This window comes from Garra rufa, chromosome 22, assembly GCF_049309525.1.
Source record: "Garra rufa chromosome 22, GarRuf1.0, whole genome shotgun sequence".
Taxonomy (NCBI): domain Eukaryota; kingdom Metazoa; phylum Chordata; class Actinopteri; order Cypriniformes; family Cyprinidae; genus Garra; species Garra rufa.
Genome location: NC_133382.1, coordinates 42,425,009 through 42,497,097, shown reverse-complemented (window position 1 = coordinate 42,497,097; position 72,089 = coordinate 42,425,009). Strand labels below are relative to the sequence as shown.

At 36.9% G+C, this 72,089-nt stretch overlaps 5 protein-coding genes across 5 annotated transcripts; 4 read left to right on the top strand and 1 right to left on the bottom strand.

Moving 5' to 3' along the window:
- Positions 1-2,126: 2,126 nt before the first annotated feature.
- On the top strand, positions 2,127-3,652 carry LOC141298139 (homeobox protein Hox-B6b). The gene is made up of 2 exons (XM_073828650.1): positions 2,127-2,566; positions 3,088-3,652. The coding sequence occupies exons 1-2, from the start codon at positions 2,146-2,148 to the stop codon at positions 3,339-3,341; spliced, it is 675 nt and encodes a 224-aa protein (XP_073684751.1). The 5' UTR covers positions 2,127-2,145; the 3' UTR covers positions 3,342-3,652.
- Positions 3,653-4,547: 895 nt separating this feature from the next.
- Positions 4,548-6,654, top strand: LOC141298114 (homeobox protein Hox-B5b). Its single transcript, XM_073828624.1, has 2 exons — positions 4,548-5,278; positions 5,717-6,654. The coding sequence occupies exons 1-2, from the start codon at positions 4,696-4,698 to the stop codon at positions 5,962-5,964; spliced, it is 831 nt and encodes a 276-aa protein (XP_073684725.1). The 5' UTR covers positions 4,548-4,695; the 3' UTR covers positions 5,965-6,654.
- Positions 6,655-15,359: 8,705 nt separating this feature from the next.
- On the top strand, positions 15,360-18,181 carry LOC141298234 (homeobox protein Hox-B1b). Its single transcript, XM_073828743.1, has 2 exons — positions 15,360-17,228; positions 17,345-18,181. Exons 1-2 carry the CDS (start codon positions 16,637-16,639, stop codon positions 17,677-17,679), a joined length of 927 nt encoding a protein of 308 aa, XP_073684844.1. The 5' UTR covers positions 15,360-16,636; the 3' UTR covers positions 17,680-18,181.
- Positions 18,182-28,612: 10,431 nt separating this feature from the next.
- LOC141298231 (src kinase-associated phosphoprotein 1-like) lies at positions 28,613-65,049 on the top strand. The gene is made up of 13 exons (XM_073828740.1): positions 28,613-28,823; positions 29,556-29,661; positions 30,316-30,341; positions 30,541-30,657; positions 45,987-46,067; positions 47,980-48,063; positions 48,159-48,283; positions 48,406-48,469; positions 50,592-50,846; positions 52,475-52,519; positions 52,607-52,713; positions 63,843-63,936; positions 64,198-65,049. Exons 1-12 carry the CDS (start codon positions 28,784-28,786, stop codon positions 63,933-63,935), a joined length of 1,143 nt encoding a protein of 380 aa, XP_073684841.1. The 5' UTR covers positions 28,613-28,783; the 3' UTR covers position 63,936; positions 64,198-65,049.
- Positions 65,050-65,150: 101 nt separating this feature from the next.
- Positions 65,151-70,714, bottom strand: LOC141297884 (proteasome activator complex subunit 3-like). Its single transcript, XM_073828349.1, has 11 exons — positions 70,581-70,714; positions 69,933-69,965; positions 69,773-69,835; positions 69,540-69,644; positions 69,315-69,363; positions 67,618-67,736; positions 67,465-67,533; positions 67,165-67,232; positions 67,039-67,093; positions 66,855-66,941; positions 65,151-65,995 (listed from the first exon to the last, which is right to left on the bottom strand). Exons 1-11 carry the CDS (start codon positions 70,620-70,622, stop codon positions 65,915-65,917), a joined length of 771 nt encoding a protein of 256 aa, XP_073684450.1. The 5' UTR covers positions 70,623-70,714; the 3' UTR covers positions 65,151-65,914.
- Positions 70,715-72,089: the final 1,375 nt, after the last annotated feature.

Below are 72,089 nucleotides of genomic sequence, written 5' to 3'. Positions count from 1 at the left end.
CAATAATGCAGCACTTTGTAGCAGGTTTATTTTTTAGATTATTTGTTTTTTCCGAATTTGGATAACCAAAATAATGTTGGATTTGGATTTACAATAACATGGGAAATCGTTCTGGTGAACCCCTGAAGAAGCACACCTTTTCTCAATTCTTGCTCTGTGATGTCATCTAGTGACGAGATTTGGTAACTGTGAAGAAATTCTGTGTTTGGGTGTTCTCTGCATGTGATCTGACTCAAAGACCTCCACCATCCCTAGATACTGTGTTCAGCCAGAGTGTGTCCACAATGAGCAAGTAATCGACAAATGCAGTCTGTGAATGGTTAATGCCAAATTTTAAATATGCTTTGCTAATCTTGATTATTCAACGATATTTTATTTTGCTTTGCTCTTATTGGCCTTGCACTGAATTTGATTTGTGTGATGTCCTTGTTAATAAGCTTTCTTTCGGGTCAGTCGTTATTATTAATAATACAGTACAATATAAAACAGACAAAAAGAACGAGCTGTTTTGTATTCACTTAAAAAGTGAGAAAACACTAAAATCATACATAGCATTTATTAAATCAGACATTTAGTATTATTGCTTTTATAACGACAAAAGAATCGCTGCAGTGTTAAAAATATGAGGATGACCCAGCCTTCTAAAGGATAGACTCACAACAATAACGTCATCGTGTACTTACGTAGCTCCAGCCTATCGATATTCAATAATACCTCTTAAGATCAATTTTTATTAATTTACAAAACAGAATGGTGATTAATGGTTAGCTTTTTTTCTAAGAGGTTTTCTTTAGTCTTAACTAAAGGCTTAACTGTTATAGGGTAGCCTACTTAATTAAATAATACAATTTAAAGAATGTTTAACTTATTTGTTTTTAATAATTTAGTATTTCATTGACAGTAGACTATATGTGTGTGTGTGTGTGTGTGTGTGTGTGTGTGTGTGTGTGTGTGTGTGTGTGTGTGTGTGTGTGTGTGTGTGTTTAAAATAAAATGTTAATCCGCTCTGTAATTGTAGGCTAACTTTGACGTTGTCTGTTGCAAACAAGAGGGCAAACAAAAATAACATGGGCCGGGCCGAATTCAAATTATTGGTGATTGGTGTATGTTTTATTCTTGGATTAATGTTCACTTTGTATTTATCTTCTACATACCATTCACGCATTGTTTTTATTGATATTGAAAATTTGCTTTTTTTTTAAAAGTCCAGTTTGGTTAGGTATTCTTGTTCAGTAAATAGTCTTTGTATGCTGCGCCTCTGGAGAAAAATTGCAGTGCATTTCGATATACAATGTGAAAGCTATTATGTACGGTAAACTAGATAGATGGATAGATAGATTGTTTAGAATGATTTTCAGGGCCTATTTAAAATGTGGCAAAGTTATGCAGTCGTCTTAAAACGAGTATAATCACTCTTTGTAAATGAGCGTTTTGCGGTTGTTTCCATGTGTAATTTTATTCATTTATTTATTTAACGAGATAATGCGCTGTGCGTCTGGACAGCGGTATCTTATGGTATTATTTAAATACATAAGGAGGGTAAAGGTCAGTACAAGTTCGTTTTGGAGAGTGAAAGTCCGTCTGTGCTTCTCTGAAATTCTCTTGTGCACCTGAATTGAACCAATTAGATGCCTGCATATAGTTTTTGAAGAATTTGAGCAATGGACATTTTGAATGAAGACAAAGTCGAAATGAAAATGACGTACAGTTGCAAACATATTTGACGACGTTTGCATCATATTTCGATTAAGGAAATTAGAAAATGTGGAGAGAAAATTAATTATTAATGGAATGCTCCTATAAAGTAATTATTTATTTATATTATTGCATTTTATCTATATTTATATGTTGGTGTTTTTTTTTTCGGAAAACGGAGAAAAACACTTGCGTCTGAGTGTTTTGATATGCCCTGGGGATTCCATTCTGTGCAACAAGAGGGCCCCCACCTTACACGTTATCCTGTAGTCAGAAGTGCTCAGGATTGGTCAGGCACTGATCAGCTGGTCCGTTTCCCCGCGGTCTCAGATTGGCACCTCGCCACCCCCCTTCGGCTAAAACCAAATCTCAGATAAAGTAATGGCAAAAACCACTTGGACTATAAAACACAACAAATCATAACACTCGGACAATAACACTGGCCACCCCATGAGTTCCTATTTCGTCAACTCAACTTTTCCCGTGTCTCTACCCGGAGGACAGGAGTCTTTCTTGGGTCAGATACCGCTATATTCCTCTGGATATACAGATCCTTTAAGACATTATCCAAGCGCTACGTTCGGAGCTACCAATGTCCAGGACAAGGTTTACACCTCCTCGTATTACCAGCAAGCTGGGGGCGTTTTTGGGAGAAGCGGATCCACCAGTGCTTGTGACTACTCAACACCCAACATTTACCGAACCGCTGAGCGTTCGTGCGCTATCGGAGGTCTGGAAGACTCGCTGGTCCTAACACAGGACCAGTGCAAGACGGACTGCACTGAACAGGGTGCCGAGAGATATTTTAACAGTGAAGACAAACCGTGTACCCCGGTTTACCCGTGGATGCAGAGGATGAACTCGTGTAATGGTAAGACACGCTTGCGATTTCGCTCTTTTGCATGTCACAGAAGTAGGGGCGCAATTTATTTTACTTTCCACTACGACTCTGTCAACACATAAAAGAAGAGACATATATAACGAAGAGACATAGTCTGCAGTCTTAAGAAAAAGTTCTACCCAGGCAAAACAAATTGCCAACAGATGCAGAAAGCTGCATCCTGAATATTGCGCCTTTTAGAAGCGCGATGCGCACATTCTTTTACGTTTTGATTAGATATCAGAGTGAGATACACTTAGCTGAGTGTATCTCATTGACTTTTATCAATGAGTTTTATTATAATTTCTCAAAACATTCCTCTCTCACATGTAGATAAAATGCAGATGTCAAATCGGATGTCACTACAGTAATCACTAACTCTTAGTCACAAACAGTCATCGTAATAATGATAATGGTGACAATTGTAGTAGTGTTCTTTTATTATTTACTTTGGCCTGTTTGTATGTTTACTTGATGTTCATATAGTGTGTCTTTTTTCACTTTTTTGACAGGAATTCCTGGCAGCACTGGCCGCAGGGGTCGTCAAACCTACACTCGGTTTCAGACTCTTGAACTGGAAAAGGAGTTCCACTTTAACAGATATTTGACCAGAAGGCGAAGAATTGAAATATCACACGCTCTGTGTTTGACGGAACGACAGATAAAGATATGGTTCCAGAACCGTAGAATGAAATGGAAAAAGGAGAATAAAGTGCTGAACTCCGCAAAGGTCAGCGAAGAGGAGGATGGTGGAAAGGCGGGATAAATGTTTAAAGCCCTAGAAACATTGTACATAACATGTAGCCTGTAGTTTTAATTAATAAGTACTGGTCTGTCCAACAAGAAAAAAAAAACTACCTAATAAGTTTCATGTTGACATAAAAAGCTTCAAGAGAAGACGTTCTTTTTCCATTAAAACAGGCGTCTGAACAAAGACGGTAAAAGATATGGGAGGTGCTTTTACCACTGTTATATATTTTGCGGTATTTGGCCTATCTAAACTAATAAGACAAATGTTTTCTCGCTGTTTGAACATTCTTATAATTTGAAAGAAAACAAAGTTTAAAACTTTGGGATTTTAAAGGTCTTACATTGAATGTGTATTTCAGTCCGTTGTGTGCTAGAAAAAGAAGAAAATGGGACATTTTGATGCTTAATTTATTGGGTCGTCACTTTTGTGTATGTGTATGTGAATGCACTAAGAATAATACGTTATCATACTTTGTTAGCAATGTCATTTTGTCAATAAAATGATTGTTTAACAATTCATGTGGTTTATTTTTCTTTGTGTACATGGGCATCTTCTCTGGTATAATGAGCCTTATCATCCTTATGCGTTGGTGAAAGGCACTCCTGAAGACATAAAATATTTCATCTCATAGACATCATCTATATATAATATAATTATTGCCTATATTTTAAATTTAAAATCTCTTCACTGCTCCGTGAAGCTATGATGGTGAACGGGCCAGTTTGATAGTATCTATAAGAATCTCTCTAGTTGTAGCTATCTTTTTTTCCCTTGTAGATCTAGATATTGCTCTGGCAAATAAAAATAGTTTGAAAAACCTAGGTTTATAAGATACATAGTCATATCACTGAATGACTGCGTAAAATCGCTGAAGATTGCTTTGAGAGTCTGAATCATTTTACAAACGACGCGAAATATTCACACTTTGCCTTAATTTATCGTAAATGTATTTGTAAATACGACTTAGTTCTATTCAGTAAAAGCATAGTGTTACAAAATGATGCAGTAAGAAAAGGCTTCACGAAATGGGCAGGTGTTTGGTCATTTTACAGTTCTCCCAGTAGGTGACGCCCTCCGCTAACATGGGATGTGGCGCGCGATGGGGAGGCACCATTGAGTTGAACCTAACGATCATCATTTCGTCATCATTTGTAACCATAGAGCATGAATTACCTCTTGAAGTCATCAGAGAGAATTTACGACTGGTCAACAAAGGCACGTGATGCCCTAACGCTCTCCCATATTTGGCCGCATACATGGCAAAAACGAAGTACAGTGCATTGCTATAATTCATTATTACATCATAAATTGTGCGGCGCTGGATTTTAACGACCAAGATCTACAAATCAAGACATTTTAAAACATCCAAATGAGCTCTTATTTTCTAAACTCGTTCTCAGGGCGCTATCCAAATGGGTCTGACTATCAGTTACTAAATTATGGTACTAACGGCGCTATGAACGCTTCTTACAGGGACTCCACCAGCATGCATTCCGGGTCTTTCGGTTACAACTACAATGGAATAGACCTTAGTGTAAACCGTCCCAACAATGGCCATTTCGGGGCAGTTGGAGATAATTCTCGCGCTTTCCAAAATCCGGGTCAGGAGACCCGGTACAGACAGTCGAGCTGCTCGCTCTCGTCTCCAGATCCCCTGTCTTGTGCCACCAGCGAGTCTCTGGAATTGAAGGGTTCCTCTCCTCCATCTGATCAGAGCACACCAACCGGCAACAGCAGACTCACCAACAGCAACAATCTCACCAGCAACAACAGCACACATTTTGCGGACACAGACGAGACCAATGTCTCATCCGAGACCGACGAAGGAGCACAGACCACCACCACCACACGTACGCAGAAACAAGAATCTGTGGCGAGCTCGACTACAACACCTAACGACGGTCAAACTCCACAGATATTCCCATGGATGAGGAAGCTGCACATTAGCCATGGTATACACATCTCTATTATGTCTTATTTAGCCATGATCAAATACAATTGTTTTGATGATAACAGTTTATTAAGTTCAGGTTATGCGTGGATTAAATGCATGTACGTCTTACTCTTCAGATTTTCATATTCGTTTAGTAGCCTGCTAATGTTTGTCTTGCAAAAACAATCATGCTTAGACGGACCATTAGTTTCACCTAAGTATAGGTTAAATTGAGAATAACCACTCTCTGGGAGTTGACTGCATGGAGAATTATTATTATTATATTGTGCAGCAGTAAAACCATAAAATGCAATGGTACAAAACTGCATGTCGCCTTGAATATAGTCTAGAATCAGCCAGCAGTCCAACATCCAAAATGTAACGGACGTTTAAGTCCGTTTCCGTTTGATGGCTTGGTGATGTTTGCTTATTATCTCTTTGCCCTTGCTTATGCCAGATATGACTGGACCTGATGGAAAACGGGCTCGAACAGCTTACACTCGCTACCAGACCCTCGAGCTGGAGAAAGAGTTTCATTTCAATAGATATCTCACCCGCAGGAGGAGAATAGAGATAGCTCACGCTCTCTGCCTCTCAGAGAGGCAAATCAAAATCTGGTTCCAAAATCGCAGGATGAAATGGAAGAAGGACAATAAACTGAAAAGCATGAGTCTCGCTACGGCGGGGAGCGCATTTCAAAATTGATCAAATCACGTCACAATAATTGGAAAATTCGACTACTGTTACAGCGCTGCACCTTTCAGCTTGTTGATCTCACCTGACGACGTGTGATTTCCCCCGTGCAACTCGAAATTGTCAGCTTTTGAATATTGTTATCACATATGCTAAACTAGTTACAATTGCCATAAAATGAGTGTGAATGTCAAGTGTGTCAAGTTTATACATTCGTGGAGGAAAGCATGTTCCATGTGAGCTATTCGTGCAACGTATTCTAGACCTGTTACGAGAATTATGTACAGTACAACTCGCACTACCTAACTATCTTAAGTGATAGTGTAAAAAAGAGAAACTTTTGTTGTATCCTTGAACTTGTATTGAAACGTCAAGTATTATTCACGCAACATGCTATATTCTTGTTATGTGCCGGGCTTTTTTGATTTCTCGCAGACGATACCTGCGAGAAAAATAATATTTTCGCACTTACATTTGTGTACTTAGGCTGCAGCACAATATTACTTTGGGCTCGTAAGATGTCCTCTGAAGAATGTCTTTATACAGTAGTGACCAATATGTTATTTGTAGTGCACAACGTGAGTTATGGACGTTCTGTGTTAAAAGTTGGAGAAAAATGTTTTGTCATTGACATGTTGATGGTATCTCTGCCATTTTTTTGTATTTGTGTCTAAACTGAAAATGAGCTGATCCAAAAGAAAAATAAAGTTTTCTCTCAGTCATACATGAAAGTCTCTGTTTGTCTGTAGGCCTGTTTGTTTAGTCATCCCAACGCTGGACCATGCATTACATCGACAACTAGTTCTCATTTTACCCACCGGTTTAAATAAATATTTCGCTCTTAAATGAAAGCTATAGGGGTAAATGTGTTCTACTGCATACGACTAATAAAACAAAGGATTGTCCATTCAGTTTTTTGCTGCGCTCCGCGAGGACATTTTGGATCTCGGTACAGAAAAATATGGCTTATAATATGGCAATATTCAAACTCAGCTCTTGTGTGAGCATCACAGCAATAACTCAACCCTTCAGTTTACCTCACAATGCTCAGGGTGAATGAACAGAACGATATTTTACAGGTTATTTTAACAATCTGCATTATTTGTACGAAACACAACATACAAATCATCTACCCCGACTATTTTCTTCTGAAGTCCAGTTCATAACACCAACATGTAGCTCTTGGTAGCTCTAAAAAAGTCACGTGAGGTCCATAAAGTTAGTTTTATGGTTTTAGGGGGCTTGACAATGTGCTACATAATTCACGTTCTTGAATGTAACTGACTGTTTAACTGCTTCAGCGGGATTCTAAAGGTTGTGGGCAGCATGCGGAGTCTTCTCAAACTGGACAGTCGTAATATCCCATGCTGACTTGGCTGTCAACAATCGTTTTCATAATATTTCGGCTGGACGTGAAACGATAAGAAGTCTTCTCTGTACTTCTCAAGTAAGTCTCTTCCTTGGGTACAGAATGGTCATTTAATTAATTGTTTTCAAAAAAAGATCACGCATTTTAGCCAATATACAATTTCGTTCAAAGATTTAGAAGTGTGAGAGAATGCAGAGTTGTTAGATATACACATTATACAATGATAGAAATACATTTGTAAACTCCGATGAATTTTGACCCGGTAAAAAAAGAAACAGAAAGGGGAAAAGTCTTTGTGTTGCTGCACAATTTTTAACTAATAAGTGCAAGGTTGAATTTTGTATTTGTGAAGATGTGTATTTTGCGCGGATTATGGAATATATGTCGTACTAATATTTTCATAAATACCTGCAGAAATATTCTTTCAGATTTACAATTATATGCTTAAATCAAAAATAGTAACATTTTACTATTTAAACAATACTACAGGCAGAGAGTTGTTGGTATTTCATGGTAAATGGTGAATCAATTTGTGGTATAAATCAAGAAATCTGAAAAGTTACAGATATTTTTTTGTTCTACCCACTTCGATGTGTTTGCCTATTATTGTTTGTCTGAACTTGTGTAACATTTTGGAGATAAGAGAATTTAGTTTGTTTTGTAAAAAAAAAAGAAAAAAAGAAGATAGAGTGAATGTAAGGATGTAACTACAATTTGCTCGTGATAGAAACGGTTCCTCGATTCATAACTATTAAAGTCCCATTTTACCCCTATAATGTGTTTTGCATATTGATAGGGGTAATCTGGGCGCTGTTCTCATCAATTATTCATTGGGAAGGGATCACTCCGAGGTCAGGAGACGAGAGTGGCACACATGCCTTCCCAGAGAAGCACAGGGTGCATGCCAAACCGACTAGCTGGTAATCGCAGTGCTGGAATACATTTTCGCTCAACAGTCAGTACGGTGTACTTCTCTTAAAGGCATTTTGTACTGAAACGACATCTTTGATAGGGACAGAATTTACTGGAAGAGTTGTACGAGAAAGTAAATTGATTAGTCGACGCAATGCTAAAGGGATTAGAATATTTGAAAAGTTCTGCTATTGTGAATGCCGTTTCGCTTGAATCATAAATAAAAACAATGTCTGTGAGCGGCTAATTTTGTTGCTAGTTAGATTGATGTAATGTTGCTTCATCACCAGCAGGGCCCGCCTCACACCGAGCTCCCGATCTGGTCTTACTCATTCTGCATAGCCGGACATTCAGATGCTCCAGGTTTTTGCTGAACAAATCTAAAAGCCGCGAAAATGGAAAGCTTTTTTAGAGGGACAGTTCAAAAGGTTTATATATTTTTTTTCGTTTCTTAGGTTTGGTGTGTGATTCAGCCAGGTCTAAACAATATTGTTAAAATATCCTATTAAATAAACTAAGTGTGTAATCATAAAATAAGCATGAGACCTATTGAGAAAAAACAAACATCTTTATGTTATGCTATGGTACGCTATTATTAGGCTATTGAAAATGAAAACATAGCCTACCGTGACAGTGCGTGGCATGGTGAAGGAAGAGTTCATGCTAAGGTCACTGTTGTGATTGCTGCCACCATTTTTTTTAGCTTTTGTTGCAATGGCAATCATAAATAAAAACTGAAAGATGAAATCTCAGATGTAAAATTCCTGTATTGTGTATTTTATGTTATTTTTTGTTCTATTAATATATATATATATATATATATATATATATATATATATATATGTGTGTGTGTGTGTGTGTGTGTGTGTGTGTGTGTGTGTGTGTGACCCTGGACCACAAAACCAGTCATAAGTGTAAATTTGTTGAAATTGAGATTCTTACGTCATCTGAAAGCTGAGTAAATAAACTTTCCATTGATATATTGTTTGTTAAAATAGGACATTGTTTGTCTGAGATACAACTATTTGAAAACCTGGAATCTGAGGGTGCAAAAAAATCTAAATATTGAGAAAATCGCCTTTAAAGTTGTCCAAATGAAGTTCTTAGTAATGCATATTACTAATCAAAAATCAAGTTTTTATATATTTATGGTAGAAAATTTACAAAATATCTTTGTGGAACATGATCTTTACTTAATATGCTAATGATTTTTGGCATAAAAGAAAAATCGATAATTTTGACCCATACAATGTATTTTTGGCTATTGCTACAAATATACCCGTGCTACTTAAGACTGGTTTTGTGGTCCAGGGTCATATAACCATACTGTTACTCTTGTCTAGTCATTTAAAAACATACATTTAAAATTATTTTTGAATTGTTTTTATTCGAACTGAATTTAAAAAAAGAGGATTCTGTTGAATATTTAATTAGTGGTCTGTTTTTGAGATCTGTTTGTAGTAGTGCGATCCCACGTTCAGGAAGTACTAATCGAAGTGTGCAGCAGCAGGATGCCTAATGAAGTTGATAAACGATATTTCGCTTAAGGTTATCTTGAATTTTTCATCTTTAATCGATCGTTATGCGCCCAAAAGGTTGTGTGATGTGTCCAGTGAAGCTGTTGGAAGGCTAGTCCTGCAGAGACACACACGAAATGAAAGTCCGAAAGAAAAAAAGCCATATGCTGAAAACGTAAAATTTTACAAATGGATTTACAATGTGAAAGTGTGTTTACTGGAGGCAAAGACAATAGAGACAACGTGAAACAAGACGGGGACCACTGTTTGTGCAAAACAGTGAGGCACGTAGTAAGTTGACCTATCTCTTTACATGGTTTTAGGATTTCATCCAACTACAAGCAATAAATCAGATTTGCGGAATAGCCTTTGCTTTTGTTTTTTGACAGCTGTTATTAATTTAACGAAGATAGATCTTATTGGTAGGGCATAGTTTAATAACACAGAGCTAAAGAAGTTGGATTAGAGATATTGAAGTGTATGGGAAAGTAGGCTAAATAGCAAATAACTGAAATGGGGATGATGCACAATAATATACTGGTGATACTGGGTGAAAATGTGAAAATTAACTGTTTGTTGCTCAAGTAACAGTTGTTGTTTCCCACAAATTTACAGTAAAAAGTAACTTTTTTTATTTTTTGTTTTATTAACAAAGCTTAACAATGATGATACATTTACTGATGATGTCAGTCATCTATATATACCCTGTAGATCCGAATTTGTGTGAATAGATAGTCGCAAATTCGTGTCTTGGGGAATATGTAGTTGACGTAAACCCAACGCCATAGTGGAATTGTGGATGCACTTTTTTTGTCCTCATGCTGAGTGGTATCTATCTATCTATCTATCTATCTATCTATCTATCTATCTATCTATCTATCTATCTATCTATCTATCTATCTATCTATCTATCTAAAAAGAAAAAAAAAATACTTAACACGATGTGATGGTCTCGAAAATTAGACACCTGATGGCGCTACATCATTTGTCATATGGTGACAAATGCTGTCCGGCGACAACATGCAAAATTTACTACAGTTTAAGGATCATTCACGTAAAAGTTTTGGTCACCATTTTGTTTAGTTTGTTTCTTTTTCGCAAGAAAGAACTCTAATTGTATTTTTTCATGTTCTCAGAGGCAGACAGTACTGTTTTTCAGATGTCACGCAGAAAGCTGAACCTCTCATAACGCACAGACTCAGTAACAATTATGAAACAATTATACAAAAAACTCAAGAATAATACCATAAACGACGATATAAAATACTTGAGGATGTGATTTTTATGTCCTATGACAAACTGTTTTGCTGTGTTACTTAATGTTTTATTATGCTGATTTTACTTTCTTTTATTTTTCTAGCAACAAGTGTTTTCCAATGAGGCTATATATGTGACCCTTTGAGGACACGTTTTCCACGTGTTATTCATCAATCGGACAGGCTACAGACGAGAAGGAACATGACAAGAAACAGGTAATTTTTACCTCAGGAAATACTGTAAAATGTCAGCTGAATTTAGCCTACCTTTGTTTTAAGATTATATAATGCATGAATAATGAGGAACTAGTCAGTTTCGTCGTATTCTGTTTGGTTACTATTTTTTCTGAGTATCTGCTTGCTTAAATGCAATAGGATTATTTTCCACTCTTAAGTTGTTACAAGAGGTATAGCGAATTCACGATGAATAGTAAAGAGGTGGATGAAATAAAAAGTGAAAAGATACTGGTTCCGCATCCCTTATTTGCCATATCACGTGATTCATTAAATAATTAATGAAGAGGCTGCAGAGCAGAAAGGCAACGCAGCCAATTCGTCAAGGCTGGCTTTTCGCCGAGCTAACTTGTTTGAGTTTGGGACAAATTTCTGGGGCTTTTCCTTCGCAAGAAGCTATCCTCATTGCTGTGAACAGTCAAGAGGGAGAATGTAGGAGCTACCGAACAGCATAAGCACCACACATTGTGAGTAAGCCTATATTTTAGATCTTAACGCTTGTAGATACATGCTATACTGTAAATACCGGGAACGGTCTTGTCTCACAACTCGAAGAAAACATGTAAAGGCCAATGATGAGATGGATAGTTTTTCCACTTCTATATCATGAATAAAAATAATAAGCTTTTTTCAATATTATTGTATGAAAACATACAATTCTGCCCGTCGTGACAACTAAACTAGATTACAAATGTAAGGAACTAGTAGTGTCCCTCAAACGTATTTGGTCACTGCGAAAAATGTGTTACAGAATAATTTGTTTTATGTGACTATTTATTTTCTAAGAACCTAAACGTTTATTCTTATGTTTATGTAGATTAGGTACGTAAGTTTTTGTGTATGCTCTTATCCTATTTCTTACCCTTTTTAAGGCTGTATAATTGTAAACGACTATGCTCATATAAACTAACTTAGCCAATCTCGATGATTAATGCAGTAAAGTTGTCGTTACATTAAAGTATATTGTTGTAGGCAGTATGTCTCTGAGTTAAGGACTGGTAATATCAATAAAATGTTTAAGGTTGGATTGTTAAGGCCTAGATGGGCTCGTCTGGCGGTGACTATACCCAGTTTAGGCCGTCTATGACGAACCCACTGCTACAGTGACATGAGCAAAGTAATGGAACACTAGAGATCAACTTGAGAGATCAAAGGCCCCTGGACCTTTGGGGAATTGATCGCAGGACAGTCCCAAGACAGCGGCACTCTCTCATCTTCAACATCACTAATTACAATATCATGCACGAATAATTCGAAACAGATGTCCCCTTTACAAGCGTTTACAACTGTTTTATGGTAAAGATGTTAGCTGACATATTAAAGCACCTAAACATTTTTATGGTTCTTGAGAATTTGGTTGCCTTTCAGTCAGTTTTCAGAATCAGGTCAAGAATCAGTTGTCATAATAATCGTCATATACTCTCTCTCTTTCTGTGTCTGTGTCTATGTAAGCTATATCCTATATAATAATAAAACATTCAGCATCATCTATATCAGCATTTACACGAGACATTATCAACCTATTTTAACTGAAAATAGCACACATCTTTTCATTCTTGGTTTGTGGTAAACGCTCCAATCGTTTGGTATGTACACCACGTCAATACTGCTTCAGAGCAACATCCTGATCTTGCTTAATTTTTGTTTGTTTCGCAGTTCAATTTATATCGATTGCTAACTTCATGAGACGTCCTCCTTTGCCTCCATCAGCTTTTACATTCAGGACATCTGTAATCCTCTTCCAGAAGAGGAAGTTTTCCTTTCAGCAGTCTAATATTTTTCGCTTTAAAAAGAATATGCATAGCGTATTTTTGTTTCTTTATGACGTGTTCTTTTCTAAAGTCATGTTATAATTGAACCGGGATCTTCTGCTGGGTTTACCCGTAAATTTGATTCACTCGATCCTTTGGCTTGTATCACGTATAGGTAAGCGTTTATTGCGTTTTTATCGTCATGGAGAGGACAATATTTTGATTTATATTGTACATATAAAGAAGACATAACTTACATTCAATGGCACTTACAGTATGGCTTCGTAGTGGAGCTAAACATATACAAGGATCAGTGGCTGTTGTTAGCAGCAAGGATCTTATTTTTTTTTTTTTTTATATTGTTGATTAGAGTAATTAGCCTGTGCACTTACATAAAATATATTTATTAGTAAATGTCCCTCTGATTTGTGACTTGACTCCAGCTCTCCACGGAATCAAGCTGCTGAAGAATAAGCTCACAGTTTGTGAATGGCGGAGGATCTGTCTGGGTGATTAATTGCCATAGTACTTTGGCTAAGGTTCAAGACGAGTTCACTGGGCTTTGTGCGTTTTTCTGTACCACTGCACACTCCCCATCCCATTGTTTTTCCGAACTAGTCTCTTTCTTCGTTATTTAGTTACGTTTTTATAACGATTAAAAATAAATAAAGTGAACACAGTTTGACATTTCAAATACTCTCCATTTTCGTATTTGAAACGGTTTAGCTTTTATTTTCCATAACCGTGGATGTCATTATAACCGTTTATATTGAACTTAATTTATAGGGATCTTGCTGTACTTACTTTCGGGATTCAGAGCATTATTATTTTTCCCTTATAACGATTTAAACGATTCGAAACGGTTTTTAAAATTAAATAAAGTCTTCCTTTTTCTGTTAGTTTAAAATACGATTTTAATCTAGCATAAGATGTCTCAGAGAAATATCTACTGTAGGTTTAAATAACAACAGAATAAAAATTGCGCATGGTTCTTTTAATTTTGATACATACAAGTTGTTCATAAAACATATTAATTGTGCCGATACCAATATATTTTTTCTGATACGTATGATTATTTTGAGACCCTGAATTGAATTACCTTGGTGTACGGTACCTACTAGTAAAAAAGAGCAATTAAAAGAAAAATAGGAAAATATGTTCTCTAATATTTTGACATTGGATAAGTTTTCTCATGAATCGTTTGATATTTTGATGCAATTATTTGTGCATGCATTTTTTTTTTTTTTTTTTTTTAAATATATTTCCATGGCCAAATGTCAGCTAAAAATGTTTTAAAACACGTTTATATTGCATTTAGCTTATTTTGATTTTGTGATTTGTTCACACTGCATAGACCATTTTTTTGTCAGCAGCACAGTAAGATATTCTGGTTTCTGGCAGTGCGTACTCGGCAAAAGAAACACTATTCATATCTTCTTTTTCCTTTTAGTTGCGATGATGGATTCATGTTCGCTGACTCACACCGTGTTGCTCTGACCCTGCAGGTCATCTTCCAGCGGGCCTCCGGAACCATACTGTCACATGACACGAGAGGCCAGAGTTTTGCTAAACCCCCAGAAAGGACCAACATAACTGATGAAAGCGGTCCAGAAAATGCAGATAACGAACAACATGAAGAACGTCTGTCTCGCAACGTAGCGGAATTATTTGTAACAAAGTCGTTATAGCCTGCATTTGAACGTAATGACAAAATTCGTCATCCCAAAAATAATGGGTCAGCGACCGCAAAAGACCAGCTTGTACAGTGAAATGGAATACACAGCGAGATAAAGAAAGAGGACGTTAAAACAAGGAGACAAATGTTCACCATCCTAAATCAAGACAGTACTAACTCATCAGTGTTTCTTCCTGCAAACTACCAGATATAACTTCAGAAATCAACAAGTTTACACTTACTGCATTACCAAACTAAATTTTCTTGGATGACAAAATTCAAGCAAACTCCACAAAGAGGAGCACGGCATCATTTGGTGGTGAGTAAATAGCCTCCATCTACTGTTCAGAAATGCAAATTATATAATTTACCAGTAACATAACGAAACTATTAGAAGTTAGGCATAAGAAATGTGTAAAATATGTATTCATATTAATTAAAATATTGTTGATACAAATTGCAAATTATATCCAAATGTATAGAGTAATTGGTTTAAATTTCATATGCTCTTTAACAGCGCAGGAGCGACAAGAAACCCCCGCTGGGAATCATTGCCTCAAAAAGAGCACGTACTGCTTTATACAAGTGACCAGCTAGTAGAGCCCGAGAAGTTCCACTTCAGCCCATATTTGTGCAGGCGGAGACGTATGGAAGTGGCCAGTTTTCTCAAACTTGCTGAGGAGAAAATAAAAATCTAGTTTCAGAACCGGAGGATGAGACAAAAAAGACTGTAAGCTGAAAAGAATGTTTCTCTATAGCTGGACAATCTCTGATCAACAACCCACCACCACTGTCTTGAGTGAGGCTTTAAGAGATTTATTTACGCATGGCATCTACAGTGAAAGGTCCTTCCGCGAATATGACTGGAAAAGTAGGCTATGTCTGGGTATGCTTATCCAGTCTATACATTAATGCGTAGCATTCTCTGTCTCTTCTGGACAGTTTCCACAAGCTATTCTTCCATGTTCCCTAGAGCGTAGCCTATAATAAAGTCCCCCCTTAAAGTGATTAAATGCCACGTTCATGTAATATTTCTAGAATGAATGTTTAATGGTAAATAAGCATTATATTAATGCACTTGATTGATTTAAAAAAACGTTACCGTGGTTAATAAATCAGTCAAATTATTGTGTGACAATGAATAGCCCAATGAATCTGACATTTTAGTGCGTGTTATTTTTATTTATTTATCGCTTCTTGCGATGCTAATTTGATATGATCTAATCAGTTTATCTGTGACTCTTATTAATATTTTTTTGTATTTGAATGGAGAATGTAACCTGTATTAAAAATCAACAAAATAAATCTAATTATAGAGAAGAATCCTAACTAGAATCCAAAGATACGTTTCCCAAACTATCCCAAACTATTCTAGCGTCACACAAACCTTATTTTAATGGAAGATTGTATCTAAGCACAGTTTTAAAAAGTAGGGTGGCCCACTCTCGACAGATAAAAACCTCAGTAGGCAATTGGTGTGTAATTTAGGAACTTAGATTTAAAAACAACACAAGAAACTCTCTAGAAAAAACCTGAGTGACCATTTCATGTCAGTGGTGTAAGTTATTGTGTATGATGAATTTTTAGGGCCTGTTTACTTATAGCTCGCTACACAACTCTAGTTGTCCTCGCCGTCACGAATACAATATAAATTCGTTGTTATAACTGCTGTGCTCGCTTTAATTCACATTAGACCTGCATTGCGAGTTTATCAGATTGATGGGTGGATTCGATTGATGTGTTTGTCATGTAAATACGAATCGTTTGATGGACACCTGCAACGCCCAGAGTGCTACTGCAGGTCGCCGACTATTGGTGCAAAGTTAGTCACATGATCTGTCACTTAACTGATATGAGCTCGGATAGAACTTTGTGTGGTTTGACATATTGCTTAGAGGTTGTAGGGGCACTGGGACCACACATCAGCCTATATTGACCCTGCTTAATCAATTTTGCTTGGTCAGTCAACAATGAATTCCTACTTAGATTATACGATTTATAACCGTGGTGCTAACACTTATAGTTCGAAGGTTGGGTGTTTTCCTATGGAACAAGAATACTTGCCAAGTGCTTGTGCAAGTACAAATAGTTACATTCCCGAGGGACGGCCAGTCGGAGGGAACACTTTTACAACGGCACCGCACGAAACTCATGGCACAACTTACGCACAGCTTCACTCGCAGCAATACCACATCAATATGGACATGGGGAAAACTGGACACACCAATTTTTGCAAGCAAACCCGACCTCCTCACTCGGACTATCATGGACATCAACACGTTCTCACTCAAGCAGATGACCACATGCGTCTTCAGTCGCCTGCTTTTTCTGTCGTGAACATGGGAGCCAACATTGGATCATACAGTGAATCGAACGGCAGGCCTGGCTCAGTTTCTGCAAGCCATTATCAGTCTTATCCCTATGGAGAACACGAACCACACGGCTATGGTTCGTTCAGCAAGTACCAGGTCTCCCCTGACAGCGACAGCGACTCCAAGACGAACATCAAACAAGCGCCAACGTTTGACTGGATGAAAGTCAAGAGGAACCCTCCTAAAACAGGTGAGTTGAGGCTAATTACAATAGCTAACGTAAAAGCCAATGCACGTTGGGTATTATTAAAATAATGTCAAATGAGGATTCTAATCTGTCTTTTTTGTTAACTTTGTCTCTTTCAGTTAAAGTCACCGAATATGGAATCCACGGCCAGCAGAATATAATACGCACCAATTTCACCACCAAGCAGCTCACCGAACTTGAGAAGGAGTTCCACTTCAACAAGTACCTGACCAGGGCGCGTAGAGTGGAAGTGGCCGCCACCCTCGAACTGAACGAAACACAGGTTAAAATTTGGTTTCAGAATCGCAGAATGAAACAGAAGAAGCGTGAAAAGGAAGGAACGGCCCCAGTAATTAAACGTGTGAATCTTTGCTCTTCTGGTCAAAGCGGAGACAACTCAAACAGCCCGTCTCCGGGTGCTTCGCCTACCTCAGACTCTTCCACTGCTATTTGATGATTACTTGCCTTTGTGGCAAACGAACTTATGTTTCATCATTATGCTGTGGGAACTTCTTAACTTATTCTGCTGTTTTAGACATACACTCTTAAAACTAAAGGTTCTTTATTGGCATCGTTTCATGGAGAACCTTGAGCATCCATGGAACCTTTCAAATTCAGAAAAGTTCTTTATAGTGGAAAAGGGTTCTTTAGATTAGAACTGTTCATTGTAGTTTCTTTGGGGAACCAAAAATGGTTTTTCTATGGCATCACTGCAAAAACACCCCTTTTGGAGCCTCTATTTTAAAGAGTGTAGCATGAAATATGCACGCATGTGTTTTATATATATAACGCAAAATAATCAGTTTTGCTGCATTAGAGCTACTGAATTCATGGTTAACAGGGTAGTCCAAAGCAAGACGTTTAAATGTTGTTGTTTTTCTGTCATCTTCAGGTTGATATACTTTTTTGCACTACTGATTCATTCCTCTGTCGAAAGAGTAAAACATGTAGAAAAGACTGACATGTTTACCTGGCCTGTGACATTCTGATAAATAAATGCATTTTATTTTTCTGAAACCTGTTTGTGGATTTAATCCAATTTAAATCAATTTATTGATTTTCCTTTAATTAAAAGGCTCTTCATGATGTTGGTATGATTGTGTCCTTTGTCAGAGGATGTTGCAATACAATGGAGCTAATTTAAATCAGTGTTGCTCTAGTCTGTATAGTTTGACAAGAGGAATGTTGCATTACACACCAGGTGGCTTCCTATGACCTTTTCACCTTTTTGTGCCTACAGGCTCTCTAAACATGTAAACACTCCTTGGCGCTCAGTATAACACTCACTGACTAGATTTGAGGTTTCAATCCTACTTGGCACAGAATCAGCAGGTATTGGACTTTTAGCCAAGTAAGACCCTTGCTTTAAAACAAATTCTGTATTCTATACACTGCCAGTCAAAAAAATTTTGAACAGTTATGATATTTCATATTTTTTAAAGAAGTCTCTTCTGCTCACCAAGCCTGCATTTATTTGATTCAAAGTACAGCAAAAACTGTAGAATTTTGAAATATATTCACTATTTAAAATGTTATTTTTGTAATGTGATTTCAAAGCTGAATTTTTAGCATTATTACTCCAGTCTTCAGTGTCACATGATCCTTCAGGAATCATTCTAATATTCTGATTTGTGGTTCAAAAAACCTTTCATTATTATTATTATGTTGAAAACAGCTGCATAGATTTTTTTTTTCAGATTTCTATGATGAATAGAAAGTTCAAGAGAACAGCATTTATATAAAAGTAGAAATCTTTTGTAACATTATAAATGTCTTTATCATCACTTTTGATACAAAGCTTCTTTGATAAATAAAAGTTTTAATTTCTATCATTTCTTTCCTCCAAAAATATTTTTGTTTCAGATAAATTCTGATCATCTATTGAACATAGAATCTGGAAAAAATGTACTCAACTGTTTTAAATACTGATGATGATAATAATAATAATAGTAAGTTTTTCCTGAACAGAAAATCAGCATATTAGAATAATTTCTAAAGGATCATGTGACACTGAAGACTGTAGTTATGGTGCTAAAAATTTAGCTTTGATCACAGATATGTTCAAAAAACAGTTATTTTAAATAGTAAAAATATTTTACAATATAACTGCTTTTGCTGTATTTTGGATCAAATACTGACTCCAATGCAGGCTTGGTGAGCAGAAGAGAATTCTTGAAAGAACATAAAAAAATCTTACTGTTCAAAAACTTTTGACTGGTAGTGTAAATGTCCTAGAAAATAAAACAAATGGCCTATGTTTGCATAAATGGTTTACTGTAAAGCTGTGGTTTTTTTTTTCATTTAATGTTTTTGGGGACATCTGATTCAGATTGCAAGCAAAGACCTGAGCAATTACAGAGAGAGAGAGAGAGAGAAACTGTTTAACCTTAGATACTATCTCCATTTGCCTCAATTCTTCTAGAAAGTTTGCAAGGACTTGACAACCCTGTTTCATTTCCCTGATCATCTGATGGACTGCTCCAATATTTACTCAGGGTGTTGGGTTTGCGCAGTATTTGCCCCAGCAGCCACGCACTGTCAGCACCCTCTCCACTGACCAGGTTCACTCAGAGTTCAGGCCTAAATTAATTCACAAAAGCCACGGGCCTGTCCAGCAGGGGATGAGAAGGGTGTCTTCCCAAAGGTCAAGCAGAGTGTTATCTCTCTCTAAAATGAATTATCTACTATAAACTGAAAATTGAGTCGATTCTCTAATATAAATAGACAATAAAATTCAATTTAAGTTAATTAATAAAATGATGCTATAAGGCAACTTCTATTGAGATTTAGATATTAGTTCAAATGAGAAGTGAATTCACATAAACGGAAAGGTAAAATCATGACAAAATGGCCAAACTGCGTAAGTTTACTAATTTTACTATTACACTTTATGTAAGCTATATTCCATCCCAAGACAATAAGGACATGATGCCTTTTAAAAAAACTGCTTTATTAAATTCCATTTATGAAATGAATGGCACAAGCATCATTGTTGAAAATACCATGCAAATGTATTAGTTGGTCAGCCAGAAAGGGGAAAAAGCTACAGTGTAATGTGTTTACTTCAAGTTATTAAGGATGTAGTGTTTGTTGCTTGCCCTTTTGGGTTGTGTGGCTCTGGGCTCCTACTGGGTCTCCCATCTGTGGGCATCAGTGGAGGAGCTACAGTGCTGCAGAGACAGATGTTCAGTCAGCCTGGAGGAGGAGGCTGTTTTTCACCAGGTTGTCAGCATGCAGAAAAGGCTCACACTGCAGAATGTGGGGCAAGAGCAGCAGATACCGGAGAATTAGGAGAGGATAAAAATAGCACCCGCAAACAATAATATGGAGGAAAGAAATAGGCTGTGTGGAAAGACAGGGAGAGAGAAAAGAGATGCGTATCTATGAAAGAAGCAGGCAGCAATAGTCAGAAAGTCAGTAATTTTGTGAATAGCGGAAAGGCCGTTTTTAAGATTATATCAGGTAATATTGGCACATATAATAAAAAAGATACCATAGTATTGCAAATCACTTTGCTGGTCAGATTTGCTTGATAGATTTGATAATTTTGGGGGAAAAATATACACTATACCAGTCAAACGTTTTTGAACAGTAAGATGTTTAATGTTTTTAGTCTCTTTTGCTCACCAAGCCTGCATTTCTTTGATTCAAGGCACAGCAAAAACAGTAAACATTTTTAAATATTTTACTTATTAAAATAACTGTTTTCTATTTGACTATATTTTAAAATGTAACTTATTCCTGTGATTTCAAAGCTGATTTTTTAGCATCATTACTCCAGTCACATGATCCTTCAGAAATCATTCTAATATTCTTTTTATTTGCTACTCAGAAACCATTTATTATTATTATTATGTTGAAAACAGTTGGGTGTATTTTTATATATCAAGTTTTTTTGATAAACAGAAAGTTCAGAAGAACATCATTTATCTGAAATAGAAATCTTTTGTAACATTATAAATGTCTTTATCATCACTTTTTATAAATTTAAGCTAAATAAAGCTAAATAAAAGTATTCATTCCCAAAAAGAAAAAAATATACTGACTCCAAGCTTTTGAATGGTACAGTGTATAATGTTACAAACACTTTTTATTTCAGATAAATGCTGATCTTTGGATATTTATAGTTATCGAAGAATGCTGATTTTATTTTTTACTCAACTGTTATAAATAGTGATAATAATAATAATAAAAAAAATGTTTCTTGAACAGCAGATCGGCATATTAATATGATTTCTGAAGGATCATGTGACCCTGAAGACTGGAGTAATGATGCTGAAAATGTAGCTTTGAAATCACAGGAATAAATTACATTTTAAAATATATTCAAATAGATAAAAGCTCTTTTTAATAATAAAAATATTTCATTTTTCAAAAATTGAATATTTAAAAAATATTTCTTTAAAAAAATATAAAAAATCTTAATGTTCAAAAACGTTTGATTGGTAATGTATATATATATATATCTCCTACAAGGACAATATATTCATATACTACCGTTCAAAAGTTTAAGGTCTGTAAGATTTTTGAAAGATTTTTAAAGACATTAGTTTCACTCAGCAAGGATGCACAAGAATGATGAAAAGTAACAGTAAAGACACTTATAATATTACAAATGATGTCTATTGCAAATAAATGTAGTTGTTTTTTATATACTTTCCATTTATCAAAGAATCCTGAAAAAAAAACTTGCACAACTGCTTTCAACATTGATAATAATAAAAATGTTTGAGCACAAAACCAGCCATATTAAAATGATTTCTGAAAGATCACGTGACAATATGCTGATAATATACAATAATAAAGTAAAAACAAAAAAAAGTTTTTTAAAAAGTTACCTCCAGTACTGATTAAAATGCAATGGGTAAAAAGAGAAATTTCATGTTGAAAATTCAACTCCCAAAAATCATACTGACAGGTACACCGCCTTTGCTGTCAGGTCACTTTTAAGGTGATGTTTAGGGCAGATCTGAGGCTTGCAGTGTATATACTCTCCCTGCTGGGTGTGCTTGTCAGAGGGTCTTTTACAAATCAAATGCCTGGCTTGACTTCCTGAGTCTTGTTCAAGTCCCTCTGAAGCATGTCACTCCGCTGGGGTGCGTGACCTCAAAGAGATAAAAAGAATACTGTATACACTATTCATAGGCTTGAAACAGGGGTCAGGGGGTCATTTTATATGTCTTCTTGTCTTTCACAGACATACAGTCAACAGCTAGGACAGTGGCCACATGCAGATAGCCTCCTCCTCTCTGTGAAAACAGGAAGAACAGGAAGCCTTCCTCTTGCACTGGAGCAGACCCGTATGACCATCCCCCTCTCGCTCAATCGTATCCATGTCCTCGCGAGGCGATTTAATCAGTCCACCGCCTTATTAGCTGAGTAACTGAGAGGGACAAGCTTCAAAGCCCCTGCATCACACGGGCTGGGATGTTGCCAGTAAGCAACCAACAGATATTGGCTTAGGCAGCGTAAAAACAAACAAGTGCAAGATTTTTTTATTATAGTATAACACATGATTAGATTATGAGAGACAGAAGTGAAGCTATTGATTTGGAAAACTGCCAGTTACTCTCAGTGTTTTTGTCATAATTGAATTGACAAATTTCCTGCATGTGGTTTTGTTTGTAGGGATCTTAAAGCTTGGCAAAGTGTAACTGGTGCTCCGTCACTCATATGATTTAGAGAGGCAGGTAGTGCGCGCCAGAGGGAGACAAATGAAAGCTGACAGTTCATTTTATCAGTGACAGATCGTTGATCTCATGGACTGCCTCCCTGGTCTCTTTTAGAAGGCGGTGAAGGTTGAATATTAGTGGATACTGATACAACCAACCGCCCCCTTCTGAATCCCAAAGGCTTTATATTCCAACCAGCAGAATATGAGTTACAGCACGACACACTTGAAGCTTCAAAAACCAAAGTATCAGATTTCAGTAATTAAATTACCATGATATTATTATTTTGATTCATATTTACATTGTATCATAGCAAGTTACATAAAACAGATACATAAAAACATGCTAAAACAATTGTTTGTGGCTTCATGATGAATTTAAAATTCGGTAATCATTTATTAATTCTGTTCAACAGAAAAAAGTAAAATGTTTTAACTGTTTTTGAACATACAATGAAAGTCAATGGGGTCCAAAACGACTACCAGTCAAAAGTTTTTGAACAGTGAGATTTTTAAAGTCTCTTCTGCTCACCAAGCCTGCATTTATTTGATCCAAAGTACAGCAAAAACATATTTTTCTATTTGAATATATTTTTAAATGTAATTTATTCCTGTGATTTTAAGCATCCTTACTCCAGTCACATGATCCTTCAGAAATCATTCTAATATTCTGATTTGCTGCTCAAAAAACATTGATTATTATTATTATTATTATGTTGAAAACAGCTGAGTAGATATTTTTCAGGTTTTTTTAATTAATAGAAAGTTCAGAAGAACGGAATTTATCTGAAATAGAAACGTTTGTAACATTACAAGTGCCTTTATCATCACATTTTAACAATTTAAAGCATCCTTGCTAAATAAAATTAATTTCTACAATTTCTCCCCCCCAACTCCAAGCTTTTGAATGGTATAGTGCATAATGTTACAAAAGCTTTTTATTTCAGATAAATGCTGATCTTTGGATCTTTCTTTTCATCAAAGAATCCTGAAAAATGTACTAAACTATTTTAAATATTGATAACAATAATTATAAATGTTTCTTAAACAGCAAATCAGTATATTAGAATGATTTCTGATAGATTATGTGACACTGAGGACTGGAGTAATGATGCTAAAAATTTAGCTTTAATCACAGGAATAAATTATATTTTATTCAAACAGTATTCAAAAAGAAAGCAGTTTATTTTAAACAGTAAAAAATATTTCACAATATTACAGATTTTGCTGTATTTTGGATCAAATAAATGCAGACTTGATGAACAGAAGAAAATTATATATAAAAAAAAAAACATTAAAAATCTTACTGTTCAAAAACTTTTGACTGGTAGTGTATCTTCTTTTGAATGCCACAGGAAAAAATAAATGCATACTGTTTCGGAACAAGGATGACTTTTTTGGATGAAAATTCTGTTTACTCACCCTAAACTTGTTCTAAACCCGTATGAGTTTCTTTCTTCTGCTGAACACAAATAAATATATTTTGAAAAATGTGCGTAATCAAACTGTTTTTGGTCCTCATTGACTTCTATAGTATTTTTTCCCTAAGTCAGCCGGGATCAAGAAGGGGGTACTTTTATGTTCAACTTAAGAAAAAAAACTCCAAGAAAGCCTGGAACAACTTGAAGGTGAGTAAATGATGACAGACTTTTCATTTGTGGGTGAACTATCCCTTTAAGCATATGCACAAGAATAGATGCTTCTCTGATAAGTTATCTGAAAACCTATAATTTTATAATATGTGACCCTGGACCTAAAAAAGAAGCCATAAGGGTCATTTTTTATTGAGATTTATACATTATCTATAAAGCTGAATAAATAAGATTCCCATTGATGTATGGTTTGTTAGGATAGGACTTTATTTGGCGGAGATACAACTATTTGAAAATCTGGAATCTGAGGGTGCAAAAAAAAAGAAAGAAAAAAAAGTAAATATTAAGAAAGTGGCATTTAAAGTTGTCCAAATAAAGTTCCTAGCAATGCATATTACTAATCAAAAATTTACTTCTGAAATATTTACGGTAGGAAATTTACAAAATATCTTCATGGAACAAGATCTTTACCTAATATCCTAATGATTTTTGGCATTAAAGAGAAATGATCATTTTAACCCATACAATGTATTGTTGGCTATTGCTACAAATATACCCATGCTACTTGTGACTGATTTTGTGGTCCAGGGTCACATTAGCTCAGAGGTCCCCAGAACTATCCATTTCAGCAGCTTCGAATGGTACTAAAAAGGTAGCTATTTGCGTATAAGAAAATTAAAAACTGAATTTACTCAAGAGCTGTAAGTGAAAACTGTTCCTCTAAGTTCACAGTGATTGATATGTGGGTGTTGACATACACTGATACCTTCGAAATCCTTTAGACAAACTATCATACTTTCCCCCATCTACTCTGGAAATATTTACCACACAGGTCCTTAAACACCCACACAAACATCTACTAAAGTGCTGCCTGTAAGTGCCTGAAGTGTCTTGTGCATGTGTGGGGAGGTTAATTAGCAGCAAGGAGCAGAACTGAGTTCAAAGGGTCAAACCGGCGACAGAGATGAGCCGAAGGCTTTGCACGGGCCGAAATGTTTTCATACCATTTAACAGGAAACGTATTATGAGCCGATTGATAGTAATTGAATCTCATAATGGGAAAGACGACAAACTCTGAAACTGTTCCAGTGCCTTCATATTGACCCCTGTGTCTCTCGAGGGGTGTGTGACCATGTTGGAGTGTGATTTCTGTCAGGTCGGGGCCGTTGAGAAGGGGGGGACTCTCAGATGACAGAGTTCTGCCCCTCCCCCAAGTGAAACGCAAATGAAAAGGAATGCAGAGATAAAAAAGCCTGTGTTCCCAGATAAGGGGACAGAAGAAAAGAGTAGGCGAATGCTAAAAGAGCTCTCTTGGGGAGATGAGAGGCGCTGATGGCAGTGTTGGTGGTAGGAGATCATAGCAGGTTCCTCTCATCAGCCCAGGCCTGTGTTTGATACTGGGTCTTTGTCGCTCTTTCAGCTGTGCATTGTTGGGAGGTGTAATCCCGGGCGGATTACAAAGGCAAGATCCTTTCATATGGCTGTGCCCAGCAGGCAGGAGGCAGTGCTCATGCTGGAGTGGAGGGCCACGCTCATTCCTCTATCTAACTTCACAACGGGGCCATAGCTGCAGGGACAGTGACGCAGGGGTCATTCGGTCATGTCCTCTCCTTGGAATTCCTCTCCCCCTTTTCCATTCAGATGTTTTTCTTTCATGATCTCCTTCCACCCTGTACCTGTGCACAACGCCTTACACCTAACTAACTGGTAAAAATCACAAAATACTCAATATGAGCTCTAATGTTTTTAGAGCCATGTTGAATCAAATCTTCATTGTAAAGACTTGAGTGAGCTCTTTTGAACTGGCCAGAAAGCGACCATCAAGCAATACTCTGGAAACAACCCATAACACCCTTTCATCGTGCCAACGACTTTTGCATAGGCAATCATCATTAAAAAAAAATCTAGTAGGCTATTACATTTGTCTTAAAGGCAAGGCTTATGTTAGTGTATGTATAATGTATAAAGGTCCTTAGGGTAAAAGTTTCATTTGACTTGATTTTCTTTTCTCCAAATACATTAAATAGAAAGAAAATACACCATAGCACTTTCCTAAACTTGTTTGTCGCAATGCACTGCAAAATGAACCATAAAGTCATCACGTGCAATGATGATTCTGATGAAATTAAATCTAACATATAATCATTTTTTGATTGCACAATTGTTTAGCTAATGAGAATCCCTCAAATGATCATATATATTTTAAGACAAAAATAAAAACAACTCTATTATTTTTAAATTTGTGCTAAAAGTGTTAAAGAGGGCTAGGTCTACTTAAAAAGTTACATTGTTTTTTTTTACGTTTTTAAAATTATTGTTTTCTCCTTTTTTTTTCTTACAAGTATTACGTTGGTATATGTACACACACACACACACACACACACACACACACACACACACACACACACACACACATGTTGGTTTGGGAAAGGTAGGAAACGTTCAGCATTTCGTTGGTTTTTAAAAATCTTAATTTGGTATGATTTATAAGCTTTTTTTTCTCATGCGGAACTATGAATTCCCTAACTATGTATTACAGTCAAACCAAAAGGTATTCAGACAACAGATATACATTTATTTTTTGCTGGTGGGTGCAGGACAATAGTTCATTTACATAAGTGAGGATAGCAAAATAAATTAAACTGTGACATATTATATGCTACCCAAAAATCCATACAGTAGACTACCAGTAATATTGAGAAGAATTTGGGACCAAAACTATTCAGACACTTTGACCTGACCATCTCCTGCTTAATTGTTTTTTTCTTTAATTGCTAATGCGACCTTTTTACACCACAGACTGAACAAAATTAAGCATTGCTTGGTATTTGGTCAACAAATTATTGATAGTTGTGTTAATATTGTCATAATAACAGTTGTCTGAATTTTTGGTTGATTGCAATCCATACCTTTCTATGATGAATTTGTTCTGACAGTTTAATTCTGAGTTCTTGTCATATTTTATCACCATTTTCTAAATATATATATATATATATATATAGTTGGCCTATACATTACCCTAAACATTATTAAATTGTTCTTGCTCTGATTAAATTCAACTATTAATGTAATATCTTTAATGTAAAGACCGAGATTGTGCTGCTCCAATGTGATGCAGTCCTTCGTCTTTCACATGCATTATGCTCTCTCAGCATCAAACTGCTGATTCAGAATTTTGCAAACAATTGTGAAAGGTAGGCAAAAGCTTTTGTGATATGATGCAAATGAATCAGAGAGACTGCACTGCATGAACAAGAGTCATTCGACTGAGGAAGTGTAGGGCAGACCTGGGTGTGTATGCAAGACAATATACAGTTTAAAATGAACTGTTTAACTAATGTTTAACTAATAAAAAAATGAGCTAAATCTGATTATCACAATAAAATCATGAAACATTTAAAATGTAAATATCTTTGTCAGTGTCACGGTGCACCTCGGTAGCGAGGTAGATTAACAACAGCACTCTTTGATACTAGTTCTGTCATACAGTTTAGGGTGAGTAGTTGATTTCTAAAGTAGGCTACTTTGTTGCTCCAAATATCAAACGGTACCCGTAGCCCTGGGGCGGATGTGTTACGATTGGCTCGCCCGTTTTAAAAAGAATGAAGTCGTAAACGTTAGCATAAAATGCTAATATTTCAGTAGACGCACTTGACTCGACCAACACAACGATCATTTAAGCAAACTAACTTCCGTAGGCCTACCTTCTGTAAACATTTAGTATCTTTCAAGGTGGAGAAAACATGGCCACTACTTGCACATCAGACCCCGATGGTGTAGTCATGATCGATGGTTGTGATGTGAGAAAGTAGTTAGGGCAAACAATGAGATTAAAAAGAGCTGCAGCGGTTTTGATCTCAGCCCGTGCTGTTAAATCGTTGTAAACGAAAACACTTAAAGCGATGACAGCAAATTGAAAACGGTGTACTCAATTGTGTTTTAACTGGGTGGATAGTGTAAAAATTAAAGTATGGCAAAGTAGCAATATTTAGAAATTAATTTGACCTTAATTTCAGACTCAAATCAGTGTGTCACAAAGTAGTTCGCCTACACCTCTTTACCCTCGTTTCATTTTCACAACAATGTGCTTGCACTTCCTCTTCTTCTTCGCTTCGCGAAACGGTTCGTGTGTGTGGATATCTCTTTCAATTCCTTTTTATTTCACAGGTGAATTCGTATTGTGGGATGACAAGTGACCAACAAGTTCATTCAGAATTTCTTTGACCTTCAATTGTTAACATCAGCATATTTTATTAGCCTTTATTTCTGTTGGAGTCTTACTCAGAGAGTAAGAGATGGGGACGGTTGTTGATGACATCAGACAACTATTAAGAGGTATTCTCCATTGTTTCATTTTGTTGTGAATTTTTTTCAATATGCTTAAAATATATATTAGGCTATGTACCTATTTATATTAGTATAGTTTGTCATTATAGTTTTTGTTATTAGGGTAACCTGTGACATTTGAATTAAAAAAATGTGTCAACTTATTATAAAATAGCTTGTTTTGATTATTTTTAATGGGAATTCAAAAAACATTTTTCTTCAGAAGAATTGCAAGTGTCTGCAGCTAATGCACTTTCACAAGTTAGAGTTAGTTTGCCATTTCTTTGTAAACAAACTGTGGTTTATGCTCTTAAACCTTGACTACAGTCTATTTTATTGTTTCATTAGTTTTATTTTCTCTTTTTATTTATTAAGCTTTGCTTTGTTTGCTCTAGAGTAAAACATTTTGTACAAAATGGCACTGCATGAATGATGCCATCAGGAGATGTTATCTCTGTTCTGACACACAGACAGGATGACTATTGTCATCTGCACTTTCTGACGCCTGTGACATTTGCATGAACAGAACAATTCTTCGCATATTTCATAACATGCTCTATTGAGTAGCAATAACACATGAGTTAACGGTCAGATTTTTCCTCTTTCCACATGCTTTTAAATTTTTTGTGTGCTAGTTCTTGAGCAAAAATATTTACATTGACTTTTTATTTGTCATTATTGCTTGCTCGTGTTTGTATATTACAAACAGACTAAATGTTGTTTCATCTTTTTTTTTTTCAGACTGTGAGCTGTTTGTTTTTGAAATACTCCAGGATGAGAATCTTAGTATTCCTGCTCGAGAGGCCAGGGAAATTCTCCTGCGAAATTTTAATTTCATCCAAAAGAGGTGAGGGATGTCACAGTATGTTTTATTCATGTGCAACTATCAGAGCTGACACATACTTGCTCCTTCCATTTTGTACTGTACAAAAAGTAATTTTTTTGAAGCAAATTATTCACAGCTTGAGTATCCGTGCTCCCAGTTGAGCTACAAATGAAACACAACAGTTAACCAGACAGGAAGCAAATTGCACAGTTCTTCTATTGTTGTCTTTTAAGAGGCAAGGAGTACAATTACAGCGCTTTACAGCGTTGGAGTGGTTTTGTGGTTTGCTGTGCTGAAACAAGGTGTTTGCAAGGAGACCAAGCGTACTTTTTTTTTCTTCAGCACTGGGTTACATGAATACTTAGCTGTCATTGCATCATTTGCAAACGCTGCAATGCTCTGCTTTACAGATGCATGTGTTTACACAGATACTCATCCTGCTATCAATCCAACGCCTCTTCGATTCTTTTAGAATCTGTAGTACGCCTTTCATTGCAGATCAGAAATGTTTATGTAGACTAAGAAAAATAGTGGAACAGTGCAAACCACTTCATGACCTAAGTTATTATACAGTAATCCTTTTTATTAAAATTGTGAAGCCCATTTGTTTAGGAGGTTATTTTACTCTTTACAAGATGTTGTTCTCTAAAAGCATTTTTAAATCCTCTTTTGCAGACACCCACAAGAATTCCCCCACAGATGTAAGTGAACAGCTGTTTCATGATTCTAATTAATTGCTCACCGAGATTTCCGTTCAGATTCTGACTTTCCCCGAACAATGGTTCTTTAGAAAACAAGCCGGTTTCCTCCCACAGCATTTTCATTTTACGTATATAGGTTGAATTAACTCCACAAAGTTTCTACTTTGATAAAGTTCTTGATTTTTGTTTTTTATCCTAGTTGAATCCAATCTTGAGGATAGTTCAGATGACAACCGCAGCTCCAGTCTGGGACGCTCTGCCCCCTCAGATGATATGTCAGTGGCCTCTGACTACCAGGAGGAAGGTGCTACTGAACGTGAGTTTGTGCAGATGAGCATGTTTACTCATATGTCTAATGCATGTAAGATGTGATAAGTTGAGACAGGAAACTTGTCTAAAGCATCTTTAGCACATTTCATGTTGTGGGGGTTTCACTGGTAGTGATGAAATACCCCAGTGGAGGTGTTTGGTAACAGATCACCCTCTAGTGGATTCCCAGAACTCTGCTGCTGGCATTGAGAAGTGTGTGGAGGGGGAATGAGAGGGTGGTCTTTACCCTCCATACAAAAGAGACGAAGCGCTCCCTCTAGTGGCAGGCGAGCTGGACGCTGAGGTTCTTGGGGGTTAAGCCGTGGCATGTTTGCCTGTGTTTAACAATGGTGTCCAAATGTTAGCTTTCTTGTCCTTCTGACACCAAGTATATTTACACTTGTATAGCCTTGAAAAACGTGAACAGGAACAAAAGTTTAAAGAGAGGGAAAAACAGGATGTGCCACAGATTGAAAATGTCCCAAAATCTGTGTTTTGTGTCTGCTGATTGTTTTTTTTACTAAAATGGGCAGTTTGCTGTTGCTTCGGGCCATGATCTGTGACTGATCATCCTGGCTTCGCTATAACCAGCTGGTCTTGAAACTCAACCCTGTACCTGAGGGGCGTTTTATCCATTTTCTCTTCTTTATCACTCATCATACAACTGACAATTTTCTCAGAGGGATCAAAAGCCTGCAGCTTTGCAGAAAAAGCTAAAAGAAAATAATTAAGGGACATTCAAGTCAATAGCATTGATCTCTAGTGACCGGCAAAGAGAAATCAGATCTCGTTTTCTCTCATTTTTTATTTATTTGCTAGATTTTTTTTATTTTGTTTTTTTTTTCTGATTGAACAGAAAAAAAAGTGTCAGGCTTCGCCATTGCTATTTGTAAAAGCCATAAATTATTGTTTTCATCTTGAATGCGCCTTCTTGTTCACTGACACGAAACTTCTCACCACCCTGGTAAAAATGAATACTCCATCGTGCCATTTATTTTATATGTTGTTTGTAATTTAGCAACAAAAGGGGTCAAACCTGGATGTGCTCCTTTGATTCGCTTCTTTGCCGGAAAAGGCATATAAGTCAAAGAGAAGTAACTCGAAGAAGATTCGCATCATGTCGCTCTTTCAATAAAGATAATGACCAGCAAGGGCAAGTGCAGTTCAGGGTTCATGTTTAGTTCACCAGTTGGGAATCTCACATCAAACCCTACGAGAGGACATTTGGAATTTGAGCGGGAGAGCATTTCGGAGCATATGAAATTAGAGAGATTAAGATTGAAATGTGCACCTTTTTCAGCAATTGAGATTTGGTTTGTTTTCTCATTTGCCTTTTATTCAATAAAGGCACTCTATGCTAAGAGCCCTTCTTCTTTTTATTTTTTTTTTACTTAGCTCGAGTGAATGAAAAACAAAATGCATATGTGATATGAATGAGTTGGTGTCCTTGCATGCTGATATTTTCAAATTTACCCCATTGTAGCAGAGGGTAAATATAGTTCAGGCATTCAATTCTTGCACCGTTACTCGCTCGGTGATGTCACATGCCCGCCTGTGTGAGGAAGGGAAATTGACTGTGTCTGCTTGTGCTCTAACCTGACTGGAGGACGAGGCAGCAGTTGACTCGTCGATGGGAGGAGTCAGTGTTATTTCATTTAGCCAGCGCTGCCTCCCTGTCTCCAGAGGGAGGTTTGACACTAGATTTGTTATAGCTGACAGGAACAGATGGGCGCTCTATTGTCAGGGCCCCTGTCTGTATGGTAATGTGAACTGAGTTTCACCCGCAGACCGCACGGTTGACCCCACCGTGCCTGCAGCCTCGTCTGGATGACAGCAGCCCTGCAGCCGAGGATGAGAGAAGCCCAGGGCAGGAGGAGCCTCACAGCGGGGTGGATATTTTGCCAGGTCAAGTTTAGGAAATGCAAAAGTTGGAGAAAGAAGAAACATTCGTATCACTCTGAATGCCCTGAGTGGTAGATAAGCTAGCGGTGATGGCTAAAATGATAAAAACATCACACACAAGACCCCAATCCACCAGTCATTTTAGTAATAATAACAAATAGAGCAGAAAAGGTGTATGGTTTGTCAGCCTGACAGGAGTTTGTGTGTTTAAGAGGCTAATATCAATGCATGTCCTATCAAAGGCTGCACATGCTCTGGGCTCTTTGTGTGCACTGACTTGATTTATGTCCAGAAACAAAAGCCCCTCTCGTTCCTGTTATCTTACCCCACCACAGCTCTACAGGCAAAGCCGGAGAAGCCAATCAGAAAGGCCAAGGATTCAGAGTTAAGTTGTTTCTTTATCGCAAATTAGATCATCAAGATGTAAATTTGATTTTTTTTTCCTCAAGATCTTACAGCTTCTAAATTAATGGTTGTGTTGGTTAGGAAATTGATTGTTGTAATGAATCTCTGGAGAGTCCAAAAAGAGCTCGCATCAATGAAAAAGACATTTTAGCTCGGCAATTAAGCGACCCGTTGCCAACTAAAGTGACCAGCCTAACAAGCAAATCTCATTTTCGTCATCATCACGGTTACTGTCAAGGATTTTAGTCAAGCTCTGAAGTCTGGCAGCCCCATTTTGTCATATTTGTGACCCAGGACCACTAAACAAGTCTTAAGTAGTACAGGTATATTTGTAGCAATAGCCATTGATTAATAAATGATTAATTTTTCTTCTATGCCAAAAATCATCAGGATATTAAGCTATAATATAATATGTTCCATGAAGATATTTTGTAAATTTCCTACCATAAATATATCAAAACTTAATTTTTGATTAGATTTTTAGATTTTTTTCCTCTCTCAGATTCCAGATTTTATCTCAGCCAAAGCTTGTTTTTTCAGCTTGTTTTAAAAATGTACTCTTATGGCTGGTTTTGTGGTCCAGGGTCACATTTATCCTAATGCAGTGGCATGTGGCCACACCGAGGTGAAGTCCTGTGATTGTAAACACCTTACATGACCTCAGCGTTTAAGTCGCCGTCAGCTGGTACTCATCCACGTAGCCTCTTAACTCCATACACTTTGAGTGTTTCTTCCTCCCTACAGTAAACTTTTGACCCCTGGGTCTTGTTCTGGTCATTTGGTGACCTGTCTGAACTCTGTCTAGGGCAACTGAGTCTACATTATTGACCTCAGCTGCCATAGCAACACACAGTTCAAATAAAGTTTCACTGGCTGAACCATCCATTCCATCCATTCTAGTAATCATCCATTAATTTCCTCCAATCGCAATTAATATTCTGCTACGGTTAGAAAGAGTAAAGTATGAGGCATTGGCAGGCTTCATAGGGCACGTTAAATGACTTCGGCAAAGATGACACCATCTTTCCTCTGCGCTGTCGTTTTCCCACCCTCTGTTTCCCTTCGCATTAATTAATTGAAATAGACACATATTAGAGCCGAGCATCCTCAGTGCATCGCTGCTTCTGCCATGCGGGTTCAAAAGTTCACCTCCCTCTCAGAAGGCTACGATGCTGCAAAAAATGCTGATATTTGCTCTCGCTCGCTCGGTCTCTCGCTCGTTTGTAATTTCACTGTTTCACCCAAACGCGCTCTCACTTTTCCTCCTGCCCAGTATGCTGATCATTCGGAGGAGATTTTCAATTGTTAATGTCATATCATTGTCAGTCGCCCTATTCATTGTGCAATGATGAGTCAACAGAGCGTACATCACTATATTCATCATGCGTTTTCTTTCATTGGTTAGGAAAATATTGCTTCTGTGTTCGATATAATACGTCTCGGTCTAGTAAAAGTTACTGTGGGTGAGGAGAGGAAGTCTTTCATGATTTGCAAAGGATGAAATAAGCAGAATAGGAAGTCACAACCTTGAGTGTCTAATCTTCTTTGCAGCTTGTCAGTATCGCAGACAAATGGCAAAACGATTCAATGCTGTGGGTTCAGCTAGAGGTTAGCCTTCCCAGGTACCTCCAGCTCTCTTTCTCTCTCTCTCTCTCTCTCCTCTCCCCCTTACCCATCTTGCAAATGAGAATTTGATTTTTCTCTCCACTGGATTCCATTTCTGGAGATTGATGAAGTTTCGATGCAAGGCCCAGGTGGCCTGATGCTTTCATTGGGAAACAAATGAAAGCGTGTGTAGGTGTGTTCGCCTGTACACCCACAGGGAGGGAGTGCTGTTTAAATGTCTTCTTCTGTGTGTCTTTTTTGGTTTTAGCTAAATGCAGATTTGCCCTTAGTTAACGGTCTGTTGCTTTCTTAATATTTACAAATGTGACCTTGGACCACAAAACCAGTCGTAAGTCGCATCATGGGTACATTTGTAGCAATAGCCAACAATACATTGTATGGGTCAAAATTATTATTTTAAATCATTAGGATATTAAGTAAAGATCATATTCCATGAGTGTATTTTGTAAATTTACTACCGTAAATGTATCAAAACTTAACTTTTGATTAGTAATATGCATTACTAAGAGCTTTGTTTGGACAACTTTACAAGCAATTTTCTTAGTATATTGATTTTTTTGCAATCTCGGATTGCAGATTTTTAAATAGTTGTTATATCCTAACAAACCATACATCAATGGAAAGCTCAATTATTCAGCTTTCAGATGATATATAAATCTAGATTTAAAAAAAAATTACCCTTATGACTGGTTTTGTGTTCCAGGGTCACAAATGCTTTTGTTTCACAAGGGCATTTGTGGAGTGTTTTCACATAGAAATGAACATTCGCTGGTTAAGAACTTCTTTTTTTGTCTTTGTATTTGCTGACATAATCCATTTGACGTTTCTGACTCTTTGAGGTCTGTTCTAAAGCAGCATTTGGAATGTTTTCACATCTTTAAACTGACCAGACAAACCATTTTTCCATGAAACATCTTTCTACCCTATGATTTGTCAGCCTGTGTAGGTATCATTTATCTGTCCAAAATGGAAAATATTATGCTAATTGCCTAATTTACCATATGTTTCAAATTGAGTGTTGAAACATGTAATAATCATAAAAGAGTTTTTCTTCCACATGGCTCTGAATTTGAGTAAGGAGCTTCACGAGTGAGAGACTATATTTAAGTTCAGGAGATTTCTGGCCTGGAAATGCACATTACTGCAGTGTGTGTGATAAAACACAACCATCGGTAACCACCGAACCAAATCATTTTCATGATGACTGGCAGGGCCTTGATATGATACGACCGAAAAATCCTCTTGATGTTATCACAACTTCAGGATTTTCCGTGAAGTGATTTTTTGTTACAACAATGCCTGGCTGCAATCCATAAGCAATCTTGAGCCAATAAAAACACTTCAAGTTAACTTATCCTGCTCTCCTAAATTTTAAAGAGTAGCATAAGGTGGAAAATTGTCTCCAGATTTGTGTTGTGTATATAATAAATTATTTAAAATAAAGCACAAGTTTTATTTTTATAAAGAGGACATTGCTCATATATGGCTGGATTAAGATTACAGATGTGTAACTGTTGGCTCTTGTAGTTTTACCATTTAGCAGTTGAAGCCTTTGAACTCACTATTTATTTACTGACGGACACGAGCGGTTCTGCACTGTAGACCTATACAGAAATCCACAAAGACAACATTTGTACCCAAATTACTATAAAGATGTTTAGTAAGTATTTCAAATGTGAATTGTTCGCTTTGCTTCTTGAATATAGTTCTGACATATGTATACGGGCCTATACCGAATGAAAATGCTTATTTAACTCGAAACTAATTTCTCAAAAATGAGAGAATCCGAAAATCGCGTAACAATATAACCTTCGAAAAAGCTAAAGTATTAAAAATATGATTATATTTGGAAACGAACGATGTTTCACAAAATGATAGTTAGTTAGGTTATATTAAGGAATGTTGTAAATAACGGCACTGATGGAATTTTCTAGCATTAAAAATAATTATTCGGAGGACCTAAATTCTCAATTGTATAAACAATGTGTATAATAATAATACATATATAGCCTATAATTTATATTTATAGCCTAATATGGGCCTTTAAGCTATATGTATTTATACATATATTATTTAGGCTAATTCAATTTACAAATAGCCTACTAAAATAAAATAATATTTTGTGATGTCTTATCCCGGTTCACGAGTTATAATCTTTAAGTTAACAGAATAAATTAATAAATGTAAAAAAAGTTTTAAATGTGATCGGTGTCTATAGTTATAGGCTTACGAGAAAGGGATTTGTTAAAACCTGACAAATCGAGATATATCCTATAAGCCTAAACACACACTAAATATAACATTTGTGAGAAACATGGAGAAATGTTATTAGCTACTGTTATTTTTATTAGGATGTCATTTAAAATCTATTCGTTAGACTATGTTCTGTTAGATGTTAAGATTCTGCTTTGACGTTTTATGTATGTTTTATAGCTATATATTGAATTATTTCATATCAGTCAGTGTTGTCGAAGTTCAGTTTCCTTCAGAGAGCACTCTGAAGAAACCATTCACTTTCACTTATCACGCGCCCCCTGGTGGACTAAAACTACTGCAATTCTCTTGATATTTACACGTTTTATAGACTATAAACTAAACGACACTTTAAGCTATCACTTAGCACTATCGAATTTCGTGTTATTCTGAAATGCGAAATCTGATGATTTTCTCTCACTCATTCTCTGTTAAATAAAACAGACCCACAATAGCAGTTTTCTGGAGTTTATCAGACGGCCATAAATACCTGTGTGGCACACATGTATGTGAGCGTTAACAAACACGTCAAACTTTACGACCGTACTGCATTCCTCATGTGATCGATGCTCGATATCATGAATCTTGATTTGCCGTCCGCAGACAGTCGACACGTGTCCTCTGGCATATTTCATCGTTCTTGTATCAAAACTGCTCAAAGAAAACCTTAAAAACAAACATATAAGACAGCGGAAGTTTCTAGTAGTATTATTTAACATTTTTAATGTTTGTTTATATATTATTTACAGTCGAAGTGAACATGTGAAATCATATAGGCTAATTTAAATCAATTAAATCGATATCAGCTGCAATACGGAGACTAGCATTATAATATATTTTGTTTTAAAATTAGTGTCAAGTACGAGAAAACGTGGATATAAATTTTTTAGCATTTAAAATTGGAAACGAATGCAGGAGAAATGCCTAAAAAAACAGCCTAAATGTAGCCTTCTGTCCCATTCTGTGAAATCTTTGGGTCCAGTTGAAATAGACTGTTAAAAACCCGTCTGGTTAGCCATGATATTTTTATATATATTTTTAATATAGGCCTATTTTTTAAAAACATATAAATTAAAAGCTGTGTGATGCTATATTTTAAATAAAACAAAATTAACTGCTTATTAAATGATAACAGTTATTTAACATCCATTAACATGATCCAATCCAGTTATAAGACAGGAAAAATGATACATCCTTACCTCCTTTTTTTTGGTCCTGTAAATCCCTTATATTTGTACAGACTTACAACTTGCACTGTCACCTCTGGAGGGTGGTGGGCATATAATTTAGCACTGAAGTTATTTTCTAATTGGTTAAACTGCTTTTACAATTCTTTCCGAAATCCAACACTCCCCATCTCAAGCCTTTTTTTTCTTCCCTTATAGGAATGTCTCAATTTCTCCCCACATTCAAAACATTCGCTTGTGACAGAGTGTCTTGTAAATGGATCCAAAATTATATTGAACAGTGAATAGAAACAGCAGCAGCAGCAATGCAATATTTAAAAAAGAATTAAATAAATAACAAATGCTTGCCTGAATTATGCACTCAAAGGCATTTAATGCCACAATGTAAGTAGTTTTCATCTTAATTTTTGTTAAATACAAAGGTGTTAGATAAAGATCTGTATATCTAGTCAGTTTTAGTTTCTTGTGTAAAATAAATGAACAATTTTCATTTTTGTAGCATTTATTAAAACAACACAAAATAGGGACCTGCCTATAATTCTTGTTGAAATAAACACACACTCATTTTTATGGTATATTCATTTTTAGTTAGTTAATTTTTCTTTGTGAATTGGATATAACCGTCGGCACCGAATTCCAGGCTTTCTCATGCCTCAGCTCCACAATTTTAAGTATATTTCCACATCTCGCCGAGCTCATTTTTCTTTGCGTCCATGTGTGATGATGCCACAGCTTTGGAGTCATATCTCCTCTGGCTGTCGCACCCCAGTCCACCTCTCTGCCATCTCAGGATTATAGTATTTGCAGTTAAACTTTTGAATGGATGTCATAATATATGGGGGTAAAATTTATAGAGCTCTGGTCTCTGGAGCTCTGGCGGAGGACCCCCTTTGCTTTCCCTGCTCATTGCCAGACTATAAATTTTCCTCTTGTACGGTGCGGCTCGTCAGTAAAGGAACAATGTTGTGGCACTAAAGCATGCTAAATGGTTTCCCACATCATGTGTGAAGCCCACAATTGCGCATTTAAACAGAGGCCGGCTAAAGGTCCGTCCTGGAATCTTGTAAATAATAAGTAATACTGCAAAACTGTTCAGGGGCTGCATGATTTCAGGTCTCATGTTGTGAATAACAGATCCTTTTCATTCAAATCGAATCAGTTCTTGTTAAGGACAATTTAGAGAGGTGATGTTCAATTGAGCCATTCACCTAGGGATCTCTCTCGTTCAGTCTTTCGCTCCCCCCTCCCTAATGCCTCTCCTTCTTTTTTCTCACCCTCCTAATGTTTGCTATGCGCAGGCATCGCACAGAGGCCACTGCCTTTGCCGTTAATGAGGAAAAATGTGTCAATTTGCTGTTCTCTGTGTGCAGTTTGCGTATTGGTGTGCAGTACAGGGGGGTTAAGGATGCTCGGAGTGCTCCTTTTTTCTAATCAAGTGCTGTACAGGAGAGCGCAGTAATTCCGGTCTCTCCATCTCTCCCTGATCAGCATTCCTCCCCTGCCTCTCCCCTCAGCCCCCCAGGGACCTTCGTGCCTTCTGTTTCACCTCATCTCTGAGGTTCACACGGAGGTCAGCCACAGGCCTGTGCGTCCCGTGCACACGGCGCGTAACTGGGAGTCATGGATAGGGCATCGATCTGATGCAGATTTCTTGTGCTGTTTGTGTACTGTATATGTATTGTATGTGTACTTGTCTTTTTGGCTTATTGCTTGATATTGGATTTTTTTTTTTAATTGATCAATATTGCGTGTGTATATGTTTAATATACATGCTAGTAATTTAATAAAACTCTTAAATGTCATCGAAATTAATATTCATTTTCATACTGTACATTCAGTACAATTCAGTTGTAGCATTAAAAATAAAAAATAATTCTATTTATTTTGACAAATGTGAACCTGGACAACAAGACCAGTCATAAGGGTCAAATTTTGAAATTGAGATTTATACATCATCTGAAAGCCGAATAAATAATACAGTATTTTGCCGAGATACAACTGTTTATAAATATGGAATCTGAGTGTGCAAAAAAAAATCTAAATATTGAGAAAATTACCTTTAAAGTTGTCCAAATTAAGTTCTTAGCAATGCATATTACTAATCAAAAATTAAGTTTTGATATATTTAAGGTAGGAAATTTACTAAATATCTTCATGGAACATGATCGTTACTTAATATCCTAATGATATTTGGCATAAACAAAAAAACAATAATTTTGACCAATACATTGTATTTTTGGCTATTGCTACAAATATACCTGTGCTACTTAAAATTGGTCCAGGGTCACAAATTAGTATACAACGGATATAACGGATATCAGCTGTAACATGAAAATTCAGTGTATTCCTATTTGTAAAATTTGGTGCATTACAACGGAATGCCTCAGTATGCAAATGTAATGCAAATCTAGACATGCAATCTTCCCAAGATATTTAATAATTTGATCAGTTATATGCATTTTGATAATTAGAAATGACAAACAGAGAAGAGAAAAAAAACATGCATATTATTTAAAATATACAGTCAAACCAAAAATTATTCAGATACCAGACATAATTTTTTATATATTTTTTTACTAGTGGTTGCAGGACTCTGTAGTTCATGTAATGTAAGTGAGCATAGCAAAATAAAGTAAACTGACATACTATACCAAAAAAATCTTCTGACTAAGAGTAAAATTATTCAGACACCTTGACCTGACCATGTTTTGCTTATTTGCTAATGCGACCTTTTTACACCACAGACTGAAAAAAAATTAAGCATTGCTTAGTAATTGGTCAACAAAGTATTGATTGACTTTTTGGTTGGTTGTAATCCGTGACATACCTTTTTATCTGACATTATCAAGATGAATTTGTTCTGACACAGTTTAACTCATACTTTATCACCCTTTTTGTGAACTATAGTGAATAAACTGTGATAATGTGAGAAATGTAGAAGATGTCTGAATAAATTTTGGTTTAACTGTATAATTTTAATTATCCGACCTTTGTCAGGTATTTAGCAAAGAATGACAACAAACCTAAACGTGTACATAAATCTACATTTTGCCTCATTTGTGTCTTGTGACAGGCCTTTGCATCTGTCACTGCTGACTGTGCCCTGTCATTGACTCATAGCCACTCAACTGTGATGCTATTTAATGGTGTTTTACATTAACTTCCTCGGATCATTACAGCATCAATCAGATTTTTATAGCTGGATCACCTGCTGTGCTCATAACATCACCTGTGAGCACAGTATTAATGCGTGTTGGTGCGGATGTTAAATGCGCACAGAGCCCAGCTTTATTATACGATATGAATACCTGATATGAGCTTATGACGAACGGTAATTAATTAAATAGTATATGAGGTTGTTTGTTCGCCGCTCATTTGAGACCTGCTGCTCTCGCTGTCAAATTTTTCCATGTCATTGTTACAAAAGGGTTCTCTGCTGAATGAGTCCGTGAGGAGTAAACACAGCAGCCCATTGGTGGTGGCAGGCGGTGTGCTGTGGAGTGATAGGAGTAGTGTGACCTGGAGCTGTGCCTACCTCCATGTTGCAGAAGGAGGGGGAGGGAGGCTGGGCCGGCCATCTCTCGGTTCTCCCATATCCCGCCGAGCTCCTCTCGTGGCATCAGTCGCTGCTCTCCTGCTGCCGTGGCACTGATGAACGTCCCTCTGCGTGGCACGCTCAATGCCTCACTCCACCAATCTCGCCCTGCCACATCGCAGAGGCCGTGCCATGCATCACCACAAAGCGTCTAGGAGAGCGCCTGGAGGAAAGTCATTAGCTTTGTGTCGCTCTCTTTCTCCTCTCTCCACATCTCATTGTTTTTGTGTGCCTCTGCTGACGAAATCAAGCTTGGAATTGGACGTCTGCTTGGCGAAAACTAAATGTATAAGCACTCTGATGTATGCTTTTTTTTTTTTTGACGCTCCATTTTTGTCTTTGAATACTTTGTGATAACAAACAACATGAGGAAATAAAATAAAATAAATGAAGTCAGAAAAGGCTAAACAGCACAAAGCCTCTGAGAACGATGGTGATGTAACACCCTGAAATATTCATAAACATCCACAGCACGTTTAAATGGAAATGATTGGACTTATGCTAATTAAGGAGGGAGAATGCAAGGGGTGAGAGTTAAGAAATCTCACTGCTCTGAATAATTAAAAATGCAATTTATAGGCGAAATGAAAATCCGGTGCCACGTGCATTTTTTATGTCACTTTAATAGTTCTACAGAGGTAAATGATTTTGTTTATGATGGTTTCAAATGTGCATGTTTAGAAAAAAACATGTAGAATTTAAGAAAACTGACAATGTAAGAAACAGGCAGAAATGTAACTCCCTGCCTTTTTGGCAGCTTTTTCTCCTCTGTGGCTTTAAATATATCAAGCTCTGATTGGTTTGAAGGAAATGACTGAAGTTAAATGTTGCGTCTGTTCGGCCAATCAGAATCTTGGGTTTCCTTGGAGACAGTTCAGAATAGAAAAACATGCCATTTTTTCTGTAGGTGAAATGTTTGGTTACACTGCTACCCTGTGGAAGAATCACGAATACAGTGACTGGCCAGAAACGCCCACTGTTTGGTTTCCTCAGAAAGGCAGGTCGTAGGTTGTGAAGAATGACTGAACACAAATTCGCCATTCATTTTGCCATTGCTTAAGTCTCTGACCGCACCATGGGGTCAGACAGCAAGGCCTGAGGAAGAAGGTTGTCAGTAGGTGTCTGAAGATTAGAGAGACTGTTAATTGTACGCCGTTCTCACATTTCTTCTGTTTATTCTGAACTATTACCGGGGCTTGACCTTTTAGATAAATGAACAGAGGGGGATGTGGATGGATGAGGGGAGTAAAAGGTGTCGGGACGAAAGCGCACAAAGAGAAAAATGAACAGAGAAGTGGCTGGACCGGGGCCTCGGTTTTTTCAGATGATACATCAACTTACCCTTGACAAACACTGTGTAGTTCAGTCGTATTTATGACGACGTAGATGTGACCGTCTATACAGAAAAGGCTCACGTGTGTTCGTGAATGTGAGCGAGGGTCAAAGGTCTCCTTTGCGAGATGGTCATCTGTCTGATAAACTGGACACGTAACATGGCGGGCTACAGAGCTTGATGGTGATGTCACGCAGACTGGGTGCGTTTGATGAGCTGAGTCTTATTTATAGAGGCATTAGATTCTCCAAGCTGTTGCGCTTATCGTTGTTCTTCTGACATTTTTTTTCCAATGACAAGATGGCTGCACAGTTGACTGCATAACACTGTCTGTTTTATGCATCGAATGGCAGCCTTAGCTCAAAGAGGAGAGATGCCACAGGAATCGACATCAGCGTGCAGGGAAGGAAGCATCTGCTCGTGTCTAAATGAGTTTTAAATAAGTCTGGTAGCGTGCCCGGAGGCCCACCTGTCGCCTACGCTCTCTTTTAGCTCTTGAGGTTTGAAGTTGATGAAAGCTGGATCGCGAGGGTGAGGATTTGTGTCTCGTTTCCCCGTTTGCAGCAAATTATTCGCCTGCGCTGCCACTCTCGCATGCCCTAGAAAACATGCTAAAAATAGGTGCGTGGGTGCAGATTAAAGTGCAGCAAGCCCTGCGCCACATTTTGATATATTCTTATTACAGTTGTCATCATATTAGCAGTGCCATCAGGGTTTTTATCGGTGTGCTCCCTCTTCCCCACACCATAGAGGTTATACCACCTTATGATGACAGGAAAAAAGGGGGTCAGAAGGATTTTATTTTTAAAGAAATTATTTTTTTTTTTAATTCTCAAATCTGGATATTAGTATTTCTAAAGGATCATGTGACACTGAAGACTGGAGTAATGGCTGCTGAAAATTCATCTTTGCCATCACAGGAATAAATTACATTCTCAAATATATTAAAATAGAAAACAGTTATTTATAACTGTAATAATATTTAATACAATTACTGCTTGTATTGTATGTTTCAAATAAAATCAGCCACATAAGAGAGCATATCTTAATAAACTTCTGACAAAAATGTAAAAAAATCTTTTTTGAACGTCAGTGTGTTTTTATATAGGCCTTTCTACAGAACTGGTCCAAGGTCAAAGTTGGAAATGTCTTGGAAAAAAAAAATTCTTTTGTTTTTATTTGTATGTATGCAGTTGTATAATATCCGAGGTACACATTTCTAGTAATTGTGCATTTAATTCTCATATTGTAATTTCAGGAAGTTTTGGAATATTTGCCTCTCACCAAATTTGTCACTACCGAAACACAGTAATAATAATTTACTTAGAAGGGTTATATTGATTAATTAATTAACTAATTAATATTTTGCATACATCGACATTGTAAATAAATATATGTTTTTAGAGATAAATCCATAATTAAATTTTTAACAATATGTGACCCTTGACCACAAAACCAGTCTTAAGTCGCTGGGGTATATTTGTAGCAATAGCCAAAAATACATTGCATGGGTCAAAATGATTGATTTTACTTTTATGTCAAAAATCTTTAGGAAATTAAGTAAAGATCATGTTACATTAAGATTTTTTGTAAAATTCCTACTGTAAACCTATCAAAATGTAATTTTTGATTAGTAATATGCATTGTTAAGAACTTGATTTGGACTTTAAAGGTGATTTTCTCAGTATTTTGATTTTTTGCACCCTTAGATTCCAGATTTTCAAATAGATGTATCTCGGCCAAATATTGTCCTATCCTAACAAACTATACATCAATGGAAAGCTTATTTATTGATGTATATATCTCAGTTTTGTAAAATTTAACCTTATGACTGGTTTTGTGGTCCAGGGTCACATATGTCTAGTGTGATTTGTGAGGTTTGTTGTATTTTTGGATCCAATTTTTCTTTGTAAAAGGCAAAAAGTTGATCATACTGATCTCAAAGTTGAGGATTCATTAGTTTGAAAATACATTGAACCAATCACTATCATAACATCTTAGTTGATAATTCAGTAAACTTCACTAAACATCACGTTTCGTAGTAACAGCACATTTTCGGTAGTGACAGTAATGCTTTGGTAGCGACCACATCACATTACAGAATTTTAACTTGCATACTAAAACACTACTTAACCATACTGAAATACAAAAAATTGCATACCTGTATTAAAACTTTGTTTATTTCCCCCAAATGTAAGGATTAGGCTATGTTTTCCCTTTTGTTACTACCGAAAGACACACATGACAATTCTATGAGAAACTACCCAAAAAACAAAGATGTCACTATCGAAATGCCACCAAATGTTTTGTTACTTTTGAACCTAGCTCAAAGATGCTAATCAGCACATGGTTAGCTAGCACTGTTCTAAACAGTTGTACACATTTAAAAACTAAATGTGAGGGAATAACTTCTAAAAAAAAGTGTGCTTAATTGCAGGAAAAAGGTGTTCGGTAGTGACATTGCTTGAAGTTCCACAAAGATTTTTTTGAATTTTGAACACATTTACTCTAAAAATGATGAGACCTATCTATTCACCATGTAGCTATAAGAGAGAAGGACACAGGAGTATTTTGTGATCATAACTTATGGGTTTAGTTAAAATCAGTCTCAGCCAATGGACTAAAACATACACTGTTTCGGTAGTGACAAGAAAAATGGAGGACACATTTTTTACATAAAGTTTCATAATTTACAAAGAAAATATAACATTTTTTTTTTAAACTTCACTTTTTAAAGGAATCAAAAAAATACTTTAAAAAATATTTCAATATCATTTTCATGAGTTGAAATTTATTGGTTAGGGTTTGGGACAGCCACCTCCCAATTAAAAGTACCCACTAAATGATGATTTTATAAATATTAAGCTTACTAATATTTTAAATATTATTGTGGGTTTCAATATATATTAATGATTATTTTAATTGTATAAGCATAAGTGTTCCATTCCATGTTTGAGTAAATATGTTACTTACTCATTTTATGTGTCACATTAGCACACTATTTCACATTATTTCCCTTGATTTCTGATTGACAGTTTTTGAAGAGATCCCTCTGGTGGCTGCTCAGGACCTGAGTAACATCCTAAAGCAAGGCTACCTGGAGAAGAAGAGACGTGGTAGGAGTCTTTAAAATTATAGCGTTATAAGTCACTTAAAGGGATGGTTCACCCCAAAAAATAAAAAGTCTGTGATTAATTAATCACCCTCATGTCGTTCCAAACTCGTAAGACCTTTGTTCATCTTCGGAACACAAATTAAATTTTTTTTGGATGAAATCTGAGAGCTTTCTGACCCTGCACAGACTGCAATGCAAATTCCACATTCAAGGCTCAGAAAGGTAGTAAGTCGGGCTTGGAATCGATTCCAAAAAGAATCGATTCCTCGATTCCAAGGCAAAAGTTAAGGTTCTGTTTATTTTGTTTCAGTGTATCGTTTGCTAATTTTGCGCAAAGTATACTGTTAAAGTATATTATTCAGCTGAATTGTGGACACACTTCATGTCTTGTTTTAAATGCATGTCCACTGCTGAGCTATGGGTTATGACTAATTTCATTGCAAAGCAGACAAAATTACAATTCAAAATCAGTCAGAGCTACAGAAAAATCCTAATTTTTACAAATGAAGCTTCATATTATGAGAAGGCTACTTTCTACAACCTTTATATACTGCAGTCATTGCGAAATTAGCGTCCTTCTATCTAAAAAACATGAATCAAAAAAGAATCGAAAACAACAGTGAGGATTCGTTTCTTGGAATCGGAATTGATTCCAAAAATTTCGGAATCGAACAGCCCTAGTAGTAAGGACGCTGTTAAAGGAACACTCCACTTTTTTTTGGAAATAGGCTTATTCTCCAACTCCCCCCGAGTTAATAAGTTGATTTTTACCATTTTGAAATCCATTCAGCCGTTCTCCTGTTCTGGCGATATCACTTTTAGCATAGCTTAGCATAGATCATTGAATCCTATTAGACCAATAGCATTGCGTTCAAAAATGACCAACGAGTTTCCATATTTGTTGTATTTAAAACTTGACTCTTCTGTAGTTATATCGTGTACTAAGACCGGTGGAAATGCAAAGCTGCTAGTTTCTAGGCTGATAAGATTAGGAACTACACTCCCATTCCGGCGTAATAGTCAAGGAAGTTTGCTGCCGTAATATGGCCGAAGCAGGCGGAGTATTATCAGAAATGAGTTCCCAGCTAGTTTAGCATTTGCACATGTGCTGCGTGGTATTACTGCTCCTGCTTCGGCCATATTACGGCCGCAAACTTCCTTGACTATTACGCCGGAATGGGAGTGTAGTTCCTAATCTTATCAGCCTAGAAAATTGAAGCTTTGCATTTCCACCGGTCTTAGTACACGATATAACTACAGAAGAGTCAAGTTTTAAATAGGAGAAATATCGAAACTCGTTGGTCATTTTTGAACGTGATGCTATTGGTCTAATAGGATTCAATGATCTATGCCAAGATATGCTAAAAGTGATATCGCCAGAACAGGAGAACGGCTGAATGGATTTCAAAACGGTAAAACTCAACTTATTAACTCGGGGGAGTTGGAAAATGAGCCTATTTCCAAAAAAAGTGGAGTGTTCCTTTAAAAAAAATAGTCCATCAGTGGTTAAACTGTAAAGTTATGAAGCTACGAGAATTAAAAATTAACAACTTTATTCAACAATTTTGTTGTGGTATGTGAATGTGTGTCAAAGACTGAGATTTTTGTTTTCTTTGCGCCCAAAAATATATTTTCAAAGCTTCATAAAATAAAGGTTGAACTACTGATGTCACATGGACTATTTTAATGATGTCCTTACTACCTTTTTGGGCATTGAACATGTCAGTTGTGTTGCTGTCTATGCAGGGTCAGAAAGCTGTTGGATTTGATCAAAAATATCCTAATTCGAGTTCTGAAGATGAACAAAGGTCTTACGGTTTGGACAAAGTGAGAGAGAATTATTAATGACAGAATTTTTAGGTAACCTATACCTTTAAAATCAACAAGCATTTCTAATCATTTTCTTTTTTCAGATCACAGTTTCTTCAGCATGGAATGGCAAAAACGATGGTGTGTTCTGAACAATACCATATTTTATTACTTCGGGAGTGAGAAAGGTATGTCCTCTCCTGTTTAATGAGATATACAAATCATTTCATGAACATTAAAAACAAAAATAGAGAAAAACTTGGATCTTGTCATTTAAATTCAGACAAGCAGCAGAAGGGCTCGTTTAATATCAACGGCTACAGTGCAGAGCTGGTGCCCAGCTTACGCAAGGACTCCAAGAAGAATTCATGCTTCGAGATGAGTGCTCCTGGAAGACGTTCTTACCAGGTTCAACACACACAAACGCACTCACATTGCTCATTTCTGTAGCTGCGTTCAGTCATCTTGCTGTCATTACAATGAAGAATGAGAATAGCCTCCAAATCAACAATGATAGTTTCTCTCTGCAGTTCACCGCCAGCAGTCCCCGTGAGGCCAGGGAATGGGTGGACCAGATCAATTTTGTTCTTAAGGGTTTGTGAGATATGAAATAAATTTTTATTACAATACATAACATATATTATGCTGAATGCATCTGACTTGATACAAGCACCATGGTGATCATCTTGAGGTGAAAAGGGCAGTTTTATAAAAAAACAAAGCATACCGATAACTTTCCTCCTGGTTCAGCCAATAAGACGAGCTCTAGACCTCCTCATGCAGCACGTCACTGAGCTTCTCAGTCCAACGTGCCTTAGGCTGCCTCCTCTTCCCCGTAGCACAGCGCTCTTTACAGGAAATTGATTGGGATTTGCCCGGTCATCCTTTAGGGGCATCGATCTGGTCCTGCTTGGCATCCAGGCAGTGAGGATACGATAGCCTGTGTTACAGAGTTCAGTCACCTGCAATCAGGCCCTCACTTCATCTGAGACAGATCTGAGGCACCCTCGCCACTCTAAAATGGGCTCAATGCGGCCCTCTGATTTGCGGGAAGTAATGGACACTCCTGAGATAGTTTTCTCCCTCCCCACCCCCTTCACACATGTACATACAGCCAAATGGCACAAACATCATTTAATATTAGCACTCTAATAAATGTCTTAACACTTTTTTTTTTTTTTTAGATTTCTACATAGTGTTAGATTTCTGATTTAAAAAATTCTCCAAAGCTGCACTGAGGTTTAAAAAGTCATTCAAAGTTGGATTGAACCTGTAAAGAGACAAATTTTTTAATGATTTTCGGATTTTAAAAAGTTTAATTATTTAAAGTATTCTCAAGTTTTGCTGGATCACATGATCATCAGTGCAAACTTGTACAGTTAATGCGCCTGGAGTCCCACTGCTATTAAAGCAAAATTGTGACAAACCAAGAAGAACAGACTATGAAAATATGAAAGTCATGTTATTAGTTCAGCTTCTCACTCAAATTGAATTATGCTTGTAATGTAATTCGTAATAAAAAACATTGAATTAGAAAACTGTAAAATAGTCACTAGTGGTCTCATACTTTTGGGACCCCACTAAGTGTAGATCGGTTATTTGTCTGCTGTAGTTTTCATTATTTGGATGTTAATTTTGCTTTTAAGGCTTCTGTCCAATATCTGGAGACAATTCATTAAATTCAGCATTGCCATCATAGGAATAAATTACATTTTAAAATATACACTACCGGTCAAAAATTTTTTGAACAGTAAGATTTAAAAGTTTTTTAAAGAATTCTCTTCTGCTCACTAAGCCTAAATTTATTTGATCCAAAATACAGCAAAAGCAGTCATATTGTGAAATATTTTTTTCTATTTAAAATAATGCTTTTTATTTTAATATATTTTAAAATGTAATTTATTCCTGTGATTAAAGCTACATTTTCAGCATCATTACTCCAGCATTCAGTGTCCCATGATCCTTTAGAAATCATTCTAATAAGAATGTTTCAAGAAACATTTTTATTATTATTATCAATATTAAAAACAGCTTGATGAATAGAAAGATCCAAGGATCAAGATTTATCTGAAATAGAAAGCTTTTGTAACATTATACACTATAACATTCAAAAGCTTGGAGTCAGTAATTATAGTAATTAATACTTTTATTTAGCTAGGATGCTTTAAATTGATCAAAAGTGATGATAAAGACATTTATAATGTTACAAAAAGATTTATATTTCAAATAAATGCTGTTCTTCTGAACTTTCATCAAAGAAACCTGAACAAATTCTACTCAGCTGTTTTCAACATAATAAAAAAAAAAAGAAAATGTTTTTTTGAGCAGCAAATCAGAATATTAGAAGGATTTCTGAATGATCATATCGCTGAGGTAATGATGTTAAAAATTTAGCTTTGAAATCAAAGGAATAAATTGCATTTTAAAATATATTCAAATAGAAAACATTTATATAGTAGAAATATTTCAACATTTTACTGTTTTTGCTGTACTTTGGATCAAATAAATGCGGGCTTGATTAGCGGAATCAAAAAACATTAAAAATCTTACTGTTCAAAAACTTTTGACTAGTAGTGGATTTAAACAGAAAACAGTTATTTTAAATTGTAATAATACTTCACAGTATTACAGTATTTACTGTATTTTTGATTGATCAGGATGAGCTTTATTGCCAAGTATTTAGGTGTTAATATTTGTTTCATGGCTTTTCCTAAAGATCTGAGCTCTAACTTCATCCCCTTTGACGACGATGAGGAAGAGGTGGAAGAGGAGGAAGAGACATATGATGACATTGAACGAGCTACCACACCACCACCACCACGTCCCGGGCCAGCATCTGCACCGGTTACAACCCCGAGTCTGGGACAAACCCCCCAAAGCAGCGGTGAAGAATGGAAGGACCAAACAGGAACTCAAGTAGATGAAGAAGAGGACGAAGAAGATGAAGAGGACATTTATGAAGTGCTTCCAGGTACAGAAAAACAATGTATCTCATTGATTGCAAAAACAGGGTTTAATATTGGATTATCCTCAGAGCTATGAATTTAGTCACCCTAATGAACAACATAAGGGTGAGTAATTAATAAAAAGTTTTCATTTTTGGGTGAACTATTCCTTTAAAACTCTGGCATCAGTTTTTGAGGGGATTTTGGAACTAAGGTTGTAACCATCAACTCTACTGTGTTGAACACCATCAATATGAGCATATACATCAAGATCTGGTCACCCAAAGTGATAGCTGGACCCTCGGAGGGCCTAATGAGATCTCTGAGGAGAAATACATCACTCTGGAGTGCTGTCATTTTCACCTTACTTTGCCATGTGTGCTGGGCAGCTGAGCTGGCCACAGATGGCGGATCGAGTGACCACCTCTCTCACTTTTCCGCCCTTCATTCATCTCTCTCTCATCTTCTTACGGCTCTCAGATTTTCAGTTTGGAAAAGTGCTGAGCAGGACTTTTATGACATTGTCTAAAAAGTGCTGAATGTAGTGTGCTCATATATAAACTAATCTCATTAGAAAAACCATGTATATATAATCATGTATAATACCATTCAAACATTTGGGGTCAGTATGATTTTTTTTTAAAGAAATTAATGGTTTTATTCATCAAGAATGCATTAAATTGATCAAAAGTTACAGTAAAGACATTTATATTGTCACACAAGATTTACGTTTTTACGAAATACTGTGGTTTTAAACTTTCAGTTTGTTAAATAATTTTTGTTGATAATAATAAGAAATATTTATTGAGCAGCATGTGACACTATCACAGGAATAAATTATATTTCAAAATATTTTAAAATAGAAAGCAGTTATTATAAATTCTACAAATATTTCACAATATTACTATTTTTCCTGTATTTTTGATCAAGTCAATGCTTGGTGAGCATAAGAGACTTCTTTTAAACATTTTGGCCACAAACTTTTGAGTTGTAGTATATGTATCTATGGGCCTATTCCCCATTAACGCTTCAGCTCTATAATAAAAAAAAAAGGAAATTTTTTGGAAACTGGAAATTTCAGAATTTTCATTTTACATTTTGACAGTACTAATTTTGATCTCTCTTTTTTTCTAATTAAGCCTCATGCAACAGATTCCAATGCATGTTTCAGATGTATATTTCGCACTTGCGCATATAGTAAAGGGCTACTTTAGCTTTACAGGTTTTTTTCCCCATGCTGTTCCTGGAAGCGCAGGGCAAGCTTGTGCTGTGGGAAGTATAGGGTTGCTGGACGGTGGTTTTATCGGCAGGCTGACAGCGTGAGGATGGATGTGGGAGACGGAAAGCTGGGCTATCACTGTCACCTCATAGACCTAGAGGTGCCACACCCAGAATCAATGCCTGTCTGCCTGAAACACACTAGCCATCTAACCCGGCCTGGCACCTCCCCTATAAATCAAACCGGAGCTGGCTGTTCTGCCAGCACCGCAGATATCGTTTAATATACTTACAAAAGAGTTCAGAGGTACACAAAGTTGATCCAGAAGTTGAATTTGCAAGGAAGATGTAGTGCAGTAGACTGGTGCCAAAAGATGAATGTATATTTAAAGCTTGTTCTGTATTTCTATAACCTTTAACCCTCTGTGTTTTTCAGATGACGAAAATACTGACAATGCTGAAGAGTGGAGTGAAAAGTCTGGTAAGTAGATTCTGTGCATTGATATAGGGATGCTATAAATTGACTACAAATCTTTTATTTGTTTTAATCTCTGTACTTTAAATGAAGGAGGTTCGGATTATGCAAACTATTACCAAGGCTTGTGGGACTGTGAAGCTGATGGACCCGATGAGTTGGCCTTCCAGAGAGGAGATCTCATCTACATCCTCAGCAAGGTCTGTTTGTTGCTTCAATCTCTCACATAAACAGAAACACACACACATAAGCACAAGGTCAGACATTTAGTTCAGCACTGTTGGCTGTCCTTGGCTGATTTGTTAGTTGAAGCATTCTGCATGTATTTTGATTTTCTTTTTTTCTTATCTCGCTCTATCCATCTCCACTCTAATGATGAATAATACGCAGCTGGCTATAAGATGAGTCATATCGGTCAATACTCGCTGACTTTCTCTTAGCAGCTATTCATTTACTGTATTCTAAATGACAAAGCTGGGATGGTCTTCACTCAGTCAGTACATTCTTATTGCAGTGTTTTACAAAGAAGGCCTTAGGTAAAATATGATGAATCAGGATTTGTGGCTTCTATTTCTTCTGATGAATATTCTATATCAATCACACAATTTAAGACACGAATAGCATATCAGCAACACATCAGCTTTCTAACAGATATCCAAGAGTTTTGTAGGCAACAAATTAAAACCGGTTCACAACTTGTCATATTGACATTCCAGAAAACTCTGTATATCCAGTATATCTGTGGTCTGTAGACCACTGCAATAATGTGTTCTCTCAGGCACATTCTCAATAATAGGCTGTTGATTCATTGCTGTAGTTGTGTCTTGGAAAATAGAGTGATCAGCCAAGCAAATCACTGTATTTGGTGCATTCGCTTTAATCTATACATTTTCGTGTCCCACAAATGGAATGTTAGCAGGAACACATAGTGTAGCTGTTTCTTAAAGATACACCACTGAACGAATCAATGTATTTGAATTTTGCCTTTAACTGTGCTTAGTGTTATCTTAAAGTGATAGTTCAACCAAAAATGAACATTTTATGTTTATCTGCTTATCCCCAAGGCATGTAGGTGACTTTGTTTCTTCAGTAGAACACAAACAAAGATTTTTAACTCAAAACATTGCAGTCTGTCAGTCATATAATGGCAGTTAATGGGACCCACGGCTTTGAGAGTCAAAATAACATACACAGACAAAGCCAAATTAAACCCTGTGGCTCGTGATGATACATTGAGGTCTTAACACTTGAGACAATTGGTCTGTGCAAGAAATTTAACAGAATTTATATTATTTTTTACCTCTGATCCAACGCAGTGTCCAACTGTCCTGTCCTGTCACGTATATGTCACTCATTGTTTATGCAGAGAGATTGTGGGTACGACGGCTACTCAAAATGGTAATTACTTGTGCTTATCTTGATTGTTGCAACCGATTAAAAACTAAAAGATTATGTTTGCTTGCGCAAACTCATGCGGGAGTGTTGACTTTAAACCGACTCCCAACTTTTGAGCCTGATTGTCGAAGTTATGGTTTGTTTTCTACTGAAGAAACAAAGTCACCTACATCTTGGATGCCCTAGGGTTTAGCAGATAAACATCAATTTTAAATTTTTGGATGAACTATCCCTTTAAAGGAAGTACCGGGTATTAAGACTTGTATGGCTTAATATAGCATAAATGTCTCACTGAAATATGTAGTAGAAAACCCATAAAAGATTTATGTTATATAAAAAATCCACATTGTTTTGTAAATATTTTGGACTATGGGGGCATCATTATTTTGATGATGTGAAATAGTTGCACTCTATGAGCTACTGCCGCTACCTGTTGCTATTTTTACCGCAATACAACTCGGAATAAGCAACTCAGAAAATAATATACTGTTATGATGCCATATTGTATCATAATTACAACCAGAGAAGCGATGTAAGTCTTTACTGCTTTCTTAGTGATAAGAAGAGGAGAAAAGAATGGGAAGATGCCTGTGGACCCGGGTCATTGTTCTCTCCACTTTAGCCCTGATGCCTTTGAGACTTTTAGTAGACCACAGCTACTGTAAGAGCTTACAAATGGCAGAGACAAGAAACACTAGATGCCATCCTGGCAGGGATGTCCGAGGGTGTTTAGACTCCTTGTGTGGAAAAAAAAATCGATGGTACAGCATTTGGTTTAGGCCTACGCTTATATCCATCACCACCTGTAAACTCTTTCAGTAGCTGTGGTCATTGTATCAGTATTTTATTTTCCAAGTTGAGCTGCAGTACAAATAGCAACAGGTAGCGCCATTAGCTCACAGAGTGCAGCCATTTCACATAATCGAAATAATGGTGCACCCCACAGTCCAAAATATGTATATAACAATGTGTATTTTTTTAAATAACGTACATTTGTCATGGGTTTTCTACTACATATTTCAGTAACAGACACCAAATATTAAGCGATACAAGTCTTCCCGAATAATAATAATAATAATAATAATTTATCCAAAATGAAAACTGTCATCATTGTTATATATATATTTTTTTAAATCTGTTTTTTTTTTGGCCATGAAATAAAAGTAAGTGATGTTTTGGCCCTACTGACTTTCATTACATGGACAAACACAGTTCTTTTCAAATATTTTGGGTTCTGCAAAAAAAAAAAGTGAATAAAGGAATTTTTTGTTCTTAAGTAAACTATTAATTTAAAGGCAATTATTCATTGATAATTCATGTTATTCATTGATTCACCATTTACTCACCCTCATGTTGTTGTTGTTTTGCATGAAAAGAAAGTATTTTGAAGTATGTTGGTAACCAAACAGTTGCTGGTAGACATTTTTTTCCATACTATGGAAGTCAGTAGCTACCAGCAACTTTTTGGTTACCAATATTCTTTAAAATACCTTCTTTTGTACTTGACAGAAGAAGTAAACTCTGGAACTTGAAGTGAGTAAATTATGACAGAATTAAATTTTTGGGTGAACTATCCCTTTAAAAAAATATGTCTACCATCATTTTTGGCACTCTTGCTATTAATTTAACACTAATGAAGTGTACAGATATGACAGCTAATGAACCCTAAAATAAGAATTAAATAACAGGACAGCTTAAACAAGTTTGATTTGGTTGTTCAAAAAACAGTATATATTACATCCGCTGTGGTTGGTTATCAAAACACAGAAAGGATGTGCATGGGTCATTTAATTTTATCTCATGCCGTATTTCTAATTTGTGTAAACAATGAGTCTAACCATCTCAGATAGCTGGAGCATGTCTCTGATTTTGTCATCATGCTGTTATTATATTCAGACAAGTAGATTTATCAGCTCTTACTTTTAATCCCTTTGTGACTGACATGTAATTGAAATAGCTTTTATTGATGGCAGTATTTTCGAAATGGCTGCACTTGTATCGCTCAAATCTCATAGACCTCTTCGGATGCCTCCTCAAAATCATTTCAGACAATGTGGGGCTGCTGCTCTTGTTTTACGGGAGCTTCCCTGGAACGTTGACCTTACTGAATGAAATATAGACCGCTGGCTAGAACTCAAGCCTAACTCTAGTGTTCCCACTCATAAAGCAGTGGTCATAAAACCTGAGTGCATAAATTCTGCTGCACAGAGGCGTGGAGGGGAGGCCAAGTATATTTGTGTCAACACCGAGCGTAATTACAAGGTGATAAAGACGTGGAAAGTGCTAAATCAATTCCGCTAACCAACAGGTTTTTGAGGCAGCGCTATGATTGACCGCTGTGAAGTCACAAATCAAAGAGGTCGACAGCGCTGTCACAGCATTGGTGTAAGCAGAGCGTACAGATTAAAAAAAGCTCTCTCATCAGTCTTTATTGATCCACCACTTACAGTGAATAAACAGCTATTCGGCTCATCTACACAAATCACTACACGTATCTATAATATGTGGGAGCATTTTGGACTGTGATAGCACATGCACAAAATACTTGCTTCATTAGTGGTTGTTATTTCAAGTATCGAGTATCTTCTTGATGCTCTGGAGGAACAATATATTTTAAATAAAATTTAAATAGCTCGTTTTTCACTAAATAAAAATGCTGTCATGATTTTCTCATCATCATGTCACACTCTATATATTTTTTTCCTGGTGATTCATTCAGAGTTCATTTTATGTGCAACCATAATAGTTGCACCACGGCTCGCTGTTTCCTTCAGCTCAGCCTCCCTTGCCGGCATTGTTTCCCTGCTTATGCCGCATGGCTCCTTAGTTCAGAGCACTTGAACATGAAATAGTGGCGAAGGCTAACATCCATCTGCCAGCTTTGTACAGCCTACTCAATCCTCAGGGCTGAAGAATCACGGCAGCAAGACAGCAGGATATTTGGAGATGTTTTCTTTCCCCCGCTCTAATCACATTGAATGTACGCTACCTAACATATGTACTTTTTATTTTGTAACTCGTTTTTTTTGCATAATAGTTTGTTTGCGGTGTTCAGTTTTTTCCTACATGTGTAGGCCTAGGGCCCCATGAAGAGTTTTTTTTTCTAAACCGTTCTTTTTTTTTTTCTTCGACCATGCCATCCTTTCGCATTCCAAACTCTTAATTTATGCCCCTGGATTCAAAGTACATGACTCCCAAAGGTCAGACCCAACACATGCCAGAATTCCCACTGGAATCCCCTTAAAATCCTGGAATGAGAAGCGAAGAGATTTATTGCACTGAAGATGGAGGCAAACTTCTCCAGGACCCTTTTAACATGCAAGCCCACTGATATCCCTTTCTTTCAGCTAGTCTTGGCCTTTCTACAGCATGTGCTTTACACTCTCACCATTAGGGGCTGTAAACCAGGAGTCGTAGATGCCAGTCTAGACAAGGTCCAACCTACTTTTAACATCCATATGCTCCATCAGTATGCCTGTGGACACTACTGCCACCTTCTGGCTGAAGGTGTTAAGGTTTTTCAAGCTAGGTGGCACATCTTTTGGTTTTTAAAAGAAATACTTGATGGTCTGTTTTAAAAACCTAGCTCATTTCGCATTAACAATACAAACCCCCCCACAATTTTTTATTTATATTGGCATACATTTTTTTCTGCTATTAAACCATTCAAAGAGCTTTTAGACTGCCATTTAATCTGATAAACATGTACGTTTATGTGTAATTTTCTCATGTTCCACTGGAGGTTTTTACAGGTAGACATAAATGTGAATTTGCATCTGAATGTGCCGTTCTCACAGACAAAACTGGGTGATTGTGACTGTTATCTCCTCCCTTGTGGGACACATCCTCGTAAACTTCAGACAGATGACTGCTCCAGTTGGCCTCCCGCCCAGGGGGTCAGTCTCCTACAAAATGGCTAAAGAAAAGGGAAAGGTGCCATAAAAGAAAAGGAAAATCCAGTGGAAATAGTCACTCCTTTTTTAAGTCATTCTCACACACTCATCTAAGGACCTGTCTTCTTTGTGGCAACAGAGGCACAGAGGCGCTGTATAGACATATTGAGCTTTCTATTTACCAGCAGAAGCATCAGGGGGTGAGTCTGGGGTTCTGGGGTCATGCAGAAGGCAACGGTCATCTCGCGGTCAACTACAGTAGGTCATTATTCAGCCTAAGCCAATAGTCCAGAACTGCACGGCGGCCGCCCCCCTCACACTCTGCATAATTATTATAAATGGGAGGCCACATAAACAGCCATCATTACAGGCTCTCAGCAGCATACACAATCCACTTTAAATGCCTATTAAGTTTAAGTGCCATCAGTAATCCCCAAGTGTACTTTTACAACGACAGATTATTTGGTCATCCACATTTTTACTCGATGTCGCACCTTCGAACGCCCAGGATTTGGGATTAAATAAGGCCTGTGGCGTTTCCGCCTTGGTTTATTTGACTACGCCAAACAAATATTAATATTACGAGTTCTTAATGGTGAGCTGCGATGAGAATGACATGCAAATGAAATGCGCTGATTGAGATAAATTGAACGGCGGCTGTCTTTGCTCGAGCGGCAGATCAATACCTGTTCGCCACCTGCCGTGTCTGCTGCTTAGGACTAGCAAACAACGTGACGTATGGGTGTTTGTCTTTTAAGATGGCTGGATGAGTGAGTCCCTGTGCAGCACTGAGCGTGTGGAGCCAATGCTTTACGATGCGAGTTAAGGAAAGAGAAGCAGGAGAGGAAAAGCGAAGGAGGGGGTTGTAGCACCCGAGTGCCGGGTTCAGCGGCGGGGCAATGAGAGACTTCCTGCGCTCCATCACTCCCAAGGCCTACCTCAGTCAGCTGGTGGCCAGGGGCAGAGGCCTCATGCCTCATTCTTATTACCATGTCTGCTGCCTCCACAGTGTGTGTGCGTTTCTACCCGCAACCGGAAAAAATGAATGCGCACGGGCACCGAGGGAGAGTTTGCAAATAAGGGAAATGATTAAAACGCGATTGAGGAAGGAGGCGTGCATGCAAAGCGCGTCGTCTTGGAGGGAATTTATAGGGGGCAGAGGAAGAAAAGGTTGATCGGAATTCTGGCGTTATTACAGACGAGAGTCACTTTTGAACCTGTCATGATATTGTTCAAGTTAGGCCACTCCTTTTTAAGGCATCATTAGCTGTCAATCTGTCCCCTGGTCGCTGGAGAGCAATGGGCCCATCTGAATACCATTGCCAGCCGCCCCCCTGAGTGAGAAATAAATGATATCAGTGGCACACTGCAGGTGTTGTCATGGCAACGCACACTCTCGATAGCTCCCTGTGCCAACTCCGCCTTCCTCGGAAGAAGGTCATGCGGAGGTCAGCGCCATCGTAGTGACGCGCTTCACTTTTCGCAGCAGCTGCCCACCAGACCTAGACCAAACTGAGACGCACCTGACCCTGTCCTGTTACAGAGAAGCTTCCCGAAAAGCCACCCATTATCCCTGTCCTGTGCAGTTCTTTCGGGTAAATCTCTATAACAACCCTTTCTACGGTCAGACGCAGATTGGATGTCTCCCAAATGCCTCTAGCTGACAGATGCATTGCCGAAAGGCAGATTGCTAATACTGGGAGGCGGGAAAAATGAGGCAGGAATGAAAAGGACACGAGTCATCGAAATGGGACGGACTGCACTGGAATGTATTGACTCTCTTTCTTGTACTGCATGTGTACTCTGTTTGAACCCACAGTTACACCATGTTGGGGAGGGTGGGGGTGAGGAAGGCGGGGCGGAGGAGGCGTGTTGGATGGGAGGAGGTGTAGCGTGCACAAAACGGCTTGATCAACCATTGACGCACCTGTGATTTCCAAGAGTATTATACAGCAGTTTGTTCCAGTCCTCGACACTGATTGCCGTTCTGAGATTGCTGATATACAGTTCAATCGTACTGGTACTTTTCACTGTTTTAACACTGTGTTCCAGAAACACTGTCATTCTGTGTGTTAGAAAGAGAGATTTTCAGTGACTCTTTTTCAGTGCAGGTTACTTCGTTACACCAGTAGGTGGTGACACAGAACTGTGCGTTCCTGAATAAATCAGTGTTTTTGAACAAATCCGTTGATTGAGTGATTCAATGACTCACTCAGTGAAGTGATATACGTATGTCATTGAATCATTTACTCAATTAATTTGTTTGGAAATGAGGGCTGCATCCGTAATCGCATACTTCCCTGTTATATAGGTGAAAAACTTTATGTGACAAAAGAAGCACGTCTTAATTCACAGTACTCATAAAAGAGTAGGCTGAATGACTGGCTACTTCTGGTGAGATTCTGAAGTGTGTGTTAGATGGATACGCTACTATTCTGTGGCCATAAGGCCATGGGACAGGAGTTGTGTGTGGCAGTGAAGTCATTCTTTCTTTACTTCATTACACCAGTAGGTGGCGATGCACAACTGTATGTTAATGAATAAATCTGTTTTTGAACAAAACGGTTGATTGAATGATTCAGTGACTCACTCAATGAAGTGACATGAATCAATAAATTGTCCACATGCGTATGTCATTGAATCATTTACTCAATTTGTTCAGAAACGAGGGCTGCATCTGAAATGGCATACATCCCTACTATATTGTAAGCAAAAAACTGTATGTGACAAAAGAAGTATGTCCGAATTTACAGTACTCATAAAACAGTACACTGGATGACCTGCTGCTTTCAGTGAGATTCTCAAGTGGGCATACGATGGATACTTTACTATCCCATGAGGCAATTAAAGAGAAGTGGTGAATGGCAGTGAAGTGTCTCTTTTTTGTTGTTGTCTGTTTTTACTTCATTACACCAGTAGGTGGGGACATACAGCTTTATGTTCCTGAATAAATCTTTTTGAACAAATCGGTTGATTGAGTGATTCAATGACTCACTCAGTGAAGTGACATGAATCAATAAATCATCCATAAGCGTATGTCATTGAATTATTTACTCAATTTGTTCAAAAAAGAGGGCTACACCCAAAAACGCATACATCCCTACTATATAGAGACAAAAAAAGAAGTATGTCTGAATTCATAGTACTCATTAAAGAATAGGCCAGATGACCCTCTACTTCCAGCAAGATTCTAAAGTTTGCTCAGATGGATACTTTACTATCCCATGAGGTCATGGGAAAGGAGTTGTGAATGGCAGTGAAGTAACTCTTTGTTACTATATTACTCCAGTAGGTGGTGACGTACAACTGTCTGTTCCTAAATAAATCAGTGTTTTTGAACAAATTGGTTGATTGAGTAATTCAATGACTCACTCAATAAAGTGAAATAAATCAATAAATGGTCCATATGTGCATGTCATTAAGTCATGTACTCATTTAATTTGTTTTGTAAGAAGAGCTGCATTCAAAATGGCATACTTTCCTACTATATAGTTGGCGAAAACTCTGTGACAAAAGAAGTATGTCCAAATTCACAGTACTCGTAAAAGAGTACACTAGATGACCTGCTACTTCCAGCGAGAATGTAGTACGTCCAGATTACATTCATACTACACACATTCGTACCATATAGAACACATTTTTAGCAGCCATGACGTAATTACTTATTCAAAAAAAGTACTCATGACTACTCATGAGAGTATGCGATTTCGGATGCAGCCACTGATTCATTCTGAAACAAAACAATTGAATTTCTTTATGATTGATTCACTGAATCATTTCCTCAACTGATTTGTTTAAAACACAGATTCGGGTGCATTATGGGAATTAAGGTGCATTATGGGAATGAATGAGTGCACATGATAATATCCACTTTTATTTTTGGACATCATCTTTCAAGTGCATTGCATAAGCGTATAGAGGGTGATTTCGGACACAGCCCATCTTTATGAGCAAACTATTGAATCATTTAAACAACCAATTTGTTCAATTCAATTCAATTCTTGAGTGCCACACTGTGACAAACAAGATGCTGGAAAAGAGGCGAGCTGTGAGTGCAACAGTCAAATGTGTCCTAGTGCATGTTTGCATAGAAAAACGATAGAAAAGCAGTGCCGTAAAATGCAAAACACACTGTGAATGGCCCCTTCTGGCAATACTGGGTCTAAACTGTAAGTTATTCACTATTAACTTCTTGTTTACTGAACTGTCGTATGAGAACATCAATCTACACCTCCAACAATCCCCATCTGCAGAGCTGCATGCGTCTCAAACAAAGAGCTCAAGTTCTTAGATGTACCGCTACCGAGGCGTTGATGCCGCAGCGGCATTGAGCTCACCGTCCAGATGGATTTTATTCCGTATAGCATCATTAAAGCGGCTCATCTGCATGGGCTGAGGACTACATTAGGCTCTCAGCACTGTGGGTGTGCTTAAAGAGAGGAAGGTAATTAGTTCCTACTCTCCTCAGCAGGCAGCGGATGGATGACATGCTCATCATGTCTAAATGTACAGTGTGTGCTGCTGGAATACTAAAGCTCTTAAAACACTTCAGTCTTTCACTATCAGTGTATCTCGTGTTCTTTAATCTCCTCATTTATAAACCCCTCTCCACCTGAATCTGTCTTCATTCATTAAAGGCCAGATCTGGGGCTCTCTCCACTCTTACTCTGAAGAGCTTTGGCCTGGAATAGCTCTTAAAGATATCTGAATTCGGAGAGGAGTGAATCGAGAGAATGTTATGGCGGAAAAACAAAGCACTTTCAGAAAAGAATAAAGAGAGATTTCTTCTGCTTCGCTCAAGGCATAAGATGTTATTATACTTTTCTGGCACCCTGATATAATCATTTGTGCATCCAATAACCAACATTATCCAAACACTATTAAACTAGTCCCCTAACTTACGTCAGCATCTCTGGCGGCAGTCATTGTCTCTAACTTCTAAAACAGATTCACCACACACTTCTTTAATTACCATAGAAATTAGTAAATCGGCGTTTCAAGATTTAAACTAACATTTACATTTGCATTGAATGGCTGTATGCAGGTGCATGAAATTTCGTCCTATTACAAACATCCTGATATTTTGTTTTTATGTGCAGTTTCAAAGCCCTTATGATCCATACAACTAAGTAAACACCCTTAACTACACCATCAGCACCATCTCTTGCCACAGCGTTTAATTTTCTATGATTCTGCTGATAAAAATCCTCATCACACTTGCATCAGTTCCTGAGTGGCTAAACAGTGTTTCTGTGACAGAAGGTGACAAGATTTTTAATGTTTTTTGAAGAAGTCTCTTCTGTTCACCAAGCCTGCACTTATTTGATGCAAGGTACAGCAAAAACAGTAAAATTTTGAAATGTTTTTACTATTTAAAATAACTGTTTTCTATTTGAATATATTTTAAAATGTAATTTATTCCTGTGATCAAAGCTATATTTTCAGCATCATTACTCCAGTCTTCAGTGTCACATGATCCTTCAGAAATCATTCTAATATGCTGATTTGCCATCCAAGAAACATTATTATTATTTATCTTATCAATATTTAAAACAGTTGAGTGCATTTTTTCAGGTGTCTTTGAGTAGAAAGATCCAAAGCTCAGCATTTATCTGAAATAAAATTTCTAAAGGATCCTGTGATTGGAGTAATAATGCTAAAAAATCAGCTTTGAAATCGCAGGAATAAATTACATTTTAAAATATATTTAAATACAAAGTAAATAGTAAAATATTTCAAAATCTTACTGTTTTTGCTGTACTTTGGATCATATAAATGCAGGCTTGATGAGCAGAAGAGACTTCTTTACTTTAACAAACATTAAAAGTCTTACTGTTCAAAAACTTTTGACTGGTAGTGTATGCAAAAATGGCTAAGAAAATTTGCTGATGAATTGATTTTATATTTCCTATCTAATATGATGAAATTCATCCAATGTGTTACCTTTGAACTAAATCAGTTGAAAAATAACTGTACGGTGGTGTCTTCTGATCATTGAGCAGATCCTCACACAAGTCTGTATTTCTGTCTTTCAAAACTAGGAATATAACATCCATGGATGGTGGGTCGGAGAGATGAATGGTGCTATTGGCATAGTCCCCAAGGAGTTTTTACATCCTGCTTATATTCTATGAGGTACTTACATTCACAGAATCATTCTGCGCATGAAGAAACCCATCTTAAATTTATAGTTAGAGATTATGTAATTGTCAATAAACTTTACCACTGTTTTAAAGTTGAAAAAGTTGCAAAATTGCTTCAGAATTAAATTCAGTCCCTCCATGCTGACACCTGCTGGAAATTATTGCAACTACAAAGATATATGACATGATTATTTTAGATGAACAAATTTAGATTATTCAAATTGGTATTACATGTTCTTGTTTTCTCTTCCAGGTTTGCTTTTTGTGACGATCAGAGAATGTTCAGCGATATAACACTTCAACACCTGTCATGGTTTGGAAACGGTCTATGATTAGATTACAACGTGTATTCAAGTAAAATTGCATTTTAGTCCATTTCTTGAACCTAAACCCTGAGACCACGTTTCTTACAATATTCTTTTTGTATAGACGCCTATATATATATATATGTATCTTGCATAATTAGTGCACACTAAGAGGCTTATCTAAATCTAAGTCATGGTTTTCTGATTTATTCAAACATAAATGACATCTGTGACCCTGGGCCACAAAACCAGTCATAAGGGTCATTTTTTTTTCAATTGAGATTTATACATCTGAAAAAATAAATCTAAATATTGAGAAAATCACCTTAAGAGTTGTCCAAATGAAGTTCTTAGGAATGCATATTACTAATCAAAAATTAAGTTTTGATTTATTGATGGTAGGAATAATATAAAACATCTGCATGGAACATGATCTTTACTTAATATCCTAATGATTTTTAGCATAAAAGTAAAATTGATCATTTTGACCGATACAATGTATTTTTGGATATTGCAACAAATGTACCTGTGCTACTTAAGACTGGTTTTGTGGTCCAGGGTCACATTTATGCAAATGGTGAACATATGAAAACATTTGTAGAGCAAAAACTACTTTTCCCAACATCTCATTTATCATCACTTAAATATTGACTACAATCTTTTTTTAATGCACAATTTAGGCCGTGACTGAAAAAAAACATTGTTATAAAGTATTCTTTAGTATGTTGAAGACTTTTCCTAACTCTGCATTTGTATTACTCCATAGAAATAACATGTCACACCTCAACTTAAAATAAAAAGCCTTGCCACTTTGAACTTAAATATACTTTGAGTATTCTATAATATGGATAAAATGAGAAAAACATTCAGGAAAAAAGCACAACACAAAAGCAGCAGTTAATGACGTGCCTTAAATGTATTGTAAAAACAATAGTTTATTCAGCAAAATGTATCACTCTTAAAACTGGACAAAAAGAAACCATAAAAAGCTTCCAGAATTTGACGAATCAGTTATTTCAGATGAAAATATAATATTCCACCATGTAATAACTGTCAGCACGCACTCCAAATAAAACTTTGCACAATAACTGCCTCGCTTCCACTTTAGCCTACACGTACATATCAGATGAACAACGTAACCTGCTTAAGTGAAATACAGCATCAATAAGAGCTTCACTGCTTCTCGACCAGAGAAACCGACCATCATGGGTAGATCCATAATCATGTAACCCCTAAGGAGGCTGAGAAATACTTGAAATGGATTCAAAAACAGACCTACATGGATTTTGGCTTTGCAAAAGATAAAAAAAAAATAAAATAAAAAAAAATGAAATCCACCGTTGAAATGTTTCTTTAATTAAATAAAGAAAAACAAATCTGAGACAGTTTCCTCGGGATGCGTGTTCAGGCTCTACCTTTATACATTTATACTGTCCACTAAGAAACCCAAAAAAAGCAAAATCAAAAAGGGCTCATTTTAAAGGGTTTAAAATAGTGACCATATTTTACATTTCTATCTTAAGTGGCATGTTCTATCAGGCCGGATTGAGCGGTCCTTCTCTTGGCCTGGGTGTAATGGGTGACGGGACTGCTCTAGAACCACCTGAAGGCTAAACTAGCTCCAAATGGTGGAAGAACGGGCCAAGAATGAAAGGGGAGGGGATCTTAGTACAGAGCATCGGTGTTGCTGCTCCTCGGCCTCTTGATCTTTTCGATGTTCTTCAAGATCATGTCATGTAATGTTACCTGCAAGAAAATGTTGCTTTATTAAATCAGTTATCACAACAACTCCCAGACAGTATATACAGTTGAAGTCAAAAGTCTACACCTTACACGAATGTTAAATAACTAAAATAAGAGGGATCATACAAAATGCATGTTATTTTTTATTTAGTACTGACCCGAATAAGATATTTTGCCTAAAAGATGTTTACATAGTCCACAAGAGAAAATAATAGCTGAATTTATAAAAATTACCTTGTTCAAAAGTTTACATACACTTGATTCTTTTTGTTGTTACCAGTTTAGTGATAGTTGTTCATGAGTTTGCTGTTCTTGAGAAATTCTTTGGTTTTTGAACCCTTTCCAACAATGACTATGATTTTGAGATCCATCTTTTCACACTGAGGACAACTGAGGGACTCATATGCAACTATTACAGAAGGTTCAAACGCTCACTGATGCTTCAGAATGAAAAACAATTCATTAAGAGCCAGGGGTGTAAACTTTTGAACAGAATGAAGGCGTGAACATTTTTCCTATTTAGCCTAAATATCACACATTTTTTCCATTTAGTACTGCCCTTCAGAAGCTACAGAAGATACTTGCATGACTCAAGAGTATGTACATTTTTGAATGGGGGTCATTTTTATAAATTCAACTTATTTTCTCTTTGTGAACTATCTTTCTTTTGTAAACATCTTCAATGTGAATTATTCAGGTTAGTACTAAATAAATAACATGCATTTTGTATAATCCCTCTAATGTTGGTAAAATAATTAACATTCTGCAAGGTGTATGTACAGTTGAAGTCAACTTCAACTGTACATACAGTACAGATAATCTTTAAAATTATTCCCATTAATATGGTTATGGGAATACTTACATATTGATTTCTCAGTTCTGACACTATAATCTTGAGGCTGATGTATTCCTTCTCATCAATCTCGGTCACTGTGCGACGATAATCCTCCTGTAACAGTCAAAATATATTATACATCATTACATATATCAAATAATTACTGAATTCCTGATCTAAATACTATGTATGTTGACTCAATATGACTTACAACATGAGGGTATTTTGCTATTTTGGAAACCAGCTTTGCCCTTGTGATGTAGTACCTGTAAAACAAAGTATTTTAAAAATACGAAGGAAAATAAATGAATAATAAATCTTTATTTGACTAACATACCTGGATATCTGATCTAAGAAAGCAGCTGCTTCCCCTTCCACTGTTCTGAGTTCAGCCACCGTCTCCTCCTGTGGATAGTGAAGATAAACAGAATCACAGCACAAGCTAGTCACCTGATAAATTCTTTTTTTATTTGACATTTCCTGAAAGTCAAATGAAAGTCTTTTTAAACAACAAAAAAAAATTACAGCAAATTGTGAAGGATCACTGCTCGTCCTGTTATATCTGCCTACAACAAATGTAGCTCATGTTATTACAAGTCCTTTAGTGGAGCAAACTGAAAAAAATGTGGCACCATACCTGAATTGAGACACCAAAATTGTTGCCATCTTCTATTCTTGGGATTAACAACTGAACCCACATCTTGACCTATAAAACAAATGAAAACAACATTTGTCCAACACGCTTTTAATCAGTGAGAGCATGTCTGAGACTATGGTAACATAGCCTTACCGTGTTGCATTTTTCTATGAGAGTTCTGATTTCAGGTTTGACTTTTTCAATCAGTTCCACCAGCTTGCCATTGCTTTTCATCATTCCACCAGGCATGACAAAGACCTTGGTCCCGCCAACTACAAACAGAAATCACAGACTTTGTTTTCACTGGGTGCTAACATGCGCTTTCAGTGATGTGATCACACACGGTCAGGCGAGACGCATTACTGTTTCCATCTGGTATTAAAGGATTAGTTCACTCCAGAATTGAAATTTCCTGATCATTTACTCACCCCCAAGTCATTCAAGATCTTCATGTCTTTCTTTGTTCAGTTGAGAAGAAATTAAGGTTTCTGAGGAAAACATTCCAGGATTTTTCAGTCATTTTCTAAATAAAGTAATAATTTAGATATTTAACCACAAATGCTCATCTTGCACTAGCTCTGCATCCACGACTTCATGCATTATGATTACGTAGTCACATTGGAAAAGTCATGTGTGACGTACAGTAGGCGAAAGTACAGACCCAGTGTTTACACAGCAAACGTGCAAAGGAAATCAAAAGCCTTTTACAAAAAAAAAAAACAAAAAAAAAAAAATGACATTGGACGATTTCAAAGTTAAAGGAGAAAATAAGATGTAGTTTTTCACCCTAACCTACCTTTTTCAACCAAAGTACATAGATGAACTAACCACACCTTTTCAATGTGATTATGTACTGCAGGAAGTCACAGACACGCATCGCAATACTAGTGCAAGACAAGCATTTGTGGTTAAAAAGTATATCCAAATTCGCTAGATAAGACCCTTATTCCTCAGCTAGGATTTTGCAGAGCCCTTTAAAGCTGCACTAAAAGTGCAATTTGGACCTTCAACCTGACGATCCCCCCATTGAAGTCCACTATATTAAGAAAAATCCTGGTATTTTTTCCCCAAGAACCTTTTCAACTGATGAAAGAATGACATTAACATCTTGGATGACATTGGGGTGAGTAAATTATCAGGATATTTTACTTCAGGAGTGAACTAATCCTCAAGTGTTCAAATACATCTTGTGATTTTGTCTTACTCTACAACTCTTTTGCAGGAGCGCTTGTGAGTACTACTGAATGTACAAACCTTACAAGCGAGCGGGAAGGCAAGCAAAGGACAAAAGTATGTAGGTTGACATTGATCATAATCCATGTGGTTTGGTTCAACTAGACTGCAAAAGCAAATTTAATCTAATGAGTTAACTACCTCTGGAAGTGGTTGTAAGTAGACAAACTCAACTTTTTAAACCCCATTTACACCTGTATTTAGTGTTGTCAACTTGTGACGGATTTACAAAAAAGCATCTTAGAACTATTTTTTCTCTTCTGTGTCAGTTTTCATTGTACTTTCACAAGATTTCATAAGATTCCTTAGTACTTTTCTGGGCCTTGAACGTGTCAGTTGCATTGCTGTCTATGCAGGGTCAGACAGCTGTAGGATTTCATCAAAAATATCTTAATTTGTGTTTCGTAGATGAACGAAGGTCTCACGGGTTTGGAAGGACATGAGGGTGAGTAATTAATAACAGAATTTTCATTTTTGGGTAAACGATCACTTTAATACCAGGTGTAAACAGGGCCACAAGATAATGTAAGGAAGAGTGAGGGTAGGATGTTTTGGTATAGGTTTCCATTTTTTTTGCTAAATTAAAGATACAGTTTTTATTAAGCAGGAAAACCCACCTTTGTCATCTCCTGCACCATCTTCGAGTTTCCTCTTTTTAGCATTTTGCTATTGAGAAAATATTTCAAGGTTACTAGCTGGTCTTTGTTTTATTTCAAACATACAATGTTTGCAAGCAGCAACAGAAACTTATCCCATCCTATTCAAAGACTTTACAACACTCTTTCAACTTGAACTGACTTTGATGGATGAATGTAGAAGAAACTTGAAAAATGGCTTCTTACCCCCTCTAGCCCATCGTGGATGTCTGTAAGTAGAATTGGGTCTGGCACTGTCAAATTGATCTCTGAATGAATTTCTTTCAGCTCACGGATATTAATAGTAGGCTCCTAGATTAAAAAAAAAAAAATCAAGATGTAAAATCAAAAGGCTAGTCACACAAATTACAAACATCACACAAAGCACGCATGAAAAAGTAAATGTCAAGAATGCATCATTTTTCAATTATTAAACTTACCTTCAAAAACTGGTCCAGCTCTAACAGTTTCTTCGGGAAAAAGTTAGCAACCAAGTCTTCAGCCTAAATTTGAATAATTTAATAATAAGCTGTCCAATAGCCACAAAAAAATCCATATCCATTTATATATAAAGTCTGGGTAGGTGCAGTAATGGTTTACCTCTGCTGTAATTCGTTCCCTGAAAGCATCAACCTGACAAGACAATAAATATTCACATAATTATAAACCACAAGACATTCAACCCACAATCTGATTTTTACTGTCACGGTTTTTAAAATAATATATTTGAAAGTCAATCACTTTCAGAAAAAAACCGTTGGCCCTTCTATTTTAAGACGCTGAATGTTTACAGCATGTACATGTAATCGAGCCGTTTCCCGCTCTCCCTTGACTTGTTAACCTCGCGATCTTCACCGTAACGTAATCGTTTGCCAACATAATTACCGGCTTTAATATACTTTTATTTGACTGATGTTAAAATCGTGCTGAAAACACTATGCACTTCTCCAGCAGCGAAATGCTGCTGTGCTAAAAACACGCTTCATCCACACCCTCGCGGTAAACGCACATGTGTGAGCTCTGGCTTCAACCCGAATGTCTGATAAGTATAATCCTCACATACTTTACTTCAATATGTATTTTCTGTCTTAAAACGCAACTGATTTCACAGCATATGTGAGCGTAAAAGTTGGCTAACACGCTCACGAGGCAACTCATGCGCAAGCCGGCTAGCCGCAAGCTACAAGCTTACAAACAGTTCAATTTGAGTGCTCGTTATTTAAATAGGAGAAGGGACGAGACATTTACCTTTGTTTTGATTTCATTGTCCACCTTAAGAAGCGAAGACATCGTATTAATTCAATAATCGAGGAAAGTAAGGGATTGTCCTAAAAGCATTAACTAACCGTGTGGCTCACTAACTGCTGTCAGCCACAAGGCACTTGCGCGCTTTTAGATGACGTGAACGCTTCGCGACCATAGATATGAATACATAGCTGTCACATCTGTTTCGTAGCTGTGCATCCATCTATCTGATTTGGCTCGTCGCCCAGGCTGGTTTGAAAGTGTTTTTAGCTGGTCAGTCTGGTCTTAGCTGGTAAAACCGAGAGACCCGTTAAAAGACCAACCAAGTTTAAACCAGCTATTTTCAGCTAAAAGTTTTAGCCTAGACTAGACTAGACAACCGACTTAGGCTACATTTAATTGGTTTTATTTGTATTTTTACTGAATCACATGGGTTTATAGCTGGTTGCTTTGCTAAATCAACTGGTTTTTAGCAAGTTTTAGGCTGGTTTTGCTAAATTAGCTGGCTTTAGCTGTTTTAAGTGTTTTTTTTTATACTAAATTAGGTGGTTTTAGTTGGCTTTTTGCTGAATCAGCTGTTTTTAGCTGTTTTTTTTGCTAAATCTGCTGGTTTTAGTCTGAGTTAACTGGCTTTTAGCTGTTTTTTGCTAAATCATCGGGTTTTAACTGGTTATTAGCAAACTTTGCTGGTTTTAGCTGTTTTTTTGGTAAATAAGCTGGTTTTAGCTTTTTTTAAAGCTGTTTATTAGCTGGCTTTTTGTTAAATTAGCAATTTGATTGGGTTTAACTGGTTTTAAGGTGTTTTTTGCTAAATCAGCTGATTTTTCTGGCAGCCATATCACCCTGTAGCCCAAGTAAGCTACAGGGTTGAGTACCTGGATGGGAGACCTCCTGGGAAAACTAGGTTTCGGCTGGAAGAAGTGTTAGTGACAGGGGTTGCTCACCCTGTGATCTGTGTGGGTCCTAGAACCCCAGTATAGTAACAGGGACATTATAGTGTCAAAAAGCACCGTCCTTCGGATGAGACATCTGAAAAGTATGGTCCTGACTCTCTGTGGTCATTAAAAATTCTAGGATGTCTTTCGAAAAGAGTGTGACCTCGGCATCCTGGCCAAATTTGCCCATTGGCCTCTGACCATCACAGCCTCCTAATCATCCCCACTTCTACTGACTGGCTTCTTCACTCTGTCTCCTCTCCACCAATAAGCTGGTGTGTGCTGGGCGTTCTGGCGTACTATGGCTGCCGTCGCATCATCCAGGTGGATGCTGCACTGGTGATGGATGAGGAGATCCCCCGACCGCATAATGTAAAGTGCTTTGAGTGCCAATCAAGTGCTGTATAAATGTAATGAATTATTTTAGCTGGTTTTTGTTGAGTGGTTTGTTTTTTGATCGGAATCAGCTGGTTTAAGATGGGTTCAGCTAGTTTTACCTGTTTTTTTAGCTTGTTTTTTCACTAAATTAACTGGATTCAGATGTGTTTTTTTTTTTTTTTTTGCTAAATGAACTGGT

Bases quoted from the DNA above. Each gene is read 5' to 3' on its own strand.
- LOC141297884 (XM_073828349.1), bottom strand. From the start codon at position 70,622: ATGTCTTCGCTTCTTAAGGTGGACAATGAAATCAAAACAAAG. The intron at 69,364-69,539 runs GTAAGAAGCCAT...TTTTCTCAATAG, and splicing joins TCCACGATGGGCTAGAGGGG to CAAAATGCTAAAAAGAGGAA. The intron at 67,534-67,617 runs GTAAGGCTATGT...TTTGTTTTATAG, and splicing joins TCATAGAAAAATGCAACACG to GTCAAGATGTGGGTTCAGTT.
- LOC141298231 (XM_073828740.1), top strand. From the start codon at position 28,784: ATGGGGACGGTTGTTGATGACATCAGACAACTATTAAGAG. The intron at 29,662-30,315 runs GTGAGGGATGTC...CCTCTTTTGCAG, and splicing joins TTTAATTTCATCCAAAAGAG to ACACCCACAAGAATTCCCCC. The intron at 48,284-48,405 runs GTTCAACACACA...TTCTCTCTGCAG, and splicing joins CTGGAAGACGTTCTTACCAG to TTCACCGCCAGCAGTCCCCG.
- LOC141298139 (XM_073828650.1), top strand. From the start codon at position 2,146: ATGAGTTCCTATTTCGTCAACTCAACTTTTCCCGTGTCTCTACCCGGA. The intron at 2,567-3,087 runs GTAAGACACGCT...CTTTTTTGACAG, and splicing joins GAGGATGAACTCGTGTAATG to GAATTCCTGGCAGCACTGGC.
- LOC141298234 (XM_073828743.1), top strand. From the start codon at position 16,637: ATGAATTCCTACTTAGATTATACGATTTATAACCGTGGTGCTAACACT. The intron at 17,229-17,344 runs GTGAGTTGAGGC...TGTCTCTTTCAG, and splicing joins GAGGAACCCTCCTAAAACAG to TTAAAGTCACCGAATATGGA.
- LOC141298114 (XM_073828624.1), top strand. From the start codon at position 4,696: ATGAGCTCTTATTTTCTAAACTCGTTCTCAGGGCGCTATCCAAATGGG. The intron at 5,279-5,716 runs GTATACACATCT...TGCTTATGCCAG, and splicing joins GAAGCTGCACATTAGCCATG to ATATGACTGGACCTGATGGA.